Here is a 72089-nt window from a genome sequence, read left to right on the forward strand (position 1 = left end):
GGTAAGAAAGACCTATCTATTTTTCCAGCTGTGCTGCTATCCTTGGCTGTGAGGCTGGTGGGGGAGGAGGGAGGGCCCCATCCCAGCATTAGAAGGGTGGAGAGGATTAGGCTGCAGAACCTGGCCGGAGAGAAAGTACATACTGGTCTCTTGTTTGCCTCTTCCAGCTGGTTGGGCTGAGCCAGTGTGGCTATCCTTGCATCTATCAACCCTGAGAAAAGGAGCATGGTGGACCGCCATTTAGAGAGAGCATTGCTGGGGAGCTAGTCTCAATGTCTGCTCCTTCTTCACCCTCAGCCTAGTTCCCTTAGTGAAATTCGAATCAGCCCATGGATGGGGGGGTGTGGAAGCAGTGCTGGAAAGTGGACAGAGCATGAACTTAAAGAGTCCAAGAAATCTTATTTGTTGTATAACCTTGGGCAGATTATCTACTTTCTCTGAGCCTCATTTTAGTCATCTGCACAAAAGGGATAATGGACTGTTGGATGGATTTAATTACAGACATGGTTGAATGTGTCTTAATAAATGCTCCTCTTCCTTGATCAGGCCATTCTGTCTCACACTTCATGACTTACATCACTGCACTCTATGATGCTTTGTTGTAGCGGTCAGAAATGCCTGTATAAATTTATGCACTCCTCTCACTACCCCATCCCCATGAACACATGTGCACTCTTTCAGTTTCTCTGTCTTTGTCTGTGTGTCTCACACATACACACACACACATATACATACACACTAGTATTTTTGTTCTGATCAACTGTGGCATATCTACCCTGTTCTTTATACAACTTAGTGGGTTTTGCAACCAGAAAAGTCATTCTAAATCTCAGGATAGTAGTCCCAAATAAGGGTAGTGTGACATTTCTGATTGTTTGTGTCTCTTGGCACCCCATATTCCCATGACCATCTGGTTATAATATCAAGGTTGCAATGAAAGCAGTTAACAGCATGCTTTACCCCCTGCCTTCAGTCCAGCTAAAAGCCAAGTATACTGGCAGCAATTGGAGAAAAAAATTACCGTGTGTTCTGATGGGCTAATGAGGAAAGGATAGCAAGCATCTTGAAGCAAACTCTTAGTTCTACAAAAACTTGAAAGCTAAACCACAAAAGAAACTGTGGACTCACCAGGTTGGGACCATCTTTGAGTGCTATTTATAGTCTCCCCTGCCTCTTTTTCTCTTCTAAGGAGAACGGATTCCAGAAGGGAGCCTTTAATTTGCTGATTAAAGATGCTGAGTGAGGAAGCAAAAAGGAGAAGCCAGGCTGAGGGAGAGCTAAATGTATTTTCAGAAGGAAAGAAATGGTGACACCTGGAGAAAAACACACACAGGAGGGGAAGGCATCCAGGAAGGGTAGGGGAGAGAGGCTGAACAGAAAGGTGGTGGTGCTGATGGTGGTGCGGGTGATGTGATAACTGTGGCTGGGAAAATAGCGGGAAAGGGAGAGGATCCCAGGGACTGTTCAGGAAGTCTTGCTGTGCAGTATGCAGTGTAACCATCTCAACTCTGTCTCCTGTAATCAGGAGTTGTAGTCTATATTTCTCATCAATCCTTTGGGAGCTGGAAGTGTGAGTGTGAGTGACTTTGTGTGCGTGTGTGTGTGTGTGTGTGTGCGAACTGCCGAGACTGGACCCAAGGAGGTTGGGTTGTAGTCGGGTTACAAGTACCTATTACCAGATCAGCAGAGCCCCAGCCTTTGATGACTTATCTGAATGGACTCTGGAAGTGTGATGTCACACCCTACATTCACAGCAAAAGGAGAGAGAGAAATAACCATTTCAAGGGCAGCAAAAAGTCCTCTGCCTACAGCTCACAAAAACTGTCTCTCTGCTACATTATAGTATTTTTGTTTAACAGAATATATTTAGGTTGGTAAGCAGAGGAGACATAAGAAGTGCTATTTTGGCTTCTGGAGCTCCAGATCAGACCCGACTCTGTCTCTCAGCAGCCAGGCAGGAGGTGAAGCAGGAGACCTGTGCTTTGAGAGTCCCTCTGATTGTCGTGAATCCACCTCCATCCACTCCCATGATATGCATATGCAGCTATAATGCCCTGTCTATCCAAATATATTTGTTTTTCTCAGACTCTGTTCAAATCTTCCCTCCCCAATGAAGAATGTCTGGGATACCAAACCCTCACCAAGCTTTTGCTTCTCTGAACAGCTATAGAAATGACGGACATTAGTACAGCATTTGCGTCTCATGTGATCTGACCCTCTCCTGTGTCCATCTATGTCCTAGATTCAGTCTGACTTCCCAGCCTCATGTCCAGTGACTATGCTGCGCACAGGTGATAATTTTCCCTCCAAGTGCTACTTCCCCCAAAGAGGAATTCTGCTTATATCTTTGTCTTTACACAGAGTCTCTTACTAGTTTATTTTGAATAATGAATTAGTGTTTGAATAAGACACATTTTTTTCTAAAATAACCTCAAATAACATTAATTGTGCATATTAATAGCAGTTTATAGAGGTCATGTGACAGAATTAGTAACAAATGAGGCAAAGACCTTTAGCACAGATTTGGTGATTATTCATGGGGATGTGGCAATTGCACATTGGCTGTCATTGTAAGTGAGTCTTTTAAAGATCACTCCAAAAGGCAATACAGCAAATTCTGGAAAGATGACGTTGATGATACAGTTTTTGCATCTCCCTAAACCCCCCATAAAAACTGAGCTAAGATATGAAAACCAAACAAACTGACAGCATCTATTTTTCAAAAACCTGAGTTACAAGGTATCCTCCAAACCTCAAATTATGAGCAGATGTGGACAACACACTGACACTTTGAGATCTGCATAGTATCAGAATCTGTGAGGGAGGATACAGAGGGGTGCAACAGATTCTCTGATAGCCCTAAAAAGAGGACAAGAGCCAACTCTCCACCAGACACTTAATAAAAAGCAGGCAGAAGGATTTGGGACAGCAGCCTCAACTGCTGGGTTTTCGTACACTTCTGTACATAGTAAAGTGCAGTTATCCCTGGTACAGTCTGAAAGGGCTGGAATAGCCTACGTTCAGTGAACTCTTAAAAGGATGTAGCTAACCTCTATTCTAGGGCAAAATCCCACATGGATGGGAAACTGCTGGAAACGGAATCCAGATTAAGCTGGACAGAGATGATACAGCAAAAGAAGGATAAGATCAGACAAAAGTGGGAGAGAAGCAAGGAGATCTCAGAAAGCACAGGTCATATTATGAAGCAACAAAAGAGTGCTCTCGAGCCATGAAGCTAGAACATCTGTCGTGAACCACTTATTCCTCCCCAAAGTTCAGGAAAACTAATTTCACATAACAATAGGCAGAAAGGGATCAAGTCTGAGATCAGTACAAATTTATTAATAAAGAATGAGACAGAGGAGGCGAATATCATCTCCACTGGCGACGAAAACACACCGTAAAGCATACCTATAAAACAGATGAAAACTGTAGCCTAAAATTTCAAAATGTACTAAAAGAAATTAAAATAATGATGGGGAAATGAAAAAATCAATCTGTAAAAGAAAAACTTAGTAATGAAGTTGTAGAACTCAAGAAAGAATTAGAAATGGAAGAAAAAAACTCAAAGATAAAGATTAAACTGGAAAGAACACAAGAGTGAATGAAAACATCAGAAAATATCGTGAAGTAAAAGTGAAAAGGAGTAAAATTTTAAACATCAAACAAATGAGGAAAGAGATGAAAAAAGATTTGAAAGTGACAGAAATGAAAGGTAAAGAATAACATATATATTATATAATAAAAATTCAGAAAGAACACCAAAGCAATGGGATAGAAATAATAAAAAGTTTAAAACAACTTTCCTAGATTAAAAAAAAAGGATTTGACAGCACATACTGAAAAGAAACACCATGTACCCAAGAAAAATGACCCAGGCTGACCAATACTGAAACATTCTAAAAAGTACTTTGTGCTCCCAGGCAAAAGGACTAAGCCACTGAAGAAGGCAAGAAAATCTGATGGTCATCAGACTTCTTGACAGCAACACTTTATATCAGGAGACAATGGAGTGAGATATTTAAGATACTCAAGGAAAGATAATATAAGCCATATATTATAAATCCAGCCAAACTTACGTTCAAGTATAAAGACTGCAGACAAACTGCTATCAACAAGCAAGAACTCAGGAAATATTGTTCCTAGGAGGCTTTACTGAGTAAACTACCAGTGAATGAAAATGACTGGAGAGACATTGACATAAGGCCTGGTGGTGAGCATTAAAGATATATCTACCTGTAAAACTAAATATAAGTGATGTTTATAAGGGAGAAAGTGCCGACTGTAACAACGATAGCACTGAAATTTTAGGAACAGTGCTACTACTTTTTAAAAGGGAGAAAGCATAAAAATAGATTAAGCTTATGACTGCTTTAGAGTTATTAACTAGAAATAAAAGATATTGTTCCAAATCAATTCCTGGGATAGAAGGTGGTGAAGAAAGTGTTACCAGCAAATTTCAGTATTATTTACAGTAGCAAACCAATAGTCAATTGCCAAAGGAGGATACTGGGGGTCGTATATAAAAGTATTGACTTAGAGGAGGCAATTTGAACAAACATAAGTAACTTTCCTAAGTACACCATCCTCAAAAAAAACCCAAAAAAGTAAAAAGATAGAAATAAATAAAAGAGACCACACTATAAAGGGCCATTTGCATAAGACAGTATGTCAGAGGGCAAATATAAAAATCATATCAATAAATGCAATGGGCTTAATTCACCTATTTTAAAAAGAAGTTCTATATTCTGCTATAAAAATGATATATAGACTCTGAAACTATATGATGTAGACAGGTTAAAAATAAAGTAAAAGGATGGGCAAATATATACCAGCAAAATGAAAATAAAAATAAATCAGAGGACATTTCCATTATCCCCCCAAAGAAACCTGTATCCATTAGCAGCCAACTCCCATTTTCTTCAGTACCTCCAGTTTTAGGCAACCACTAATCTACTTTCTATCTATAGATTTGCCTAACTTGTATGTTTCATATCAATGGAATCATACAATGTGTGCTCTTTTGTGACTGCCTTTATTCACTTATAATGTTTTCAAGATTCACCCATGTTATAGCATGTATCATCTTCAGTCCTTTTGCTTGTCAAATAATATTCCATTGTGTGGATAATTCATTGCCTTGATGGTTGCACAACTCTAAAACCATTGAATTCTAGACTTTAAATGGGTAAGTTGTTTGGTATGTGAATCATATCTCAATAAGTAAATAACTAAAATAAATCAAGGTTCATAATCTTTATATCAGAAAAAGCAGAATCTAGATAGGGTGACCAATGTGTCCAGTTTGCCTGGGACTTTGCTGGTTTTAGCACTGAAAGTCTCACATCTTGGGGAATCCCTGGGCAAACTGGGACATTGGTCACTGTAAATTTAGACCAGTGATATTTAAAGGAGACAAAGAAAAATATTTATAATGTTAAGTTCTGTAAAGCTCAATGAAGATAGAGTCATTATTTATATTCATGCATCCAAAGCCACAGCCAATACACAAAGTAGAAATGATAGGAGATGCAAGAAAGAATAGAAACTCATAGCAGTATCTAACATACTTGGCTCAACCCAGGACACATGAGGTGGACAAAATTTGATAGAATTTAGAAGGCCTAAACAGCACAATGAATAAAATAGTTATCTGAATCTCAGTAATTCAGAATACAGATTATTTTCAAGTGCACATAGAATATTCATGCAATTGTCCATATTTTAGGATACACACACACGTACACAGACATACACACACATATGCCCCTCAATAAATTCCAAGGAATAGGAATAATAAACATTTATGAGGATATTTATTTATTAATTATTTTTAAGGCCGCCACTGTGCAGCATGCAGTATCTTAGTTCCCTGACCAGGGATCAAACCTGTGCCCCCTGCATTGGGAGTGTGGAGTCTTAACCACTAGACCACCAGGGAAGTCCCTGTGAGGATATTTAATAAAAGGAGAAACTATTTAAAAAGTTGTAAAAAGTTTTCTCTACCAAGAATTTTTTTAAAAACTGTTACTAAAAATACCTAGGGAAAAGTAAAACAAAATTATAAAATTATTTGAAAATAATGAAAATATAGCATGTAAAATCTATAGAATGAAATATTTGTCAGAGAAAAAAATCATAGCATGAAATACCAATATCAATAAAATTAAAAAGATAAAAATAAATGAATAAAATAATAAAGCTAGAAAAATCAATAAAGTTAGAAAAACTAGAACAAAGTAAACAAGAAATTAGGAGGAAGGAATTGATAACAATGTAAGTAGGGGTTAGTGGAATAGAAATCTTAAAACTAATAGGTAAATCCAAAAGTTGGTACTTTGAAAAAACATTAATAAAATAAGCCACTAGCAAATCTAATCAAGAAATTGGTGGGAGAAAACATAGACACATAAAAATAGTAACCCCAGAAATCCCCTTGAAGACTTCCCTGCCTCGTGAGATCTAGGGGAATTCCATGGTTTGAATAAAGCTGAAGTCCTCCCTCAGATTTCTGGTAATTCAAGATAGGAGTGAGATATGGCGTAGAGAATGGTGTTTAACTTTGTCGTGCCTCTAGACCTCTTAGAGACTGCATGGATTTTGCTTCTGTTTCATACTACTTCACACTTAATGTAAATTTAACCCCTTCTTCATAATTAGCAACCACTGCTACCATCATGATGAAAATGATCTATTCCTAGTATTTGAGCGTATACTATATTTTACAGAAAAATTCAGAGGAATCGTATCAGCCAGTACCCAGTACTCTGCTTTCTCCATTTTCCAAGACTCCCTTTTTCCACCCTTCTTCTTTCTACCTTTCCTCTTCCTTTCCTTTTTGTTATCTTGAGCGCTTCAAATTCATCTCCCTGTACGACAGAGTAGCATCAACTTTCCTCTTATGTCTTCATGCCCATCATATAATGCTGACTTGTCAGATTTACACTTATTTTCTCCAAAAAGATAATTTTCTCTTTAGTAGCTTCTGTTATGTTTATAAACATTGTTATGCTTATAAGATGCAAGTCACTAGTGGGCCACAGAAGTAAACAGGACAAGGTCTAGGCAAGGTACAGTAGGATATGCTGTGGAAAATAGTTTGGTGGTTTTTCTAAAAGTTAAACTAAGAATTATCACGTAGATTAGCAATTCCTTTCCTCAGTATATATCCAAGAGAAATGAAAACATATATCCACACAGAAACTTACTTGCAAGTGCATGTTTATAGCAACATTATCATAATAGTCAAAAGGCAGAAACAAACTCCCATCAACAGAGAAGTAGATTAATAAAATGTGGTATATCTGTACAGTGGAATATTATTCAATCATAAAATGAGCAAAGTACTGATCCATACATAGATGAACCTCCAAAACCGAAGCTAGACACAAAAGCTCACCTACAATATGATTCATTTTATGTGATATATCAATAATAGGTAAATCTGTAGAGACAGAAAGCAGATTAGAAGATACCTGGTGATAGAAGAGGGAGGAACGGAGTGATTTGGCACAGCGTGTTTTTGTGGGTTAATGGAAATGTTTTGAACCTAGAGAGACCTGCTTGTGACACAATATTGTGGATACCCTAAGTAACACTGAATTGTACACTTTAAAATAGTTAATTGTATGATATGTGAATGTCACTTCAATTTTTAAAATACACAAAACAAAAATAGCCAGTGGTCAATGGTATACATGGTATTACTTGGGGATCAGTAGGAGAGAAAAATCAAACCCTGGGTTTCTTATCTTGGATGCTCTTGAAAGGCAAGCCTGAGATGACAGCTTGCTTGTAGGTAATGATCCAGGGAACAGGAGTGAGGGGCTGGGGAGTGATTAGGAAAGTAGGGAAAAACATACCAGATGTGTCATCAAGTTGGCTACTGCTCCAGAAGCTTGATGCTCCAATTCACCAGAACTCTTGAAAAATCTTGAAATGAACCCCAGAACCTCAGATTGAGGACAAGAAGGGAGGTGTTTATCCATCCAGTGGTTAAGAGGGCCCTTCAGTCACTAGTTCACCTGTACTTCTGGGTTGCACATATTTGAGCATCCATCAGGTTCCCAAGGTTGTCCCATTGCTTGGTGACAAAGAAGCCCATGACCGGGAAGTGAGTGGTATGTGACACGGGCTAACAGGTCTCATTGCACCTGCATTCAGCTGTAATGAGATGAGACCAGGATGAGGCTGGTCTCTGTGGCTGACACTGAGGAGGAAGAGGTGTGGCTAAAAGGATTTGATGCCCAAGTGATACCAAATCAGGTATTTAACCAGGTATGTTGGGTCAGGAAGCAACAAATCATGCTGCCACCACCCCATTCCACCTTTCAGAATATGTTGACTAAAATCAGTTGTATATGAATATCTAAGTGTAGTCTCCTTTAAGCCTCCTTCATCCTTAAAATTAAAGGGACTCCTTAAATGCTAACACTTGAGATCTCTGGCTTTAATAGCCTGGCTTGACTTGAGAGTTAGAGGACCAGAGGCTGTCATTTTCTTTTGTGAAGATCTAGTGATAATCTTTCTTAATGTGAAAATTTTCACTAAAAGCATCCATTACACTCATGTGCATTTACAGATGAATATCACGTTCCCCTCTATTTGTATCTTTGTACTTTTATCAGTGTTAAAGGATATTCACTCTTTCAATAAATATCTGTGAGTCATTCACTGGGTGCCAGACATGGAGAAAAGCAGTGGCCAAGGCAGGAGACAGGCTGGATATACTTGATAGTACTGAAGGAAATTTAGAATTGGGCACACAGTTCCAGGTGCCAGCAGTGCTGTGAAAAGGCAAACATGACAAGCCATGGGGGTACCTCAGTGGGACCTACTCAAGTTTGGGGTGTCAGGAAATCTGGGGAGACTCTTCCAAGAAAGTGATGTCTTAGATACATTTTGGAGGATAAAGTGGAGGTTGACCAGAAAGCCTGAAAGGGCATCCAGGCAGCGGGGACTCTACAGGTAAGCAGGACAAATGTTACCATTGCCATTTACAAATGAGGAAACTGAGGCTCAGAGAGGGGAAGTGACTTACTCAAGATCACATTGGTAAAGTGACCCAGTTTAACAGAAAACTCAGAGAATGTTTGCTTTATGAGAGCCTTCCAAGCAAACAGTTCTCAAGATGAAATAGGATTTAATTACACTTGCATTAGATTCAGAAACTGCCTCCTGGCTAACTCAGCTGGGGGCCTGATTATGATAGCAACAGCAGGACACCTGGGTACAGCACACCATCTGGGGCTAAATCTGGTGGGTGAGTCTGTCAAGTTTTTGATTGAAATCCTCTTTCCTTGCATTAGTTTCCATTATCTCTATCCATCGGAAATTCAAGCCATTAGTAAAACCCAATTTAATCTTCAGAAACTGAAATATTCCTGCACTGACCTCCAGGAGGCCACAGCTTCCCAGAAAATAGTCCGCCCGTAATCTTGTACATCAGCACATTTACTTCCCTTTGATGGCCATCAATCCAAGAAAGACGTCCTTGTTGGCACGCTAGTTCCTGGGTGAGAGAAACTAATGCTAAGATTGTCCACAAAGAATGAGACGGGCTCATGGTTCAAATGTAATTGTACAGGAGCAGTGTTCAAATGTCTTTTTTAAAAAAAAATTACGGCAGTGGGGAAGAAAGAATGGGCTCATTCAGTGGGTCTCGGAGGCAGAATGAGACCAGTGGTAGAGTTTCTGGGAAGTCAGTTTTGATTCAGTGTATCTAGGCACCCATTGGAGCTGCTTGGCGCTATCCCTCGCTACTGCCGTGTGGGATGCAGGCACAGTGAGCTCTCCGTTTTGGAGAAGGTGTAGGAGAGAATGGGTTATCAGCATCCAAATACCTGTGAAGGCAAGTTTTATGCTGGATAGAAAGTGAAACTAGAAATCCTTTAAGAAAATTTCTAACCTAGTAGTTATCTTGTCTGTGGAGTGATTGGCCAAAAGACAAAGATACTAATATAACCTCCATCTATTTTGTTCTCCCTCCAGATTAGCTCACTGTGACCTTCACACAGAGTTCCCTGAGCCCTTCCTAGGGCATATCACAAATGCCTCTATTTCTGGAAATTGCCGCAGACTTCAGACACTTCTCTTCTATGTACTAAAATTTGTATATCCTGTATCACATCATCCTGAAATCTTTAAAGATGCCAATATATGACAAAGTATGATCTTGTGGGTTAAACAAATGATAATATTTGTGCTCCCAGGGACTGTATGGTAACAGAGATCTTTTTTTTTTTTTTAAGATTTCAAAGCACAAGCTTTTATTTTTGTAATCAGTTTCTGTTTATTTTTTTATTTTTTAAAATTTATTTTAAAATTAATTTTTATTGGAGTATAGTTGATTTACAATGTTGTGTTAGTTTCTGCCATACAGCAAAGTGAATCACTTATACATATACATATATCCACTCTTTTTTATACTCTATTCCCATATAGGTCATTATAGAGTATTAAGTAGAGTTCCCTGTGCTATACAGTAGGTCCTAGGTCCTTATTAGTTATCTATTTTATATATAGTAGTGTGTATATGTCAATTCCAATCTCCCAGTTTATCCCTCCCCGCCTTCCCCCTTTGTAACCATAAGTTTGTTTTCTATATCTGTGACTCTATTTCTGTTTTGTAAATAGGTTCATTTGTACCAATTTTTTAGATTCCACATATAAGCGATATATGATATTTGTCTTTCTCTGTCTGACTTACTTCACTCAGTATGACAATCTCCAGGTCCATCCATGTTGCTGCAAATGGCATTATTTCATTCTTTTTCATGGCTGAGTAATATTCCATTGTACATATATACCACATCTTCTTTATCTATTCCTCCATCGATGGACATTTAGGTTGCTTCCATGTCCTGGTTATTGTAAATAGTACTGCAATGAGCATTGGGGTGCATGTATCTTCTAAATTAGGTTTTCTCCAGATATATGCCCAGGAGTGGGATTGCTGGATGATTTGGTAGCTCTATTTTTACTTTTTTGAGGAACCTCCATACTGTTCTCCATAGTGGCTATACCAATTTACATTCCCACCAACAGTGCAGGGGGGTTCCCTTTTCTCCATACCAGCATTTATTGTTTGTAGATTTTTTTGATGGTGGCCATTCTGACCGGTGTGAGGTGATACCTCATTGTAGATTTGATTTGCATTTCTCTAATAATTAGTGATGTTGAGCATCTTTTCATGTGTCTCTTGGCCATCTAACAGAGATCTTTAATGCCTTCATCCCCAAAGGGAGAAGCACAAACTTAGGAATCAAACAGCGCAATGCTCTCAGCGAATATGTGGGAAAAATATTAAGTGAATAATCATAGGGAGTAGATGTTAGGAGTCAGGATACCTGGGTTTCAGCTCTAGATCTCTGCCCCCGAAGCTGTGTGATCCTGTGAAAAAATCAGCTCTGCCAGAGAAAGAGAAAAGGACAGGCAGAGCTGCAAGCACAATGCACGTTAGGAATGAGAACTTCTTCCAGTGGATGGAGAAGAGGGAGTGTCATGGAGACTTGCTGGAAATTAGTCTTGAGAGGTGGATTGGGGTCAGAATGTGAAAAGTATTGACTGTCTCATGAAGGAATTTGACCTTGGTCTGTTATAAAATGTATTTTCACTGAAGATTTTCTAGCAAGGAAACAGCATGATCAGAGGAGCACTTAACAAAAAGAAAAAGGACACGTACAAAGTGGAGGACAGATTTTCTTTGATGAAGACTGAGAGATCATTTAGATGCCCCCAACCCGGATGAGGGGTGATAAGGACCCAACCTAGGACAGGGACAGTACAGGAGACAGTGTCAGTGTATTTGGGAGTGAGAGTTCACGGAACTTGGAGCAATTGCTCAAGGGAGGCAAGACCCAGATGACAGTTAAATGCTACTCTGGGATGGTCAATCTAGATTTTCAGGAGCATTTCAGGAGGAAGTAGAGTAGACTGGCTAAGAACACAGTGTTGGCATCAAACTCATTCTTAGTTGACTCCTGGCTCTGCCATTTAATAAATACATGAAATTAGCTGTGTTCCCTCTCAGAGTCTCCGCTGCTTCATCTGTAAAATGGAAGTGGCAATAATAGCAACTTCATGAGATTACTCTGAGGACTCAATGAAAAAAACCTAAAGGAATTTAACAAAGTATTCAGTACATGGGAAAATGATCAATAAACATAACATATAATTATTAATTATTGTATAATACATGGAGGATGCAAAGTAAAATGGATTTGAAGCTGACATTTTCCAGAAGTCAAATTTTGCTTAGGTAAAATCAGGGAACCTGCCTTCCTTCCTTCCTTCCTTCCTTCCTTCCTTCCTTCCTTCCTTCCTTCCTTCCTTTTCCTGTTTTTGCAACTAAAGCAGTGTTTCTGTTGCTTCCATGGGATGATAAAACCAAGGTTCGACGGTTTGAACCTCTTAAGGTGTTTCCATCTTTGCTTCTGCTTTTCTCTTTGCCAGGGTTTTGTTCTCTTTGTTCAGGTTTTGTTCTCTTGGAAGGCTTTATCCTTATCAGAGAAGCAGGATTGGAAGTGGTCTGTGACCAAGCATCTCAGCTTTATCAACAAAGACAGACTGGCTCCCTGGAGCACCATTTAAGCTTTTTCAAGAAAAATTTCTGATTAGCTTCATTTGGCCAGGTCACTCCTGGGACAATCAGCTGTACCCAGGAGCTGGGTAGTGGGATTAAACCTTCATTCCTACTACTTGGTTGGAGTGGGGGAAGGAACATTACAAAAATAGTAAGTCTATTTGCAAACCTGTTGATTTTGCTGAACTGGCTTTATAATTTTGCATAAGGGCTTTTCTCATGCCATGAGGACACACTTGTCTATGCTTTCTTTGCTGGGCACAGAAACTGGAAAAGGTGAGGTGCCACCTCCCCTCCTCCTCCACCTTGCCCCCTCACAGTGCTCCCATTATAGGCTCAGTTGGCCAGATAACATCCCAGATACTTGGGCATTGAGGGTCCGTGCTGGTTGGGGCATGCTGTCTTTGCCTGGGCCAGCTGCCCTGCCACCACTTGAGATTCTGGGCAGATCTATGAATGAACACATTTCAAATGCTATCAATATTTTATGAATTTCCATCCACTTACTTTAATGGGGAACTGTAAAAGCATTTAACCATATTACACCCCATCTCTCAGGCACTGCATTATTCCAACAGAGCTGTTTTATTAGAGTCAACCACCAGGGTTATTGGGATGGCTTTAGCCCTCCCTCCCAAAATTTGTCCATCTGCATAGTTGTAAGTCTGTTTGTCCGTCTACCAAATTTTCTCTAATCTATCTATTAAATAAAATCAATCATTAGCAAAGAGAACACAGTTTTGGTAATAGTGCATGTGTACACATACTCACACATGTGCACACATTCATATGCATACACGCTAGTGCACTAAGATTTCATCTCCTGGCCTTGCATGACTAGACTTAAGCTTTAAAAAGACCTTTGGTTTTATGAACTCCCCTGGGTTCTCTGCTGGAGCATTTACTCCCTTGTCTTCTGGGAAAAAAATTCTTGGGGAAACCTCTTACCTGAAGTTTAAATATTTGAATTTGATGGTGAAGTGTCCAGGCATCAAAGTCAGAGGGCCACTGGTTTCACAGCTCAGCTCTGCCACTTACCTTTGTGATCTTGGGCAAATCGCTTGACTTGACAGAGCCCTCTCTGTAAAAGGGAGATTTCAGTAGCCACCTTTCAGGAAGTGGTGAGGATCAAGTGAGGGAGCCTGTGAACGAGCTCCGTGAAGTACCTGCATGGCGAGGGGGTGATGGCAAACACATGATTCCTGAAACTGAAGGGCTTGGGGATTTCTCTTTTTCCACTTGCTGGATATTGAGAGTTTCTGGGCTAGTACATGCATTTGTTTCTGGAGATAGCATCAGCCTGCAGGGTATACCTGAGCACAGCTTCCCTCCCACCACAGTTTATCTCCCCACCAAAAATCCCACTCCTTCCGGACCTCACCCCATCCCAACCCACTCTGAGAAGCCTTCCTTTGTCCCCCAAGACTGGGTTAGGGACCTTTCTCTGAGCTTTCCCATCACCACCCACCTTGTCTCCATATTACAGCATTTACCTCACTCTGTTATAATTATCTTTCCCCTTCTGGATGATAAGCTCTTTGTGGTCAGAGTTCAAGTATTATTTCTTAGCACAGCTAACAAAGCCCCTGGGGATCTGAGCTCTGCCAACCTCATCTCTCAGAAGGCTTCTAACCACCCCATCTTCTCTGTCCATTGAGTCTAGCCACCATTTTTTTCAGCACTTACTCTGTGCCAGATAGGGTTCTAACCACAATATATGCAGTAGCTCATTCAATCCTTACATCAGCCTTAAGAGATAGGGACTATTCTGATCTGCATTGTACAAATGAGGACGCTGAGGCTCAGAGAAGATGGGAAACTTAAACAGGGTCACAGCTAGTAAGGAGCAGAGCCAAGGTTTACCCTCTGGTCTCATTCTGGAGACTGCACTCACCACTGTGCTCCACTCTTTATTCATACCCTGTTCTATCCCATTGCTTTAACAAAATTGACTGCCACATAGTCCTCTTCTCTGTGCCATGTTCAATGTCAACTCCTTGCCTTTGCATATGCTACCCTTCTCCCTGGAATTCCTGTCTGCCTCCCTGACTTTTCTTCCACTTGCCCTTGAGTCAAAACACCTTCCTCAATGCCCTAGCTGTATGTGTACCTAACATGGCACGTGTAGTAGATCAGGTTAGACTGGCGGCTTGTTAGGGCAGGGGCTGTCTGTGCCTTGTTGAATCCTGGTACCTAATGTAGTTGCTGGCCCCTAATGGAAAATTAATCCCTATTTGTTAAATAATTTTTTGACATTCCTGGAATCTGAAAAGGCTTTCCCAATATTGTCATCTCTTTTAACCCTGACTTCCACATAAATTGTATATGTAAATCTCTATCTTTGATAACATGGTTATCTGCATGCATAACTAACTAAGATGCCAGATCAAATGAAATAACTGTGAGAGAAAGGTACGAGTAATGTGTGTCTGTCTGAATTGCTTAAGGACCAGCCAAATGAGTCCTAGGGCTCCAAAGCTAGGTTGGTGCATCTACAGAGTGTTTAGGGTAAAGATTGGGGGTCTCATGCTGATCTCTCTGGGACTCTTTGAAGAGGAAACTGTGCTCACAAAGAAAATGGAGAAATGGAGGAACAAAATACAGACTTTATGCCTAAACATCTGGGCCCATGTGGCTCTCTCCAAATGCCAAGCATCTTTGGTAAGTGGTGCTGGTATACAAGGTTTATGGTCATAAACTTAAGTATTTCCTACATTTATGAACATAAATGATAGGGTCTCCAGAATGGACTTTGAGTCTACTTACCCAAACAGGCTCTTGGACAAGGAGGGCTGCCTGCTAATTCACCCAAAGGGGTGGTAATCCATAGTACAGAATGAGTATAAATTCAGATATACTTCATCTTTTAAAGCAGTGACCCTACCCTCCATTGAAATGAGGCCCAAAGAATCTTAGATTCTGCCATCCAGATTAGCATCTTTTCTGAAGGGTGTCTGTGGGGTCTATCCCTTCTAGGCTAAAGTACTGGACATGGGGCAGAAAAGTTCTTCTGCATAAAGCATCCAACTTAAAATGTATAGGAGTGGAGAGTGCCAAACAATGAGTCTGAGACAAAGTTCATAGATGGGCAGTGTCTAGTGTCACTGCAAGGAAAACCAAGCTAAGACATCAAGTGGCAGAATCAGAAGACAGGTAGACTTGGAATTTAATGGTGGCAGATGATAGTGAAAAGAGGAAGGTTCTAGGTGTTTGTTACAATCAGAGATAGAACTTGCTTTGTCAACTTTCTGTCCAGCAGGTCAGGGTCATCAACAAGCATAGGGCTCACTGGAGTACACCAGGAAAGTCATGATCTTCTGAGTAAGTGGTCAAAGGGGATCTTGGCTGGAGCTAATCTTCTTCTCATCTATCTCAGTGGGTCTGCTGGTGCCACCTGGGTGAGATCGCCAAGCTTCCTTCCCTTCCCCAGCCCCCTAAGTTCTTCCATCTTTAGCACAAGAATGAAGATCATTTCTAACAAGAAAATGAAATCAGCTGCCAAGCCCCATCAGCCACCTGTGTTTCCCCTGGCCTACTGCCAGCAAAACCTTTCTCCTGAGCAGACAGAAAACATTTCAGCCTCATGACAGCCCCCTGTCACTCTGATGACCCGTGTCTCTCTGCTGACATGATAGCTGAGTGTGTGAGACAGACAGTGTTTGTGTGATGCTGGCAGCCTTGTAGTGGAATCACCAGACTGGGATGAGGGGGGCAGGTTGGGGCTGGGAGACCTGGGAAGCTGGGTCTTTTCCTCTTCTGTCCGTCTCCTACCCAGCAGGTTGATGAGATAGCAACAAGCCTTCTCAGTCTAGAAGCCCAGTCCGTTGTTCAGAGAGCTATAAAACTCCACCTCCAGATCTGATGGTTTTTAGTACAAACCAGCTCAACTCAACACACATTTACTGAGATCCTGCCGTGTGCCATGCAAAGTATTAGATGCTGAGGGACTACAAAGAAGAAGAAGAAAAAAAATTATAAGGGCAGCTCCCATTGAGGTTATGCTGAGTGCCAGGTTTTGTGGTTACTGTTACATAAATTTACATTTAAACATCTCAGTAACACTATGAGTAAGATATTATTAATAGCCCCATATTCCAGATGAAGAAACTATAAGAACTCAGAGAGGGTAAATAACTTGCTAAGGTTATACCAGTAATGAGTAATGGATCTAGAATTCTGATTTAGGCCTCTTTGGTTCTAAAGCTTATATTGTTAACTTTTATGCTCTATTTTCTTCAATGAGTGCTTTTAGCAGGCTAGAAAGTTATATGTATATATATCTGGTATAATGCCTATCAATAAAACAAAATCTTATTGTAACTGAAAGGAGGAAGTGTACCATATAACATTCATAGGTTTTTAAAAACATATATTTATTTATTTTCCTTTTTTTTTTGGCTGCTTTGGGTCTTAGTTGCAGTACACGGGATCTTTGTTGAGGCACATGGGGTATTTTTCATTACGGCACGCAGTCTGCTCGGGCTTCTCTCTAGTTGTGGTGTGCAGGTTTTCTCTCTCTAGTTGTGGTGCGTGGGCCCCAGAGCCCATGGGCTCTGTAGTTTGCAGCACATGGGCTCTCTCGTTGAGGCGCACGAGCTCAGTAGTTGTGGCGCGCGGTCTTAGTTGCCCCGTGGCATGTGGGATCTTAATTCCCCGACCAGGGATCTAACCTGTGTCCCCTGCATTGGAAGGCAGATTCTTTACCACTGGACCACCGGAGAAGTCCCAGCACTCACAGGTTTTTAAGTAAAACAGAACTGGGCTTGAACTCCTCCATCTCCTAATAGCTGTGTGACACTACTGACCTCTCTGAACCTCAGCATTCTCATCTGTTAAATGGAATAATAATACTTATTATTTTGTGGAATGATGATGAAGGTTAAATAAGAAAATATATGTGAAGTCTACATAGTTAACAAGTGTTGAGTCTTACTCTGTACAAAGTCTTCTGATGCAATCTCATTTGATCCTAATAACAACCTTAAGCAAGACACCATTATTATTATTATTAATTATAATTCTCTTTTTACAAATGAGAAAACCAAGCCTTAAAGAAGTTAAATAACTTGTCCAATGAAGTTAAATGGCAGTGTGGAACTTGAACTCAGTCTATCTGACCTCAAAAACTACCTCTAGGCAGACACATTGAGCTCCATTGGTAGACAGAGTGGCCTAAGATCTGTCTGAAGATCATTCAGGACTACAGAACATGCTCTTTCACCACATCAGGCTGCCTTTTTTTGATAGGACAGACTATGGGGAACCTATATCATTCTGTTGAGTCTGTAAGAGCATTTTATTATACATAGGATGTTGTTTGGAATTTGCCCCAATATTCTCTTTTGGATGACTGATGTATGTCAATTGCATATATATTGAAAGAAAACAGAGCTTTCTTTTTGGTATTCGTGGATGTTTCTGTAACTCATACCTCAGAGTATAGCAAGTTCAATGACCAAAGATGTTTTTCTAAAAGAAGTAGATTAATACCAATTAACAGGTTGAGGTAGGAGTTGAGACCTTAGCTTGTTCACAGAATGAGTTGTGACTTCATGTCATCTGACACGTGCATAATTACACACACCAGGAAGCATACACCAATGCACACATCACAATAAATGTGTGCTTAATTATAAGTCACCATGCATATATGCTTAATTACACATCCTGCTACCTGCAGGATTAATAACATGTAGTGTTACATGCACACAGTCAGAAGAGGTGACATTTGATGACTTTAAAAGAGCTTGGAGAACATAAAGGAGCAATTTTTAAACAGTTGCATAATGTGTGTGCTTTCTTTTCTCTCCACAGAAGGCATCAGACACTAATTTCTACTCAATCAATCAAGAAGCATTTATTGAACAAGTCCTGTCAATTTTGCTCTTATAGTATCTCTTGCATCTTTCCTTTCCTTTACATTTTCATGATTGCTAATGTCATCCTTTCTCACCTGACAGTCTAAGGTAATTGGAAGGACGCTGCATTCAAATCTCTCTCCCTAACCCTTGGCCAGCATCTTGGCCCAGGACACCATCATTTCTTCTTAGGTGCATTTCTGTAGAGGTCCCTAACAGGTCTCCTGCTTCTTCCTGGGTCTTAAACTCTCCACCACGAACCAGGGAATCTTTGGAAAACTCAATTCTTTTTTTTTTTTTTAATTAAAAAAATTTTTTTTATTGAAGTATAGTTGATTTACAATGTTGTGTTAGTTTCAGATGTACAGCAAAGTAATTCAGTTATACATATATTCTTTTTCAGATTCTTTTCCATTATAGGTTATTACAAGATACTGAATATAGTTCCCTGTGCTATATAGTAGGTCCTTGTTGGTTATCTGTTTTATATATAGTAGTGTGTATATATTAATCCCAAACTCCTAATTTATCCCTCCCTTCCTTTTCCCTTTGGTTATCATAAATTTGTTTTCTATGTCTGTGAGTCTATTTCTGTTTTTTAAATAAGTGCATTTGTATCATTTTTTTTAGATTCCACATATAAGCGATATCATATAGTATTTGTCTTTCTCTTTGTGACTTACTTCACTTAGTATGATAATCTCTAGGTCCATCCATGTTCTGCAGATGGCATTATTTCATTCTTTTTTTGTGGCTGAGTAGTATTCCATTGTATATATGTACCACATCTTCTTTATCCATTCATCTGTCAGTGGACACTTAGTTTGCTTTCATGTCTTGGCTATTGTAAATAATGCTGCTATGAACATTGGGGTGCATGTATCTTTTCAAATTAGATTTTTCTCTGGATATATGCCCAGGAAAACTCGATTCTGATCATCTCAATCTTTAGCTTAAAACTCCCCAGTGACTGCATTTATCCACAGAAGCTTGCCATTCTGAGCTTAAGCTACAGGGCCCTGTTCGTCCTGGCCCCTGCCCACCAATCCAGCCTCTAATCACTCTTGCCTTTCCCCTCTGAGGTCCAGCAACACTACTTTCTCTCCACCCTTTTAGCAAACCATAATTTCTCCTTCCTCAAGGTCCTTTCATACATATTGATCCTTTGCCTCCCAAAGTTCTTCTCCAGTTCTGTTTATCTAATTAAATCCTACCTAACCCTCAGATCTCCGCTCAAATATAACTTTCCTAGGAAAGCTTTCACTAGTGCCCCAGACTAGGTTAGGTCTCACTATCAAACGCTGTACTTTTCCTTCATAAAAAGTTGTCACTATACACTACTTAGGGTCATCTTTGCAATATTTTGATTAATTCTTGCCTCAGTCATAGTAAGTTCCGCAAGGATGACGTTTGAGTATATTTTATTTTCCATTATGTCCTCAGCTCCTGGTATAGTTCCTGGCACACAGTAGTCTTTTAGTAAGATTATCAGATTTAATGAATGAAAATATAAGATGCTCAGTTAAATTTGAATTTCAGACAAACACATTTCACGTTTTTTTTAGTTTAAGTATGTCCCATGCAATATTTGGGACATACTTAGACTAAAAATTAAGTGTGTACCTGAAATTTAAATTTAACTGGACAGTCAATATTTTATCTGGCAACCCTACTTCTAAGCACTTAATATTTGATTATTGAAGCATAAATGAATGAATAAATAAATTAATGATTAAATGAAGATTCAGAAGACCCTGGTTCTACTTCAGCCATCATTCCTGGTTTCCCTTCACCAGTCACTTGATTTGTCCTCACATATACAGTGAAGGTCAATGATATGTAACTAAGACTCCTATCATATTGGCATGAAATAGTGGAAAAGTATGGCAAAGGCCAAATAATGATCTCTCCTCACCACAGTCCTCTCAGGCCAGTTCTTTATTTCTAGAATTATCTGACAGGCTAAATTATTCCATCCTCCTCCTCCAAATTCTAACTCTCCCTCATGGCCAAAAAGAATCTTAAATACTCCTTTTTTGCATGCTCTTCTAGGCCTTTTGTAATTTGACACTATCACATTTTAGATCTAACAGGCTAGAAATAATATTTAATATTAATAGTTAAAACAATAAAAATCAATGGAAAAAATCCATAATGAAGAAACCTTCAAACGTTTAAATAAAAACAGAATCAGTATTAGCGATTTTTCCTTTTGCCTCAGTCTCCAATATGGCTTAGCACAGCGCTTTTTATTTAAACTTTTGATATTTGCTCATTGTGGGTTTATTTGCATTAACCGTGATTTTTAAAATTTTTGAATTAGAGTATTTGTTATTGTGATTACTGAATGTTTTGGCATCCCGTTCAATTCTGTGCCTCTTCCTAGTCCCAGCCCTGGTAAGTGGAGACAGCCTTCGGAAGGCAACATACAGGGAAGAGGTCATCAGGAGCAGGTAGAGCAGGATCTAAAGTGCCATGCTAATTTATCCTCTGGGCCATGGGAATAGAAAGGCTTTGAGCAAGAGAGGGACAGATTCTGATTGAGTTTTGGAGAGGTGTTCTTTTTTTAACTGAAGTATAGTTGATGTATACAGGTGTACAATATAGTGATTCACAATTTTTAAAGCTTATTTTCCATTTATAGTTAGTATAAAATATTGGCTATATTCCCCATGTCGTACAATATATCCTTGTAGCTTATTTATACCTGATAGTTTGTACCTCTTAAGCCCCATCCCTATATTGCCCCTCCCCTCTTCCCTCTCCCCACTGGTAAACACTAGTTTGTTCTCCGTATCTGTGAGTCTGCTGCTTTTTTGTTACATTTAATAGTTGATTGTATTTTTTTAAATTCCACATGTAAGTGATATCATACGGAATTTGTATTCTCTTTCTAATTTATTTTGCTTAACATAATGCCCTCCAGGTCCATCCGTGTTGCTGCAAATGGCAAAAATTTCATTCTTTTTCATGGCTGAGTAATATTCCATTGTATATATGCACCACATCTTCTTTATGCATTCATCTGTAGATGGATACTTAGGTTGCTTCCACATTTTGGCAATTGTAAATAATGCTCCTATGATCATTGGGGTGCATGTATCTTTTTGAATTAGTGTTTTTGTTTTTTGTTCAGATGTATACCCAGAAGTGGAATCACTGGGTCATATGGTAGTTCTATTTTTATTTTTTAAGAAACCTCCACACTGTTTTCCACAGTGGCTGCACCAGTTTACCAATTTACACTCTAACCAACAGCATATGAGGGATCCCTTTTCTCCACATCCTCGCCAACATTGGCTATTTGTGTTCTTTTTGAAAATAGCCATTCTGGCAGGTGTGAGGTGATATCTCTTTGTGGTTTTGATTTGCATTTGCCTGCTGATTATCGATATCCTGGCTGATGGTCTGGTCCAGAGAGCTGATTGGAGGGAGGGTGACTAAAGCAGGGAGACCACGGAGGAAGGTAGTGCAGTGAGCGACGTGTGAGATAAGGAGATGGGCCGATGTGATGAGGACAGAGGGAAACAACATCCAGTGCAGTGAAAAGGGACTAACTAGATGTGCTTGGAAGGAACACCCTCTCCTTCACCTCTGTTTCTTGGCTTTTCTTCTCTGCTGTCTGTCCTCTGTTCAGCTTAGCATGTCTTGTTAGAATAGATCAGGGAGGGAGGGTGCACAGAGGGCGGGCTTGTTAGCGTCAGTGACCACGACTCTGACTACATGGATGCTCCCTGATTTATTTGCAGACCTTCTGGGCATTTTCCCAGCCCCTACGTAAATGAGTTCCCCAGAGAGTCACACGCTGAATATCATACTCATTGTTCCCCGCATATAGGTTCCCAGAGGTGGCCAACAAATTCACTTTCTGAAATGGTCTGGAAAGGGACCATGTTACTGACACTCTCTCCCCTGGTATTTGTATTTCAAAGAGCAGTGTGTTCAGGAATTCATCATTTCAACTAAAACTCATCTAGGCCTCCTAGGAAAGAGAAATATCAATATTGCAGAGACCCTGACACCACCATGGACTTGCTGTGTGGTCTTGAGTACCCTGCATGGTTTTGCTGTGCTTCAGCCTCGCCTTTGGCAGGCAGCTTGCAGTAGCTAAATGACCTGAGCTGTGGGATTTCAGTCCTGATGCTGCTGCTCACCAGTTGTGTGCCTTTGGTCAAATTCTTTAGCCTTTCTGAACAACACTTGCCCTCTCTTCCTGTCAGAGAGAGAGACTGGTGCCCTCCCTTGTAGGGCTGTGATGAGGACGGAAGGTGTCCATGCGTGGCCAGTGCTTAACACTTAGCAGGTATCCAGTAAATGTTAGCCATCCCCTCCCTGCAATGGTTAATGGAGACGGGTAATAAAAAAGAATGTGCCCAAAAAGGGTGGAATGCCATTATTTTTCAGCTGGCAAAAAACTGAGCACAATTACATGCCAAGATTTGCTGATACAATGAATAATTTCAGAGTAATTTTACAGTTGTGTATACAGGATGCCAAAATTCAATATGAGGGTGGGTTTTGGTAAAGTGGAGTCATTCAAGCTAATTGTAGTGCCATATTGGGAAATGCTCCTGTATTTGTGTCTTAGTAATATTTTTTAACAGAGTACTTAAAAATAATCATTTTCCATCAATGATCTCTTTTGATAATTTCAGAGAAAAATGAGGCATACTTATACTAGAGCCAAACCATCATAAATTTAGATCATAAAAATAGGCATACATTGTAAGTCTTTGTTTTTCTTGGCTATTCAGCTTAGTTATTCCTTTAATATATTTTTAAGTTGGGTCCCAAGTCAAAATAAGTGTAGTCTCACCCTATAGTGCCATATAACATTTAAAGTTTATATATTATTTTTCTGCATCTGTAAGATGGAACCCAAACCTGATTCCTAGGTGTGGTGTAAAGACTAAATAAGAGAATCTACGAAAAGAGCTTAGCTTAGTGTCAGATATAGAGCAGGGATTCAATGATTAGTTATTGGGACTACCATCACTGTTACAGTAGTGATGAATACATAAAATGTTCTATTGATTTTTTTCAAATCTTTTCTGATTTTATATTGAACGTTTCATCCAACAATGTAAGTGGGCCTCCTTTTTTAACACTGTGGCCTTGTCATGTGACTTCAGTTTTACTTTTCTTTAAAAAATGCCATAGAATAATTAATTTTTATTTATAAAAAATGAATAAAATCATCTTTTATCTTATTAGAAATGCACTTTTCCACAGAAGAGTGAGGTTTTGTAAGACTCCCACAACCTGGATTCTTGTGAAAAGTTTATTGATTTACCCAAAGTCACCAAGCAAGATCTTTGATCCAGAACACTTTCCACTATCCTGGAAATTTGAATTTAATGTTTTCTTAGTGGATTTTCTTCCAGAATATTTAAATTTGAATTTGACTTTATATCCTTTGGAATATGGTTGAGATACTACCTTTCTTTTCCCTCCCTTTCATTCTGCCATTAGTTGGCATGTTCTCAGTGAATGCAAATTCATTTTTATATCAGCAAAAGCAAAATTGAATAAGGAAGGCCATCTGATATGCAGTAAATCAAACAAAACCACAATGAATTTCAAAGCCAAGTATAAATTTAAGACATAGCATGATGTATAGGAAAGAGAAATGAGCTCAAATCAGGTGATTTGGAGTCGAGCTTAGACTCTGCACTGACTCACTGCATGACCTTGGGAAAGTCACTTAGCTTCTCTAGGTTTCTGATTTTTCCGTAGTAAAATTAGTGTAGTGCTAGATAATCGTGAATTAATCACTGATTTCAATTAAATGCATTATAATTCTCATTGGTCAATCTTAAAAAATTAAGCCTGAACTCTATCAAGTATTATAAAGTGATTTGAATTTTTACCAAGATTAAGTTATATATTAAAGTAACCTAATTTTTCTTATTATGGAGCCTTAGATTGCAGAATCCCAAGTATGACATGTCTTGATTTCTGCAAAGAACTTGGTCAAGCTTCTCCTTATACCCTTCTGGACAAGTTAGAAAAATGTGGATGAGATCAGTAGTAAATAAACCTGAGAGATGACGGGAATCTCCAGGGGAGTTACGTCAACATACACATTTCTGAGTCCCATCCTCAGATATTCTAATCGAGGTTTTGGGTGAAATCTGGTGATCAGTGATCTCCAATTGATTCTGAAGGTCGTCTTGGTTTGGAAACTACTAGACTAGATTATAACTAGGTGCATTAGTTAGTGGCTGAAATACCAGTATAAACTACCAGGGTAAGTTACAGAATTCCAACCTTGACCTGTTGCTTGTTAATTCATGTATGCATGATTTGGTTGACAATACAGAAGGGGTGCCAACCAGATGCACAGATGTTGCAGACACACTTGATGACAAAATAAAGACTTAAAATGATCTCAGTGAGTGGAATAATCAGTAGAAATAGCCAAAGTGAAGTTTAAAGGATGCATGAACTTCTATCTTTTATTTACAAATTTTTAAATTAAAAATGTAATATAAAATGGGGTGTACCTGACTTGTGAGCATCTCACGTAGAATAGACATTGACGTTTTAGAGGCCTAAAGATATAGGATCTTTTTGAGAATAAAATGATTCTCCTATGAAAACTACCATTTTGTATATGGTAGCTCTGTTTAGTTATTTGAGGAACCTCTATACTGTTTTCCATAACAGCTGCCACATTTTGTATTCCCACCAACAGTGTATGAGTTCCCTTTTCTCCACATCCTCACAAACACTTGTCTTTTACTTTTCTGGTAATAGCATCATGACAGGTGAGAGGTGATATCTCATTTTGGGTTTGATTTGCATTTCCTTGATGATTACTTACCATATGATCTGACAGACCCACTTCTGGGTATTTATCCAAAATGATTGAAATCAGGATCTTGAAGAAATATTAGCACTCCTGTGTGTATTGCAGAACTATTCACCATAGCCAGGGTATGGAAACAGTCTAAATGTCCATTGACAAATAGATGAATCAAAAAAATATGGTATATACATACAAAGGAATACTATTCAACCTTTAAAAAGAAGGAAATTCTACAATATGTAGCAGTATGGTTGAACCTTGAGGGCATTACGCTAAGTGAAATAAGCCAGTCATAGACAAATACTACATGAGTCCACTTATATGAGGTATCTAGAATAGTCAAATTCATAGAACCAAAGAGTGGAATGGTGGTCACCAGGGATTGGAAGGAAGGGGAAATGGGGGTTGTTAATCAATGGGCATAAAATTTCAGTTAAGAATGGTAAGCAAGTTCAAGAGATCTACTGTACAATATTGTGTCTGTGAGCAACAATATTGTACACTTAAAAAATTGTTAAAAGGGTACATTTCATATTAAATGTTCCTACCAAAAAAATTAAATTAAAACAAAACACTTATATTAAAGTGTAAAACATTATAAACATTGTGAAATGACAGCAATTGATGTCAGGCAGAGGCAGAATGGATTGGTAGTTAAAAGGAAGTCCTAGATTCAAATCCTGACTTTAAAGACAGTGGTGTGGTCTCAGGAAAATTATTTAATTATTCCATATCTTGGCTTCCTCATCTATAATATGGGGATAATACCTTCCTAACCAGGGTGGTATTAAGGATTAAAACATGTAACATACTGAGCAGCACACAGCAACACTCAAGAAATGGTTTATGTTATTTGAAGAAACATTGCATAATGTCCAGAATGGAGGAGGAACTGAGCTAGCTGTATTCTGTAATTGCCAGGTGATACCTGAAGTATTGTGTCCAGTTGAGGGAACCATACTTTAGGAGACTTATACAAGGAGTGTGTTCAAAGCGGGTGGTAGCACATAGAACCAGGAGGATGGGTGGCTGTTAAGTACAATCAAATAAATTTGAAAGTGTTAAGAGTGTTTTCTCTTGAGAAGAGAAGCCAGAAGACAACATCAAATTAGCTAAAGGGAAAATACAAGAAAGCTGTTTTGGTTTTTGACTCCATAACACAAAGTTTCACTTGGGGGTGAACATACAGGTCTGGATAGCATATCTCAGGAGATACTTTCTATGATCAGAAGAGCATGAGTTTCCTGGGGCAGGAGGGGCGGGGGCGGGGGGGTCCCTTACCCGCTGCTGTGTGCTCAAGCCACATGGTCAAGGTCTTTGTGAAGGGCACTCCTTCCTAAGGTCAGAGTTTGCTTAATTAAAGACCTCTAAGACCCTCTCGAATGTTAGGATTACATGGTGGGCAGGGTGGCAGCATCCCCAGTGCCTTCCTGAAGGCCTTCATGTGCTGGGTGACTGTACCTAGAGATGGGTAAGGTTGTCAATGACCTGCTGCTCCAAAGATAGAAGGTAATTTGTGTTCCCATCTAGTTTAATGCATCTGTCTTTTCTCCCAGGGCATCAGCCAAGTGCCTACATATTGGACCCATCCGTCTTTCCTAAACTACAGAATTGGGGGGTTGCGTTTGGCTAACGAACCTTTTCAGAAAAACATACTTCCCCAAATTAGGTTCTAATTGCACTGGGAAGCAGCAGTTGCCTGGAACCTGTTAATATTTCAGGAAGTTGCATCCACCTGAGCGACTTGAGAGCTCTGTGGAGCCCCATGGAGGGCTGGACTGATAGACTTTTGGACTAACCCCCACCCCACCGACCTACCCTGTCTTTCCACCGTCAGCCTCCCTCTGGCTCACCAAAACTGGATACTGATGAAATCTTAATAGCAAAGGATCTTACAGTTAAGTGAGATTAGAGTTATGGAACCACAACACTTGGATTCTCAAGACCAGAATAGACCTATGTAGCCCCACCCCCCATTTAATCAGTTAATCCACTTGGCAATATCCCCGGGCAGTAGCCTTGAACTCCTCCTTAAACATCTCCCACATTGGACAACTTGCCACCATCAGATATCCCATTCTATTTTTGTACAGCCTTGAGAGCTAGAAACATCTTATGGAGGTCACCCCAGTATGAATTACTTAGTTCCTCTGGGGAATAATACTAACGAGGATGATCATAGCAGTCTACATTACTGAACACTTACTACCAATTAAACACTCTAGTAAGTACATTTTCTGGTTTAATCCTGATAATTTAGGATGCTTTAGGATTCATGGTATGCATCCTATTCTGTGGATTAAGAAACTGAGGCCAAGAAGGTTCTTGTGATTTGCCCAAGGATCAGAACTGAGTTTCAAACCCAGATTTAAAAAAAAAAAAACAAAAAAAACAAAACCCAGATTCATAAGACTGAAAAGGCTCTTCTCTTAACCTCTTCCCTATACTCCAAATACAGGTCTGTGGGTTCTCTCCATAGTGGGGCACCTCTTGAGAGTCCCTCCCTCCCTCCCCATCCAAAAAGAGAACTCATCTTAGATCTGCGCTTTATCTCAAACCTGTTCCCAGTTTTGGCTCCAGTCAGCCTGAGTATTACTGCCCCAGAGCAGAGGTTTTCAAACCATGCTCAGGAAAGCTTTGCACTTTGGATAAAGGGACCCTGGGGGCTACTGTGGGGTGTGAGAGGGGCTGGCATGGTAGGGCCCTGGGACCTTATCTTCAGCCAGAGTCCTTTTGCATCTTATGTACTGGACTTCTGTATAAGATCTCAGCTGGAGAAAAGATTCCATGGCTCATAAACATTTGAAAACTATCGCACTGGACTAGGGTATAGACATCAAATCTAAATGTTAAGGGGGTATCTTAGGCCAGTCTCATATGTTGTAATACCATCCCCTCGTCAAATCCAACTCTGAAAGCATACATGACCAATGTTTGTTGAATAAAGGAAGGATATACATGTCAGGCAGTAAAGCTTCCTAAGTATTTCTTTACCTGATCTGTTCTTTCTCAGATGTTCCACTCCTGTGCTACTACCATCTCTGTCGCCGTGTCTCTCTGTCTCTCTCTCGTTCCTTGAAACACAAATACGCTCACTCACAAGCATATCCATATTCTCAAGTCTGTGTCTTCTCTCCTTCCCTGCATCTGCACCTTTGTTTCTTCCCCACTCCCACCCCACCTAGACTCTCACCCTTTGGAGCTTGATGTCTGTATTGATCACACCTTTTTAGTATTTTTGATGCTTTGACATTTTGAGGCCTTGCTGACTCTGAAAGGGCTGCCTGTAATTCCCAGAGATAGTAAAGTACTTGCCTGTAAGTGCATTTTTCATATACAACAATCCAGCCCAGACCCCACCTCCTTTATTTGGCTCTTACATTCTGGGCCACTATTTTCCTGCCCTAATCACCCAAAGGACAGGTACCCAGGTACCAGGTAGCTAGGGACAGCTCCTATGCCGTAGAGCCCACTGAAATTATGCAAACTAGACAATCCTGAACCTGCTTACCCTGCCTCCCCCGTTCCCACCCACGGAAACCACAGTCAAGGCTCTTGTCCATGTTTGCTCCACCCGCTTCTGCCCCCTGACTGAACCTGATGCTTCCCCTGTAGCCCCTTCCTCTTGGAATTTGTGTGTATGACAGCCTTTCTTTTCAGTGGCACTCAGCTCTTGCTCTGTTAGTTTGCCATAGCTGAATAATAATCAAACCTATATTTTAAAGCATCTTTTTCTCAGATTTTAGCCCTCTTGCTCTCTGCTTCTCTGATCTGCATCTTCGACAATTATTACCCTCAACGCAACCAGATCTGCTTCCCAGGAGTCTTCCTTCTAGGAGAGCCTGAGAAGGGCAGCTACATGTGGTTTCTGAATAGCTAACGCTTTCTTCCAACAAACACATACACATACACATACACACCCGGATATATCCTAGCCCTGCCCTTAGTGACTGTCCCAGCGCTTAGCTCTTGCTCCAGCCCTGGGCCCTTCATGTCCCTCCCATGTCTGTGGCCAGCAGGCCTTCTCGAATTTCACCCTCCTCTTTTCTCCTTACACAGAGCTTTACACACGCTCTTTTTGGCCTGAGCTGCTTCAGCCATTCTAAGAAATAATCCCAAGGCCACTGCTTCTGCTGCACGTCCTTCATCTTCACTCCTCGTGTGACCGCACTCACAACTTCCTGGTAGCTGCCCAGTCCTGTACCAGGCTGGGTACTCCTTGAGGGTGGTGCCAGCACAGCACCTGGCTTGCAGTGAGCTCACATCAAATATTTCATGAAGGAATGAATGAAAGAATGAATGAATCTGACTTGTGCTCTCTCAGCCTTTTTTTCCTCCCTTTCCTCCCAGGAGCCATCTCATGCACGCACACACACACACACACACACACACACACACACACACACACACACACACACACACACATACTCTTTTACCTTAAAATGGTGCTTCTGTTTACGTATGGGCAAATACACACTGAATAGCTCAAAGGAAGCCATTCAATTTCTTTTATAATAAGTTGTAGGCAGTATGTCTTGAACTGAGTGGTAAAGGCAGAATGTAATTTTTTTTAACCTAGAAAAAAGATCGGAACATGTGGATTTGGATTCAGGCAAAGGGAAGAGAAAGAGGCAGAGAGAAAGAAGAGGAAGCAATGAGTGAAAAAATAGGAGGGAAGAAAGAATGGAAAGAAAGAAGGGAGGAAGGAGGAAGAGAAAAATCAGTTGACCAATGGCTCCTGTCCGGACTGATTCCTTGGTTGGTGTACTCCAGGAGGGTGGGCTATGGGGCCTCATTCCCTCAAACCTTAACTTATTTCCCTATCAATACTATCTCTGCATAATCAAGTTATTCTTGGGACCCTGTCAGCATGTAGCGATAAGGCTTGCCTAATGGCCACCAATTGTACTTGGATGCAAATTACTGGAAAGACCCAAAAAGGCGGAAGGTGCTGATCTAACACCTTTGGGAGCCATTGGGATGGGAACTCTCCTCTGTGCTATGGCCCCACCCCCTGCCTTGTTCCCCAGATTCAGGACAGATGCAGGTCTGGAGGACCTATTGCCTTCCACTTCTTTCTCCTCATCTAAAGAAATAAAAGACAGATAGGTACAAACTCGGGATTAAAATAATAAGTGTGACCTGTCTAAGCTCCGGGAAGCAGATGGCATTGGAACAACTAGCAAGCTTTGGACGTGCTCGACTGGCAGTAAGGGAGCTGGTCCATTCAGGAGAATCATAAGACATTCCGGGCGCTTCTCCCCACCTCTGCTGCTCATGCCTCCGAGACACCTCCCCTGGGCCTGTGCCCTGTTCCCTGATGAGCCACTGGTAATTGCTACCTCTGTAGAGACGTGGAGAAATTGCTACCTCTGTAGAGACGCAGAGGAATTGCTCCCTCTGTAGAGATGCCCTGTTCCCTGATGAGCCACGGGTAATTGCTACCTCTGTAGGGATGTGGAGGGCTCCAGTTCAGGGCGTAAGGAGATCTGGGGCTCTCGGTCTGTCTGCCTCCTTGAATGGTGCCGCCACTCCCTGTCTCCTTCTGACCCTTGTCTGTCTCCTCCTTCCCTTGTTCCCTGCTCTGTTTTGTTGTAATTTTAGCCACGGGGGAGGGAACAATAAAGTCCGATATGGAGATATCACTGGAGTAAATGGCGTTTACTGTTAATGTGGCAGCAAATGGCCTCCTCCCTGACTTGTGATGTTTTAACTCTCTTAGGGAAGGGAGTGGCACTGGCCTCTTCTCCAGGCCCAAAGGCCAGGGAAGATTTTTCATCTGGATCATTAACTCTAAGGCATGATTTTAGCAACCACACCGTTCTGTGGAGTGTGTGCAGTGTGGGAAAATCGTGACGCCCCAGCACTTGCCGGCAGAGCCCAGGGCTGAGCATCAGGAACCTTGGTTCCTGTCCGCATCCACGGCTCACAAGCTACACAGGGTCCCTGAGTTAACTTTCCTGAGCCTCAGTTTTCTCATCTGTCACACGAAGATAGCAGCCTGTTCCTTGGCTGCTTTGAATGGTGATGGTGAGAATACCATAAGATGGTGTGAATGTCTTTGGAAACTAAAGTACTATTTCAGTATTAGTTATCACGATGGCCATTTTTTATTCATTTGTTTTGATGACTGCAGATTGCAGATTTTTTCCTTCCCAATACCAACTGCACAACACACTTCCACCTCTAGCTCTCCCTGGATCAAATCTTCCTTTCAGAAAAGTTTCTGATATCAGTCATTTTTATGTAATATCATTCTGTCTCCTTACCCCAGTTTCTCTAGGCCAAACCATTCTCCGCCATGCCAGGAGAGCGATCTTTCTGAAATACATGCCTGATCCTGCTCACACACACACCCCCCCCCCCCCAGTAGCTCCAACTGCCCATGAGCTGACTTCATGCAGTCAGGCAAAATTTAACCATCACCGACTGTACGTTCCAGGCACTGTTCCAGGGAGGGAACGATAGCAGTAAACGAGACAAGAAAGGTCTCTGCCTTCCTGAGTTTTATGTTCAAGAAGGGGAGACAAAATAAACAGGAAGATAACAAAGAAGATCATTTCAGATAGTGATAAGTTACATGAAGATAGTAAAACCAGGGGATAAGACGAGAGTGATAGGAGCATGGGCAACATTGGATATTTGCACTCCAACCCAAGTAATGGAAGGAAGCAGCTGTGTGTAATGCTGGGGAGAGGTTAACAGGACAAGAAACAGTAATTACAGAGGCCCGACGATGAGATGGGCTTGGCGGGGCTGCAGAATGGAATGAGGGTTGGTATGGTGAGCAAGAGAAGAATGGTGGGAGGTATAATGATTGGGAAAGGCAGGACCCTGTAGACTATTACAAGATTCTCAGCTGTCTCCTAAGGGCAAGGGGAAGCCTTTGCAGGTTATAAAGCAGAGCAGTGACACGATCAGATTTACCTGTTGTAAAGATCACCCTGGCTGCACTGTGGAGAATGGAATTTTTGTGGATGAAATTCCAAAATTGGCTTTCACAGCCCTTTACCAGTTGGGTCCAACTTACACTTCCAGCCACATGTTCTATTACGGTCACACATGCCTGTGCTCTTGGTAAGCTCGACTACTTACTGTTTCCTACATACCGTGTTCTTTCGCCCTTTTAATTTTGCTATTGCCATCCTTTCTTCTGGTGATGCCCTCTCTGCTGTCCCCAGTGGTCTCACACCTGTGATCATCCATTCTGCATGCTTGGATGTGGGCCAGAACCGGAGCATTCTCAAGGGTCTGGAACAGATCAGGGAGATAATCGAGAAATAGATATTTAGTGCTCACCCACTGTGAGCCTGGCAGTGTTTGGGGCTCCTAGGATTCAGGGGGAATGAGACAGACATAGCCCTTCCCTCCTGGAGCTTATAATCTGAAGGACGAGGGAGGGTAAAGATGAAATATGAGACACGTTAGGGAGCCTGTGCCTTGAAAGATAACCCAGCGCTATACGTGGTCATCATGGAGGCACAGAATCATAGATTTGTGGGCGTGTGGAATCTCAAGCTTATAGAATCAAATCATACAAGGAGAAAAATATTCCGGAATTAGAAATGAATATTTATCAAGTCTCTGGAGGATGGGGTGGCTGTATAAGCTCAGAAGTGATAGAAGAAACCACAAAGGAAAAGGTGTAAAACAAACTGGAAAAATACCCGCAGCAAATATGACAAAGGATTACTATCTTTATTATGTGAAGAGCGCATGCAAATCAATTAAATTCACTGAGACCCCAGCAGATACGTGAGCAGAGGGCACAAAGAGACAATTCTCAAAAGAGGAAATACACGCAACTGGTGAACAAACACAAGAAAAACATGTTCGTTCTCTCGAATAATCAAAGGTAACGCTTATTAAAACCATGAGATAACATTTTTCGCCTACTGAATTAACAAAGTTTAAACAAAGAAGAGGATGGCCAGTGCTTTGGAGAATGTGGTGATAGAGTCTCTCATGCATTGCTGGTAGCTGTGTAAACTAGGGCAACCGTTTTGGAAAACAATTTGGCAACGTGCATGAAGAGTCTCAAATTACGATTTAATTTTAGTAATTTAATTTCCGAGGTTTTTTTTTCTAAAGAAAGATTCCAAAAATAGAGAAAAGTTCTATGCATGAAGATATTTTTCCCCTTGAAGCATTATTTATAGTAGCCGAAGGAGGGGCGGGGGGAAAGGACCAAATAGCAAACTAGAAGGGTACAGATATCCGTATAAGGAAACATTCTGTGGCCCTTTAAAAAGATGTTTATAAGATGCTTATTCTCTGTGCTAAAGTTAAGTGAGAAAGGAGGATGGAAAAAGGAATTACATATTCAGTATGATTGTACTCATAGGGAGACAATCATAGACAGATTGACTTAAAAGTTTCCCACATTGTTAGATAGATAAGAGCATCCCTAGGGATGTTGGTTTGGGGACAGGGATGTGGACTGGGTCACCTAGCTTGCATCCGCTAAGGTTGGAGACTTGGTAAAAGAAATGGGAGCAGTCCCAGGCTTCCTTGGGAGAACTTGATTTCGTGCCCCAACTTCTGAGTGAGCTTCCAAACTGTATGATTTTAATTAACCCAGCTAGGTTCCATTTCACAAATGAGGAAGCAGATTCAGAATGGTTTATCACTTGCTCAAAGTTGCACAGATTTGTGGTAGGGCTGGTACTGGAATTCAGGCCATCTGAATTCAAACCAGTGTAGCTGACTACCTCGATATACATCTGCATTAGTGCATAAGCATTTTCTGGGATGTTGTAATACCAGATGTTGTACAACCCAGATGTTGTACACCCAGTTGTGGGTGTACACACCTTGTATGTATATTCAGTGGACAGGTAACCAACCACCGTGGTTGCCTGGATTGTTCCAGTTTTATATCTAAAAGTCAGGAGCAATTGTTGGTCTCCCTAAATGTTTGTGTGTTTCACCCTGTTTTGTGCGCACATGCTTCTTGATGTATCCTATGCATCTCTTGGTAAGTCTGGGTTGGTTTTTCTGCTGCAAACAGGCTGCCCCTTTGGCTCCAGCCACTCAGTTGGCTTCACAGCATCTCTAGCCCTGGGCCAGACTCTCTTGTCCTGTTCGAGGGAGGAGGGGCTCGTGGGAAGCCCCCCGGGTTTGGATCCCACGGGCCAGTGTTCTGTTGCAGGCAGCCACCATGGCACCATCCAGCCGGCTTCTTGGAAGCCGATAAACGTCCCTCCTCGCTGATCTCCCTGCTGCATCGCTCAGCCCAGGAGTAGATCTGTTTGCTTTCATCAGACAGAAATGTGCTTGCCTCTTGCCTCTCGTGGCTTAATTAGCTCTAATGCGGGTGGAGGCTGTCCTTGGACGGCTTCCCGCAGCTGCCCTCTGCTGGCCGGCAGCCGCATTGGCGGCTGCACCTGGGGAACCAGAAGCTGTGGTTTCCGCCTGAGGCTGAGGGGTCAAGAGGTTTGTGTTTCCCAGAGAGACCCTGAGCTGGAGAGGCAGTTATGACAAAAGATCTTATGACTAGTTCTGGCACACGGAGCAGCCCTAATCTCTCCCTCCTAGAATAAATATGTACGAAAATGCTTCCCTGTGTCCACGAGGAAGGTGAGGTTACTAAAATCGACCTGTTTTTGAAAGCACAGTTCTAACCTTTATGAACTTGAGCAAGCAGCTGCCCTTCTCTGAGCCTTGACTTTCTCATGTCATCTGTAAAATGGGCACCACCATGGCATTTTCGTTAGGTTCTTGAGAGCCTTAATTAAGAACGTCTGCAAACCCTTGACCAGTGCCTGCCACACAAGGAATACTGATAAATACTATTATTATTAATAATGATGCTATTATTGCAATTGCAGCTAGCAATGGGACTGTTCCGTCTTCTCTGCAGTGATAGTAGAAGGCTGAGTTGATCAAATGCTTTTCGAATTGGCTCTTGACACACTGCTAAGATTTGACAAACATTTTTTTTTTTAATTATTACCATGTGCTAGGTTTTGTCCAAGAGATGAGAGGGCTATAGAAATAAATAACTCACTGGACTGAAGGCAGAGTAACTGCACTAAATCTGAAATAAAGTACAGAATTCTTCAAGTGTGTTTTTAAAATAATAATGATAATAACACAATCTTATATTTGTCTAGCATTTTTCAGTTTTCACAGTTCTTTTCCAGGCTCCTCAGAGAGATAATGGATGTGAGCGCTGTAGAAAATAGACAGCTTTCTGCAAAATTAAGGTGATTTGTATTGAGGAGTAAAGTTTGTCTGTATCCTTCATTGACTAAACAAATCGTGCTCCTGTTAGATTGATAAAGACCATCACAGAATCATAGGGTCATGGACCCTCAGAGCTAGGAGAGACTTTTAGCTGTTGCTCTCTCTATCCATTGCTATCTACAGCTGTCAGGCAGGAATCTATACTTTGTTTGAATGATTCTGAGGATGGGGCACTCACTTCCTCCCCAAGTAGAGGTTGATCTGTCAATAAATAAGCAGAAACATGGAGTATTCTGCCTCTCTTTTCCTCTTACCACCTGAATCTAGACCACCAATTATGTTCATGTTCCCTCTAAATGTCCCTCAGGATCTTCATCACAACTGCCCCTGCACAAATATCACTTCCATTGCAATCACAGTAGTTTTCTAATTGGACTGTCAATTTAAACTTCCCTCTTTGCCCTAACCCATTCTCCTTATTGCTTTGCCACATGCAAATCTAATCTTGAAGTCCCTGTTTAAACCCTTGGCCTCTCCCCTGCCTGGAGAAGCCCAGCCTCCTTAGCAAGGCCTATGAAAGCCTTACAAGCCCAGCCTCTGGCCTTCTCCTGGAGCCGGAGTTGGCAAACTATGGCCTGCAGGCCAAATGCAGCCCACATCCAGTGTGTACCATGAACAAGGAATGGCTTTTACATTTTTAGAGGTAAACTGAGGCACAGTTAGCCTTCTCTTGAGAAGGTTGCTTGAAGAGTTGAGGACATTGTCTCTTGGGCTACAAAGCTTAAATACTTACCATCTGACCCTTTACTGAAAACGTTAGGTCAGCTCCTGACACGCCCACACACTTGACTTTCCAGCCACCAAGGATAACTTGCCAGACTCCACGCATAACATGCTTTGACACACCTCTGTGCCCTTCCCTCTGTCTATAACACCCTCCCCTGCTTGTCTCTCTGATACACTCATATTAACCTTTCACTGTTGATGCTGCTGGTAAGAGCTGATGGGCTTGGCTACTTACTCTGTGTCAAGCACCACTATAAGCACTTTACGTGTATTAACTCACTTAAGCCACACAACAAGCCTGCGAGGGAGCCACTATTATTATTCCCATTTTACAGAGGAGGAAACTGACATCCCAGAGATCGATTCACTTGCCCAAGTTCCAGAGCTGTGAAGGAGCTGAGCTGATTGAAGACTCAGCTCCGATGTTCTCTGGCAAGCCTTCTCAGAACTCCTAGAGACAATTTGCTGTTCCCTTTCCTCAGATAACTTCATGCCTACCTGGATTATAGCATATTCCCTGGAAGGTTGCCACTACTTGTGTCCGTGGCTTCCTTCTTCCCGCATGGGAGGGAACCCACTAGAGACCATGGGTCATGTATTTTGCATTTCTGATCTTGTCCCCTGTGATGTCACCAGATTGGCTCACGATTGGTGCTGGAAACACTGTTCAAGTGAATCAAATGGCAGGGTTTCCCACAGGCAAGCCCAACGGGCTATTTTAGGAGTGCATTGATAGTGTGGACCCACTAACCTCCTGCTTCAGAAGAGGGGTTGTTGACTTAAGAGACGACGGACGAGTCAGGACCCCAGAACTTGAAACTCTTAACTTGAAGGCTTGATTGACCTAGGGGTGGAGATGCTACAGATTCTTCCAGGATTAGGCTCCCTGAAGAAGATGGAGGTTTAAGCCAGGAAGGACAGGTGCATCTTATAACTTCTATAAAAGTGACAAAAGAATAATGCCTCCAGGTAGGGGTCTTGTAAGTCTCCTCTATGGTAAAGAGCACTATAAAGTTCGAAACACCATTGAATTGTAGGGAAGAGTGTATTACTTATGCTCAGGTTTAGGATTGAAGGCCAAGTCAAAGGGAGGTGGATATGGAAGCTCTATTAGAAATTCCTCATCTCTGGATTATTATCCGGGGATCTTGAAAGGCTCCCTTGTCCTTACTTCTTGGGGTCCCAAGATGAGAGAACGGAAGGTATTTAGTCCACGTTCAAGAACCACCACTGGTTAAGGGATGAGCAGGACTTAATGATCACCCAGTTCAATCCAATGGGCAGAAATGCTTAGGCAAGAAGAGACTAATTCACTAGAGGACACTGGGGCATCTTGCAAGCCTTGGGTGAGGGGTGTATTTGGATCACAAGGACACCAGGAATCAGGGGCTACACACAGCCACATTGCCTCTCTCCTCGTGTCTCTCATTTCTCTGGGTCACTTCCATTCTCTTCTGGCTTCCTCTCTGAGGCACAGAACATGACAGCTTCCTGTGGTTCTCATTACTCATGTTCCATGACTCCCACCAGAGATGAGAGACTGGTGTGAAAGTCCCAGGGAAACCTCTGACTGACCTGGCTTATTTGCTGGGCTTACCTCCGGGTCAGTTAGCTATGGCTTGGGACTAGGGCTGAACAACAAGGCGTGGCCACCAGGGTCCTATCTCTGTGTATTAAGGACATTCCCAGAGTTGGGGAAGAGCAGGCTGTGAGCTGGGCGGCTGCTTCAGTTGTTATCCGCTGCGGAAGATGGGAATAGGGTTCCAGCAAGACTGTTACAGACTCTCCACCCAGAAATCTCATTATTTTCACAGAACCTGGGACTAAGGAGTACTGTTTAGAGTCTTGGATCCTTCCTTTAGGGAGAAAAGTTACGGAAGACCTCCTGCATGCTAGCTGTTTTATGTTTAATCCTCACAGCAACTGTATGAAGAAGTTATTTTTACTCCCATCATACACATGAGGAAATAGAGGCTCAGCAGTTTTAATGATCTACCTGGGGATGCTTGGCTGGTAAAGGTCCAGCCTGGGAGGGGCATCTGGATCTTGTGGTATCCTAAGCCCTTGCCCCTTTCTTTACACAACTTTATACCTTACACCAGCTGGAACGTGATTTTACCCTTTTGTTCTCTGGTTTCTTCTTCTCAAAAGGTGATCCTTTCCGATTTAAAAATTCATCTTTTCTATTTAATTTTCACACTTTTTTTCCTGTTTTTCCCATTCTCAACAGACATCTGTGTCTCTAATTCTCTGATAACTGACACATCCCCTGTAATCACAGAGGAAAGACACTCTTGCCCTGTGAATTTCTGGGCGGTAAAGTAGTGGCCTCATTAATCTCCACTCCAGGTTTATGGGGGAGGGAAAGTGTATGGGGCTAAAGTAGACAAAATCCAGGATCTAGAGACTAGGCCGTAAGTTTAGCTTCCAGGCTAACTTGTGTGCACTTCAGTATGATGCTTCCTCTCCAGAACCTTAGTTTTCTCATCTGTAAAAAGAGATACCACGTGTATTACATAGACCCAGGGAATATGTGGTCAGGCTACTAAGGAAGCTTTTTAAAACCAATTCACATAGGTGGACTTTCAGTTTTACAAGCTTCCTCTATCCCCATTCCTCCAAGTCTTTGGTTTTCTCATCTGTAAAATGTTGGGAGTTGGACAAAACGCTTTGCCACCTTCCAGCTCTCAAATTTAAAACCTCTAGTTTCTATGCCCATGAAAATGCACACCCAACCCTTGTGTCTCCTCACCTCACCCCGCGTCTCACCCCTACAGGGATTCCTGAGCTGGTCCTCTGCCCCTCCCCTGCCTCCCTCTCCCCTTCATCCCAGTGACTCACTCACCCGCCAGAGATCCAGAGATAACTTCCAGCATCAGGCTCTCTCCTCTCAGCTCTTAAGGTGGCCACACACTGGGCTGAATAAGCTGCTTACCAGCATGTGAAGGGATGGCATTTAGAGTGCCACATCTTTCTTTTAACTTTGTTTTAAAGGGAAGCTGATTTGGGAATATGTTTGGAAGATGTCCCTCCAGTTTGGTGCTTGGGGCTTTGTGAAGGTGGGAACACAGAGAGAAGTTCTTCCGTGTCTCCTTTGGTGCCTCCTAATGGTTCAAAGATCAGTGGTGTTTTTCTCATCTCCCAAGCCCCTCAGGAAACATTTGGCTCCACCTGGAGCTGGCTGTGTCTGTGGTGACAAGGCTGTAAAGCTCTGGACATGGAATTAGAAAGTCTGATTGGTTTTGTGACCTTGGGGAAGTCATTTCACTTCTCAGTTTTTGGTTTCCTCATCCATAAAGTATTAACATCATAACTGCAGTTAATAAGACACACAGTAAAAACAATCAGAGCCAATATTTACGGAGTGCTTGCTATATACTAGGCACTAAGATTTTTCATGCACCATCTCCTTTAATCTTCATAATAGTCCTTGGATTGAAATACTATCATTATTACTATTTTTCATATAAGAGAAGTAAATAAAGCTCAAAGAAGTCCAATAACTTACGTAGTCTAGAAAATGGCATAACATAGAATTCAAACCCAGTTCTATGTGACTCCAGAGCCTGTGCACTTAACTATTATACTACACTACTGGACTAGACCACGTAGATGGTGTTCCAGTTATCCACTTCTGTGTGACGTGCCAACCCAAAACTTAGTAACATAAAACAACAGCCATTATATTATGCTTGTAGATTCTGTGGATAAGGAAGTTGGTGGCACAGTGAAGATGCCTTGTCTCTGCTTCACAATGTCTGGTGCCTCATCTGGGAAGATTCAAAAAGTCTGGAGCCTTTTTGTTTAGCACCTGGGCTGGGATGACTCGAAGGTGGGCTCATTCTGAAACTGTTGACCAGAGTGCCTACATTTAACTCTTCATGTAGATTGGGCTTCCTCACAGCATGGTGGCCTCCAGGTATTTGAACTTCTTACATGTTGGCTCAGGGGCTCCAAGAATGAATGAAGCTGTGTGGCTTTTTATGATCTAGTCTCAGAAGTCACATGGCAACACTTCTTTCTACTCTCTTGGTTAAAGTAGTCATAAGCCTACTCACATTCAAGGGGTCAGGACGTAGATCCACCTCTCAATAGATGGAGTTTTAAAGATTTTTTCAGCTATGTTATAAAACCACCATCAATCGGGCCAGCTGTGAGCTGCGCTGGGGCATCAGACTAGGTTGATGAGGAGACTGAAGAAGCTGACAGGATCAGGGCCAAAGGGCACTCATTAGTTATATGATTGGCCTAAAAATGAGCTTTCCAAGAGTCTAAAGTATAAAGGTCAATATGGTGGAGAAAGCCCAGTCTTGATCTGAGTCAGGGCTGTTATTCAAGACAACCTAATCTACTGTATCCTGTAATGCTGCAGAGTTCTCCAGGCAGTGGTGATGGGTGAAGCTGATCAGGGAGCAGATTATGACCATATAATCTAGTTTCCTGATGATAGATCATGGTTGAGAACATGGGCTTTGGAATCAGACAGACATGGGTTCAAATGCAAGCTTGACTGTTTCCTAGCTTTGTGAACCTGAGCAAATAACTTGACCTTTCCAAGTTTCAGTTCACTCTTATGTGAAACAGGGCAATAAAAAATAGTACCTCTCTCATAGGGCTCTTGTGAGAATTAAATTTAAGAAGTGCTTAACATGGCACCTGGAACGTAGTAAGCACTTAACAAATGTTAGTTATAATTATTCATTCATTCAACCCCTTATGAAACAAATATTTATTGAGTGCTTACTATGTGGCAACCACTGTCCTAAGTGTTTATTATTATTGTTATTATTATTGTTGCTGTTGTTATCTGCAGACGTCATCTATTTGCTGTTTATTCAGGGGAAAGGTTGAGCCAATAGGAAAGTAGGTGAAGCAGGCTGGGGTCCAGGGAACCAATACCAACAGCCAGTTGTACAGATTGGGTAACCCAGGGGAGTAAAGAAAGCCCAAAGTTCCATTTGGGCACTTAGATACTCAGGGGTCTCCCCGAGTATGTCAGTAAGACCATTTCCCAATTCTAGGGCAGATGTACTTTACCTGATGGACTTGGGTAAGGTGTTGTCGGTTTCTGAGACTGCATGCCTACATGGCTGGGGTGCAAGGGGAGAAACAGGGACCACATTCTCCTTCTCAGAGTCATGAACCTCAAAAGAGACAAAGGGTGAGACTGTGCGTTGCAAACAGGGAAGGTTTGACAACACTAAGGATGATGAGGACAATGCCCCTCTGTAGCTGGCCGTGCTGTTTGCAGTTTTCACCATTTTTGAACGCGTTGCATAGGAAAAGGACAGGCTCTGAAGTCGGGCTCTGCTTCTTATCAGCTGTGATGACTTTCACAAATTTTTCTTTTCTTTGAACCTCAGTCTTCCCATCTGTTAAATGTGAATAATAACAGCAATAACCATCTTAATTGGTGTGAGTATTAAATTAAATCCCCATGTAAAGATTTTGACATAGAGTAAGCCTGTGTTTTTCAGTGTCCATTAGATTCCTGCATTAGAATCCCCCAAAGTACCTGTTTAAAGTACAGACCCTAGATCTCCTTCAATTAGAGTCTCTTCACCCCTTGTTTTGCTCCATATTTCCCCCAAACTTTTACCACCTGATATACAGTATACTTACTAATTTCTGTACTGTCTGTTTTCTCCATTTCCTTTCCAGTAAACTCCATAAGGGCAGGGACTTTTTGCTGCTACGCCTCCAGCCCCTGGAACAGTGCTTGGTGAGTAGAAATAAAAGAACACAATGAATGAATGAATGAATGAATGAATGGGAATCTCTGGAAGTGAGTCCTCGGATTAGCCTTTTCTAAAGTCACCCCAGGGGATTGTTACACACACCCAAGTTTGAGAACCACCATAGAAGGTACCTAATCAACATTGGTTGTTTTATCCCCTTCCTTCCTCTCTAAGTGTCTTAAATTTGTTTAACTTGCTTAAAGAATCAAATTACTAAGAAGAGATAACAAAGTGAGTAGCTCTAGGATGGACAGGGTTATCTGATTTAACCTATGAGCCTCCATCCTCTGTTGCAGAGATATGAAAGCTTTGAGGGGAGAGGCTCTGACTTGGTGGGTTGTGGTGAGAGAAAGATAGGAGTCCCTTAGGCGCTGACCCTTTGCAACTGGGTGCCTGAGAATGTAAAGATTCTGGGAGTTCTGGAGAAAGCAGTCTGCCAATCTTCTGCTCAGTTTGCCCCAGGGCCTTGCTCGCTTGACTCCCATTGCAGTAGACTTGGGAAGCAGCCTAACTCTTGACCACATGGGGCATGGCCTCAACACCAGCAAGATGGACCAAGGTTCAGAACTGTACCCTCCTTCCCGGGCTGAGCTGGCTCTGGCTTGCGATGATAGATCTAGCTGCCAATCCTGGGAGAGAACCCAGGAAGGCAGGCTGACTGGAATCCAAAGGCCATGGGAATAGATGGAGGCTTGAGGTCTCACAGGGCACACAAGGGACTGAGGAAGATGGGGAAGTGAGCTGGCATCATGGCATACCTGCTACCCTGTTGTTCGTAATTACATCTCCTCTGGTTTTGAAGGTTTTGGCAATTACTGGCTGTGTGATGTTGGGTCAGTGGCTTCCCTCTCTGAGCCTTGGTTGCATCATCCATAAACTGGGGGTGGTAATAACAGCATCTCCTGGGGGTGGTCATGAGGATTTAATGAAGATCAGAGAACTCCATCAGGAGTAGAGTAGGCCCTAGACATTTTTCTTCTTTCTTTTTTAACTTCTTAAATTACAAGTCATTTAAGGGAAAACAAAGGAGAACCTCATATTAAGGAGGGTGGCTGCTACTGGAAGCAGAACATGCAATTCGGGGGACAGGAGCCAAGGGGAGGGATGTGCACACTGGGGAAATGTTGGAGCCACTTGATTTAAGACGCCGGAGCTAATCAACCCCTCTCGGCTCATCACGGGCCTTGCAATCAGGGCTCCACCTGCCCACCTGCTGCTCTGCCCTTGGGGAAGCTGCCAGAGTCAATCATGGTGCATTGTTCTCCCAGCTCTCCTCCTTGGAGGAGCACTCTGAGCTTAGCCAGGAGAGCGTGGGAGGACACAGAACCCCAGGGCTTTAGATCTGGACTGCCTAGTGCAGCACCTTTAGCTCTCTCATGAGGTTTAGGAGGTGATGTGACTTGGTCAAGGTTACAGAGAAAGCCAGATCTGGAGAAGAGAGGGGTTTTATATTCATTCCCATGGACATCTATTCACTCATTCATTGCCTATTATGGGTGCTGGACCTCATATGCTACATGAGGCCACATTGCATTCCTAATCCTACATTCTTTCCAGTGCTTTCTTCTCTAAAGACTGAAGGTATTCACTCCAGTGGTAACTTTACTCAGACTTGGACAGAGGCCATGGACAAATTTCTGCCCACCCCTCCTCTCCCCTCGTCTCAGTCCTAGATTCTCAAGGCCTAGAAATCGCTAAGGAGACCGAGAAATCGTGGATCCAGTTGGAGTCAGTGGAATTCAGTTTATTTGAATTGACTTGAACTGAATGAAATGGAATTACTAAACTAAATGGAGATAATTGAATTGAAATATAACAAATTGGATTGAATTGAGGTTAATTGAAATGAAATCAATCGAGAATGTATTGAATCATGGTGCTGGAAGAGGTTTGGACATCACCTCCCTGACCCTCTTCATTGTCTAGTGAGGGAATTGAAGCTCAGGAAAGGGGAGGGTGGAGTGTGATGGAGGGTCAGTGACTTTGACCAGGTCACGAAGGTGGCAGAACCAGGCTTCAAAACCAGGTTATCTGACTCCCAGGCCAGCACCTATCCCACTAGGACACATTCCCAGGATTGGTGGGGCCTGAGGCTGTGTTTCTGGAAAGCAGACAAGGAGTCAATAGAAATCAGGGAGTGAAGAGGACTTTGGGAAATAATTAGGCATCCAGTTTTAATAACCTTCTAGACCTTCTAATGAATAACCAAGCTTGTCCTCTCTCCTCTGAGGTTGGCTTTCTGTGGCACTTCCTATCTGGACTATGGTGGTTAATAAAGAACCTGAGACTCTGAGCCTAGTGACAGAAGGTATGGCAGGAAAATTTTTGGGGGATGATTCTCTATGAAATTGCATTTACTTTGAGGAATAAAGGTATTATACTTGTAGCTGGTTACCTTCCTTGAATTCCCAATCATAGATCATTGTGCTTGAAAGCCTGCTCTTAGTACCATTCCTTGTTTAATGTTAAAAAAAAAAATTCTATTAAAATATACACGTGCTAAGTGGAGGAGACAGCATATTTAATATCCACGTATTAGTGTAATAACCTTATCCTATCAACTATCTAACCCAAGAATGAAGACTTGTGTGGAGGGTGAAAAGAAATATGGTTTGAAAGAGGAAAGTTGGATCAGTGGCCAATGTTTTTGTTAAAAACTAGTATAAATTGCTCTACCTGGGAATTTAAATCTGAAAGTCTCTATAATAAGGAGACATTATTCTTATGAGGAAAGTGTTATGTAATAATATTAGTTTGGATTCCCAAGGAAAAGGCAAATGGCAGCCCATTGACCTCTCATGCCCTTATCCCCCTGCAAATAATCACAAATGATAATCAACAGAACATATAAAGTTTCATGAATAATCTTCACAACAACTTGGGGAGGTAGGGCAGGCACCCTTGGCCTCACTTAACAGAGGAGGAACCAAGCCCAGAGATCTTCAATAACTCACCTTAGGTCACACAGTACATCAAAGGCAGAGGAAGGGCCAGGTCCCAAATCCTGGTCCCCCAAATCCAGAGCTCTTGCAGACATAGTGCACACTGGTGATTGTATGACTGAAATCCATTTTCATATAGTTGTTCCTTGGTTGTGCGGGATAAGGGTGGCGGGAGTCCTGTGGTGGGGACCTCAGAAAGCCGAGGGTGGCTCCAGTCCATTTCACAGACTCAAGCCACCATAGGGCAGCCTCTAGAGTGTGTAATCGTCCTAATGAGCCGTGGCACTTGTCAAGGTATGTGGTCTGGATGCTTGTTGCTGTGATATGGAGATAATTGGGCCTGCCACCGGAACAGCAAACTGGCCGACAGGTTCTTAGCAAACTGCAGGGTGGGCAGAATGACACACTAAGGGATGCTGCCAGCTACCTGGCTCTGGTTTCTCTGATGTTTATTATCACAGTCATCTCATCACCAAGGTCTAAAACCAGCAGGAAGGGCTCTATAGGAGGAGATGGGTGGGGCATTGGAGGTAGATTTTTGGCACCAGGGTGGATCCTCCCTCCACCCCCTCAAAGGTTTCAGATGAAAGTGAACTGAATTTGGGAAGATCCACAAAGGAGAATCACAGTCATCTACCTTAGACCCACACATCTCCAATCCAGGGAACTCTAGGGCCCATTCTCAGGGCTTGGCCAGACCCTGGGCTCCATGTAAAATCCATGGAAGGAGCCTCAGACCAGCCACTAAGTGGCATTCCTTTATGTTGGCTTAATTTCAGTTTCTATTTTTACACCTGTTTCAGTAACTGGATTGTTTTTATGTTCCATTATGATCAAGCCCCTGCTTTTACCTGTTTCTGCCACTGAGTAACCATCATTCATTCTACAAATATGTAATGAACACTGTTTATGTGATAGATACTGTTCTAAGTCTTGGGGATATGACAGCTAAAAAGGTAGGCAATGTCTTCATCAAGATTATATTCCATTGGGAGAGAAACAGGAAAACAAATGTACAGGGTAATATCAGGCAGTGGTAAGTGTTATGAAGACCATAAGCTAAGGAAAAACATCAGAGGTGCTAATTTGGATGGAGGAGGAGGTCAGGGGCAAAGGCACTGAGATCGGGACACATGGGGAATGTCAAGGAGTCATTAGAAGGCCAGCAAGGCTGCGGTGCAGTAAGGGTGAGGGAGAGTGGTAGGAAACAAAGTCAGATTGGAAGCTGGATGCAGTTTCCTACAAAGCCTTGGAGGCCAGGGTAAGCTTGTTGGGGTTCCCTATATTCTGCCAGATTCCTCTGAGGTCTGTGGCATCTGCCTGTGGTCCAGGATAGCTCCCTCTTTGCTTGTCCAGTGATCCCCAAGTTGGCTGATTCCAACCGTGAGTTTCTTTCACAGCCTCACCACACAAGCCAGGAGCAGCAGTTAATAAGGCTGAAGGACACATAGTGGGCTCACAAGTTCTCGTGTTTTACTCCTGGGTTATTTTCTTTCCACTGGAGACTGAGTCAAATTCCATTTCAGCCCCTGCTTCCTTCTCGTTGCACCAGTGGGTCTGTGTTACTGTTGTTCATGCTGACAGTCTCCAGAAATACTCTGGAAGCTGGCTTTGCTATAGTAAAAATTTTTGCTATAGTAAAAGGAGCACTTTGTGATAGAGATTGTAATTGGAAAGAAGTTTGAATAATTGATGAATTTCTTCATTACTGTTGGTGAGCAAAACAGATACCAAAAACCTTTCAGGCTCATTCCCTGCCACTCCCTCTCTGTATCGCTTTCTCTCCAGCTACATTTCCAGGCTGTGATCATTTGCACATGCTGTTCCCTCTGCTAAGGATGTGTGTCCTCTACTCCCTCTCCACTTAACAAACATCTACTCACAAGAAAGCCTTTTTCTGAGAACTCTCTTGACAACCCCACATTGCTATGCAGTCCTCTGATGGGCTCCTTTGGCACCTTCCCGTGCCCCACCCCCAATTTAGGTCATAGTCTAGTTAGCTAATCCCAGACCTACTGTCTTCCACTAGAGAGGGTCAACCTCAAGGGCTGGGACAGGCAGTATAACTTGGTGGTTACAAGCTTCACTGCTGATTCACACTGCGTAAGGTCAAATTCTGGTGCTTACTAGCTGTGTGATTCGGGGTAAATTTTTTAACTCCTCTGTGCCCCTATTCATCTCTAAAACTGGGATGGTAATAATGCTTACCTATTAAGTTTGCCTTGAGGTGATAAACACTGTCAATTGATCTTCTTACTTCTTTTTTCACCCCTCTACATAGCAACCACTGTGAGTTAAAAAAATTGTGCTCTTTCCACAGACTTTTCAAATGCTTATGACCTGTTTCTTATCATTCAAGTCTCAGCTCCAGTAACTTCTCAGAAAAGCTTTCTGTGGCCATTTAAAGTAAACCCCCTATTCAAGTCACTCTGCCCCATTATCCTTCCAGGTAGTGAGCAGTGCTATTTACCACATGTTTGCAGTTCTGTCTCCTTCCGTAGACTGGATAAGATGACACTCTTGGTTACTTACTGTTAGGTAAGACCATGCACCTAGTTCTAGCCAATGAAATGTGGACAAAAATAATGTTAATTATTCTGAGCATTTAATTGCCAATGAAAGACCTTCCAGAGATCTCTTTCCATCTGGCATGGTAACTGGCATACTCAAGATGAGTTCCTACATGATGATGATGATAAGAGATCCCCTTATCCTCTAGAACCACGATGCAGCATAAGCAACAATAAATCTTAAGCCACTAAGATTTGAGGGTTGTTTGTTACTGTAGCATCACTTAGCCTAATCTGGCTGATAAACCCTTTGTATTACTTATCATTTTCTATGAGAATGATTGCTAGGTATTCCTCAATATCTACTTTTTCTTTCTTCTATAGTAATAAAACTTTTAATTTTTTGCTAAGGAGTAGCTGCCTACATTTCCCAGGCATCCTGGCAGGTGGTATCACCATCTGACAAGCTCTGGCCAATGAGATGTGAACAGAAGCAATGTTTGCCACTCTGAACCTTACTTTTAAAGAGAAAAGTATGCCCTTTCTTTCCTACTAGCTAGAAGGTGGAAGTGATGATTCCATCTTTAACTAAGCAAACAAGCGAAATGCCCTAAAGATGACAGAGCAACAAGAAGGAAGGAACCAGTTTTCCTGACGCTCTGGAACCATCATACCAGCTCTCTGGATTCCGCGTGTCTGAGCTCTTATATGATTAAAGATAAACTTTTTATCTTGTATAAACTAATGTGATTTGGGGTTGCTATCATAGCAGTCAAATCTATTTGCTCACCACTATCCTATTTCAAGTCATCTTGCTCATTTATTCAGTTGATTACTATCTATTCCCACTGCCCTGACACACACGCACACACACAGGTTCTACAAGGACAGGAATTATTTGTCTTATTCATTGCTATATCCACAGAACTTAGCACAGTGCCTGCCATAGAGTAAGTAATATGGTGAATAATAGAGTGTAAATGGCATAAGTAATCGCTGAATAAATTATTATTAACTGTTGTTAGATATTACTGTTTTTGTATATCTCAGAACAGGCTTTTCTACTGTCCGTCATAAAGGTTTAATCATGTGACAATTCCTGAGGCTTCTTGTGTTTCTTCTGCTTGTAAGAGCATTTCTTTTCTTCCTTATTTACTAAATTCCTTCAAGAATGAGTTCTGGACTCAGAGGCAGATAGAATGTTACAGCTAGAAGGGACCTTAGCTGTCACAGTGACATGACTCTCAGTTTACAAGTACGTGAGGAAGCTCAGGGGGTTAACTTGTATCTTAGTCAGTTTGAGCTGTTAACAACAGATAGGGTGGCTTGTCAACAACACGAATTTGTTTCTCACTGTTCTGGAGAGGGAAATGTAAAGATGGAGTTGCTGGTAGATTTGGTGTCTGGTGAGGGCCCACCTCCTGGTTGCAGAATGATGACTTCTTGTATCCTTCACAACAGAAAGAGGGCAAGAGAGCTCTCTGGGGTCTCTTTCCTAAGGGCACTAATCTCACTTTTGAGGGTTCCACTCTCATGACCTAATTATCTCCCAATGGTCCCACCTCCCAATACCGTCACATTGGGGATTAGGATTTCAATACATGAATTTTGAGGGGACACATACATCCAGTCCATAACTATTTGCTACAAGTCACACAGTTAGTTGGTGAGAGGAGGGCCTAGAACTCAGGATTATTGCCCTTTTTGTGTGCTTATTGTCACAAGAAGTTTCCACTCCTCTTGGGTAAGATATTCTTGGATCAGCCTTAAGGGATATATATAGGTAGAGTGTATTTCTTAATATTTCCTGCATTGGGACTTCATAGTCACTGTGCAGCAGTGTCCCCCATTTTACACCTTAGGACCTGTCCACATTTAGAACCCAAGAGTGCAAAGACCATAAGGTGACTTAGAGGTGAGTTCCGTAGCTCCTTAGGTTTCCATATGAGGACACTGAGGCCCAGCAAGAGGAAGGAACTTCAGTGATCACACTTGGTCCCTTTAGAAACATTGGGAGGAACTTCTGGCATTTTCTAAGAAAATGTTGCCCAGAAGGGAGTGGGTAGTTTTGGAAGATAAAAAGTTCCATGCCCCTGGAAATATTCCAGCTGACACTGGACATCAGATAACAGGGATGTGGCTAAGATGCTTAGGGATCACGTGAGTTTCAGTAAGCTCTGCTGAGAACACTGAGAACATACAATTCAATACAATAGATACAATAAACAATAGAATCTAATACAATAAAATCAATTAGGTGGCTTGAATATCCTTTCTCTTCCAATTTTACTTTCTTTGAATTCAGGAGAAGTGAAGGAGAAAGTAGAAAAAATAATGCCTGGCATAGGGTGCCCAATAAATTGTCTTTGAAATCAGTTAATATGACCCCATTCAGCTTTTTGCAGTTTTCTTTCTCTAATTCCCACTGATTCTTTTTTTTTTTTTTTTTTTTTTCATAATTCACAGCCCACTGATTCTTTATAGTTACAGGCAGGTAAGTGTTTGGAAGAATCTTCAGCATTATCTGGTCTAGCAGTTCCAGAAGGTTTGATCAACGAGGTCCTCCATTTTTAAGAATGCCTGTTTGATCAAATACTCACAGTGCAAGTTAACATTGATTGCATAAGCTCAGCTGATTCTGAGCTGTCCCACGGTAAAACAAAGAAAAAGAAGCAAAAAAAACTTATTGAACTTCTCAACCCCAGATTTCTCCACAATATTCTTTCATGGAATCTTTAAAACATTTGTTTTGCAAATCATGAATATGTCAGCACACCCTTTGGAAATACCAGTCTAGCCCAAACCCCTCATTTCATGCACGAAAAAAACAGAGGCTCAGAAAAGGGAAAATGGTCAGAGTGAGGACATGAACCCAAGTCATCCAATCCCGAGTCCACTGCGCACATAGTGTCTCGCTGTGAATGAGACAGCACATTCCAAAAGCAGTTCTGAATGGTCAGTATTTCATTTAACCGCTCATCTGCCAACGGATTGTGTTACAGAAATATGTGACTAGGACACTGTTTTGTGAAATGAGTGGATTTACAAACTAGGGGACCAGCCCTGTGCCCTGCTCATTAGGAACGATTTGCATGAGGAACATCAGTGTGACAGGCCCAGCAAGGGATTGTTTAGCTCATTTAGAGTAATGGAGAAAGAGATTAATCACTTGAGCACCAACGCGCCTTGCTTTTGCAATCCCACCATGCATGCCCACCCAGCTGAACCTGATCTGATGCTGTCTTGTCTCTGATCTTGATGCTCTGTCCGTACTCTCACCTGTATGTCTCAAGCATCCAGGGTCTGGCCCGGGGCTTCCATCCACAGAACATGGACCCACCACATTGCCTGGAGGAACAACTCCTAAGGCAGTCACATTTGTCTCAGGTCTCCCACAGTCCCCTTCTTGATTTTTCATACAAACTAGATTTAGAATCACAAGTGGCCTCCCAGGCCAGATTTCTACGAACTCACATAGGAAACCTCCCTGTATCTGTTCCCATCCTTGACATCTTTCCTCCAATGTAAGAACAGTCCCTCTCTGGCCAAGGACCACTCCCCCTGCCTGTGCTCTGTACTCCCTGACTTCCCACCATCTCCATTTGTCATCCGACCTCTGTTCTGCATCATCTCCATCATCTGTGGTTCATCGCAGCACAAATAATAGAATATACAAATATGTTCTATTATTTCCCTTTTGCATGTATGTATAAACTGAGTTAGTTAACTTGCTCAAGGTCACACAGCAAATGTAGCAATACCAATAAACTAATGTTATATTTCCCTCCAGCTACTGACCAATTTTTCTACCCTCCTTCACATCCAAACTTCTCAAAGACATTGTCTAGCATGCAGTTCCTTTTCCTCCCCACATCATTCCGTCTTCAACTCACTCCAAACAGATTTCTGCCTTATCACTCCATCCTAAATTCACCAGCCGCCTCCATGAGGCTAAATCTAAAGCATATTCTGAGGTCTTCATTTCAGTTGACCTCTCTACCGTTCAAAAAACATTAACCATTCTTCATGGAATCCTCTCTTGATTCTTCTCCCACTTGGCTGTTTACTGATCCTCAGTTTCTAATATCAGCGCCTACTTTTCCGTCTAAAATGCTGAGGTCCCCAGAGCTTGATGTGAGTCTCCTCGTCTCCTGGATTCTCAGCTTTGCTTTACTGTGCTCTGCTCTTCCCGCTGTTCACTTCCTCTATAGGAAATCCAAACCATTCCCATGACTTTAAGAACCATCTATATCTGATGGTTCCCAAATTTATCTCCCCAGCCCAGACTTCCCTCTGAGGTCTAAATTCATGACTTGTTGACCTAACCATGCCACACATCCCAAACTGAATTCTTCACTTCCTACCCAGCCTCAGACACATGCCCTTTTGCTTCTTTGCCTCTGGTGTTTCTTATCTCTGTTCATCACTTAATTTCCTATGCCAGAAGCTTGGGAGTCATTGTTGACAGCTTTTATTTTCTCTTCCCTCTGCCACCCCAAGTCATCAATCACCAAATCTTATTGCATCTACATCCAAAACGTAGTGCAAATCTGTCCACTTTTCACCTCTCTCACTGCCTCTTCACTAGTCAAAGACAGCCACCCATTCGCTTGGTGCCCTTCTGCTCTGTTCTTGACATTAGAGGAAGAATGTGTTGTTTAATTTTTAAATCACAGGACTGATAATTTTGCTCAACTCTTAAAATCTTCAGTTGCTTCCTTTGACTCCTAGAATGAGAGTCACAATCCTTCTCTGACCCAAGAAAGACCTGCATTTGACCCTACCTAACCCCCATCTCATCTCACTACCCACCCCCACCCCCCTTATCCTCAGTGTTCCACTCACTCTGGCATTTTGTCTGCTGCTCTAATGCAACTTGCTCCTTCCTATGTCAGGACATCTACACCTGCTGGTCTCTTCTTCCCTTTAGGGAACACTCACACTTCTTTCCAGAACCCCCAAGAGAAATGTTTCCTGACCCATTAGAAAAAGTCAGTCCTCCTCACCAACAGCATTGAAAGCTCTTATGACCTCCTATGTTTTTTTTTCATTCCATATATCGGTATTTTCATTGTATAATTACTTCTATAATTATAGACTTCATGTCTGCTTCCTTGGTTAGAATGTAACATCCATGAGGGCAGGCACCAAGTCATGTGTGTTTTATTATGCTAACACGAACATGGTAAATGGCACGTAATCCCATGTAGTAAATGCATGTAGAATATAAATATCAGTGAATCTCACTAAGCTTTCTTTAAAAACGAAGGGGTTGGTTTCTCCATGATCTCTAGCAACTGGCTCACATCTGGAGTATTTCAGTCCAAGGTACATTATCTCTCTGGTTGTCCATCACCTTGTCTGGGAAATGGAGAAACAAAAGCCCACCTTGTCTGTTTCACAAGGGGAGACATAATGAGAGAGGGGACCAAAGAGGGCTTGGTGAAGCTCTATAGTACAAACTTTTTGTAGTACTTTTTGCTTCAGACTGACGCTGTAGGGAGGGTAGTGTGGGCTGCTGTCATGATATGAAAATCCGAGTTTGGGTTTCTAGTACAGACTTACCTGCATGTCCTTGGGATCTCAGTTCTTCCAGGTATAAAATTAAGCAATTGGGCCAGACACGCCTCTTAAGGTCCATTCCTCCCTTGTTATTGCATGATCAAGTCATGTATAGCCAGGTATAGAGATGGCTTAATCAAGTGCTCTGGCAAACAATTTGCATTTTCTCCGAGGCCCACTAGGAAAGGGCAAAGCTTATCTCCAAAGGAAGGTCACGTGACGATGGCATCTCAGGGGCTGTCATGCCATGTGGCCACTCATCATGCACAAGTCCCTGGCTTGGTTTCAGGAGCCAGGATTTTAAACCCAGATCTGCTGATTGTCAGTTGTAGAGCCAGAAGCCACTCTCTAATGCTCTCAGAGCCTCAGTTTCCTCCTTGGAAACATGAGGGTAATAAAACTGACCTCCCTGAGCTGAAGGGAAGAGAAAATGAGTTGATGGTTGGAAGAGTCGGTGGTCATGAATTCCCAGATGCTCCATAGGGAGGGGATGCTTCTTCCCAACCATTTTGAGGTGGCAGGCATATGCACGTCTCCTGAAAAGTGGGAGTGGGCCTGTTATCCTTCTAGGCAGAAGCCTGCTATAGAACTTTGGGAACAAAGGATGACACAAGAAGCCTGAGCACTTTAAAGCAGCAAATTGTTCCCAGCTCTCAGCCTGCAGTGCAGAGCACAATTTTTTATCCAGAGATGGCAAAATTGGGCCTGGAGTAACTTGATACCGCAGGCTATTGTCTCACAAATGATTTATGAGCTGAGGCTGCTCTGAGCTCAGAAGTTTGCACACTGCCCAAGGCCCCTCTCCCCAGAGGGGAATCTTGCTTTCCCTGGGGAATGACTCTCTGGAGATGAATATGAAAACTCTGTCCCGTGACACTCTTGTGGCAGCTCCATTTTTGGCTATGTCCTAAGATTGTTCTAATGTCCACCCAAATGGGTTGGTTAGAGAGGGACAGGACCTCCCAGTAATAGGTATGTATTAGACCGTGTCTACTAAAGAAATAGTGTTTTTGGTGTGTGTGAAAGAGGACATCCAATATAAGTTGTTTAAAATCCAAAGTCTGCCATTTACCATCTTTATATACTTGGGAAGATTGCTTACTTGTTTGGACCTCTATTTCCTGTCTTATAAAAGGGATACATTAGTGCCTCTGTGATAGGATCGTGTGAGAATCAAAAGATAAAATGCAGGTCACATTACAGGGGTTTATTGGGTGTCAGTGATTTTTCTTCCTTTGAGAGAGGGCAGGAGGTCAGCCAGTCCATGCAGTTGGAGAGGTAGTGCCTGCATCAGATATTTCTCAGTTTTGTTGCTGTATCAGTCACCTAGTGCTGCACCTAGTGCTGTGTGGTTAGGAGTTTAGCAGTGGGATGAGTAAAAGAGGAGTATAGGGGGAAAACAGGACATCTGCATAACAAGCAGTCACACTTCACAGAGACCATGTGATGAGCATTTATTTATCAGATAGCTCTGCTCAGCTTAGCTGGGCCCGACTGCAGTTGGCAAGGGCTGCTCAATATGCTTCTTGTCCTCCTTGGACCAACAGGTGAGCCAGGGATTTTTCCCATGGAGATGATAGAGGTTCAAGAAAGCAAATAGGAACATGAGATAACTTTTGAAGCCTAGATTCAGAAGTGACACCCTGTCATTTCCACCCCTGTTCCATGATCCAAAGCAATTCATGTGGTTCAGCCCAATTTTAAGGGATGGTAAAATGGACTCTGCCTTTCATGGAAGGAAGTAAAATTCACTTGGCAAAAGTTATGAATACAGAAGGGGTAAAAAAATTGGGGCCATTAATAAAACCTATTGGGGCCATTAATAAAACCTACCACAGATGCTATGCATCCAGATATTCATATATGTAGAGAACCTACCATAAACGGTTAAGGGAGAATCCCCCCTTTCCCCTCCCATCCCTTCTAAGCAGTAGGAAGAAAAATATTTTCTCCCCCTGTTTCTAGAAGCTGAAGCATGAAAAATAAGCTGAACTGTCATATATTCTTGCCCAGATAGTGATTCTTTTTTAAATTATATTTATTTTTATTTTTAAAAACTCACCTTAATTTCATCTTTTTGTTAGGTAATATACACACAAAATTCAGAGGATCTAAACAGTCACATACAGTAAAGGGGATGTCTCCTTCCTCCCTGTTTCCCAATCATGGTTCTCTTACTTAATGGAAACCGTATAACCATGGTAGTTTGCAGGCTTCCAGGGAAATCCATGTAGATACATGTACCAGCATAGGCATACGTTTTTTTGCTTTGCTCCGCGGCATGTGGGATCTTCCTGGACTAGGGCTCGAACCTGTGTCCCCTGCATTGGCAGGAGGATTCTTAACCACTGTGCCACCAGGGAAGCCCTTTTGTGTGTGTGTGTGTGTGTGTGTGTGTGTGTGCTTTTAAAACTTTCTACTGCAATATAACAATGAAGTAAACAGTAATTAGACACCTACCAATTTTTCCCTCAAAACAAACCAAAAAAATGTAAACTATCATACTGTACCATACTGATTTTTTTCACTTAACAATATATCTTGTAGATTTTGCCAAGATATGAGCTACCACTTTCTTTTAAGCGGCTGCCAATTTTCCTTTACAAAGGAGAGGATTTTTGAATCTTGAAGGAGTAGCCCAAGTTCAGGTTTGGTAGAAATTATTTGTGAGGCTTCAGTGTGGTTAGGAGTTTAGCAGTGGGATGAGTAAAAGAGGAGTATAGGGGGAAAACAGGACATCTGAAATGGATCATTCCAGTGCCAAGAGCTTAGCTGTGCTCTCTCTCTCACTTTTGCTCCCTACCCATGCCCACAGCCTTCCCGTCAGTGCTGTAAGCCCCCAGACCCCACCACCACATTTCTTCTCTACTGAAGTTTAAATGAAGTTGGTTTCTTTCATCTGCCATCAAGAACCCCAAGTAATACCGAAGGAAACTGGGAGATCTGGGATGAGGAAGACAAATGTAGGGCTGAAGACAGCAAAAATCTGCTGCTGTTGAACTGTGGGAATCTCAGAAGTGTGTCAGGATTAGAAGAGACAATGGATGGAAAAACCGTGGCACGATATCTATGCAGTTGGGCACCAAACATTTCCTGAGCCATTCCACGTGCCTGGCATTATTCTGGATGCTGAGGATACAGTGAAGGGAAAGCAGACAAGGTCTCTGGCCTCATGAAACTCATATTCTAGTTAGGCAGAGAGATAGTAAAGAAACAAACAAATTTATGGCATAATGTCAGGTAGTGATAAGTCCTATGAAAAGAGGATAGAGAACGAAAGGGGTGCTGTTTTATCTAGAGAGAAGACAAGATCTTTGGAAGAGAGGCCATCAGGCTTGGCTAGGACAAGATTCTGCTCAGTGCCTTTTCTACCTTCAGTCTGATGACACAGGCAAGGCAGAGAAGGCAGTCGTCTGGCCCATGGAATTTAAGAGGTAGCTCCCTTGTTATTCATTCTCTAAAACTTTGCTATGATGTTTGAACTCTCCACCATTGTTGAATATTTCCAGTAAGAGTGCTTGCTGCAGGTTGTAAGGCTCTCTACCCAGGTGGCAGCATTAGTTAACAATGACCACTTACTAACACTGTTGTGACCTGGTTAACAAAGGAGCTCTAAGGAGATGGGACAGAATGGGTGAGATTCAGTCTTCACATTGGAAACCTCGGTGACTCCATGTAGCTTGTAGGATCAGGTTCACACCCTTTGGCACTTAGGGTGCTCCATTATGACTCTAATTTATCTTCTCAGGGCTCATTCTCATCACTCCGCTTGGTAGATTCCACACCATAATGGTGATAGATTAGAATATTTTCCAGCAAATGTTCCCTCCCCTCCCTTTCCCCCTGCGGTGGGGTATAATTTCCTGCTTCCACTTTGGGATTGGCTGTGTGCCTTGCTGTGGACAGTGGAAGATGGGGAGAGACGTGACACAATCAAAGGTTTTAAATGTGCGTGTGGAGCTTGATTTGTCCTCTTGAGATCCTGTGAACCGCCATGAGAAGAACAGTCCCAAGTAGCTTCTAATCCAAGGAGGATGAAAACACGTGCGGATGAGACATGCACCAAATAATGTCTGGTGGAAAGAAATATATGCAAGCTTGTTTTAAGCCACTGAGTTTTGAGGTGGTTTGTTACATAGCATATCTGTAGCAATAGCTAACTAATACAATAATTAACTGAATAATTCACTGCTACCTCTGTAGGTCTTATATATGACATTTTTGCTCAGAGCATCCCGTCCATCTGAGATAGCCTCTCTCCCCCTAACCATTGTATCTCCATGTCTAAAGCATAATTGCTAAGAAGATGTAATCTGAAGACAAGAAAACCTGGGATTTAATTTCTGTTCTGCCACTTATTAGCTTTGGGGAATCATTAACTTTCCTATGCTTCAATTTTCTCAAGTATAAAATGAGATTAATAATATTTACCTTTATAAGCTGTTACAAGGATTCAGGATATCATATATGTAAAGCTTGGCACTTACCATGTGCTCAGTAAATGTTTCTGATTTTTTTACATGTTTTCTTAGATGACTTTACAACAACGCTTTGAGACAAGTTCTGTTATTATTGTTATTTTACAGATAAGGAGACTGAGGCTCAGAGCAGTTAATTTACTTTTTTTTACAGTTATTAAATGGCAAGATTAGGATGCCTGCCAGGCTCCTGGATCCAGAATCTGTACCTTCGCCCCTGTATTACATTGCTTGGATGCTTAGTGAGATTTCTTTCAGCTTCTCTGCTCTGTGTTTCCTTGGTCAGAAATGTGTCAGAGGCCTAAATAACAGAGATGTCTCATTCTAGCCCAGCATCCGAAGTGTGAGACATGCACTGTTGATGGTCCAGGAGGTGATTTAGATGGAACAGGACACTGAAGACACTGAATCATATTTTGAGAAAGTCATTTCCTTTTCAATTACCTTTAAATGTCAAGGGAAAATAATCTTAGTTGGATGCTAACATCTTTAACACTTCTAACACTTGCTGATCTCCCAAATTCCATCCTTTTTTTTTTTTTTTTAAATAAGAAAGTAAGAGCATGTTCCAGGCACAGAACCTCTGATAAGTAACAGTATCCTGTTAGAATTCCATTAACAGCGTATGTTTCCATTATTGTTGTTGTTGGAAGGACCATGGAAAACCATTGTCTTCTATTTAAAACTTGTACTGTGGCTTTCCATTTACTATGGTAATTTAAAGTCCCTCTGTAACATGCATTTATTTCACTTAAAAAGTTGATTTAAGAAAAAAGTTAAATAAATGAATAGTATAAATGGTCTATAAATAACAAAAATCATGAACATGGTGGTTGAATACAGTAGTTTAGGAGATACTGTTTCATGAAAGAATTTTGCATTTTGCCTTTGTCTATATGTCTGGCAGCCTTCCTCTTGCCCCCCCAACCCCACCCTGTATGTTAGTCCCCATATAAGTCCAAATAACTTACAAGAATTAACTGATTACAAAACTGGATACAGTTCTAAACATTTGAAATACAAATACTAAGCCTGTTTGAGAAAAGGTAGCTCAGTAAAAAAATCCACTAACTGGACAGCAGGAACCCTGGGTTATCTTCTTGTATTCACCACTGCTTCGCTGTGTGACTGTGAACAAATTGCTCCAGCTCTCTGAGCCCCAGTAGCCCCATTTATAAAATCAGGAGTTTTAACTAGATGATCTCTAAGGCTCTTTTCAATTCCAAAGTGTGCTAATATTTTCAATATTATTTTTATTAAAAGAACCACTTTACCATTGAGAATTTCAAATGTTTTTATAATAAACCCTCAGAATCAAGGGCAACAATATATTTGCAATAAAAAGTGCATTAGCATATTTTGATTGTTTTTGATCATTTTTGCATGTATTAAAATGAAACATTTGGTAAAAATTAAACATTATATGCAAATGAGTCAACAAGCCTACTTTTTGAATAATAATTCATTATGTCCCTTATAATATATGTGAGTGGCTTCTTTTTTTTTTCAGTTCACCGTAGCTATTAAGTCGGCATGTTGGAAGTTTACCAAGAAGTGTAACGGAAGACCCAATCTTTCATTTGCATAAGTCCCAGAATTCCACCTGTCGAAAATTGTACGCTATTAATAGGTGACAAGACTGTCACTCGATGTTCATTTATAATGTTTTCACTAGAACCTAATGAACATTTAGGACATATTTCAGGAATTGTTGTAATTTTTTTTTTTTTTTTTTTTTTTGCCGCAGAGTGGAAAGTGTGTTTATACTACAGCAAAAATGTTTTACACTGGAAAGGTACAGCTGGCAGAGGTGTTGAATCTTCTCTTGTGCATTTTCCCTTCTTCACTTTTTCAAATACAGAATCATATAATTACAAGAATAAGCTGGGAGGAAATTTGAGGATCTTCTGCTTTGTGGCATTCTCATTATAGGTGAAGAAATTTTAGCCCAGAGAGGTCCAGCAACTTGCTCATGGTTACACAGTTAGTGGCCGTGCTGGGAGGCTAGAATCCAAGTCTCCTGACTTCTTTTTCCATGTGTTTATGTGTTTCTACATATGTTGGTATGTAAGCTATAAATACAGAGACTAGAAATATACATGAAAATATAACAACCATTATGCATGCAGATTTATCTCCAAGGTCAATTTTAGAGAATCATGAAGTTGGTCAAGTTTCTCATCAATATCATAATTCTACTTTTTCGGGAAATTAACTTTTGCTGCCCTGTGGCATTGTTTTCTTGAAATTTTAATTCAGATAGTTTTTATATCTATTGCAGTAGATTCCTTGAGGGGTAAGACTATTTATTCCTCCCCAGGTTTTCATGCTCCGTGACACTAGCCAAGGGCTAGCAGGTAGAATGACTAAAATGTATTAATGGTCTAACCTACTGCTTTTTATTGAAATTAGTGGTCTCTCTAGGATTGCACCGCTAGTTGAGGATGGGGGTTCTAAAAAAATATATACAGCCTCCCAACATTAATAGTATAGAGCAATGAATTGGCACTAGAGATGGATGCGTTGCACATTTGTGACTTTAAGGTAACTAAAAAGTATGCCAACTCCATTTAATTAAAATAAACCTTAATATCAGGTCAATAGATTATGCACATACTTTACTGTGACCATGTAAATAGTGATATATTTACAATTTGTCTGGGAAATTTATGGCCGCCATTCTCCAAGCAACGTGAATGTAGAGTTACTGGGAGACACTCACAAAGGTAGAGTCTCAAGGTGGTCTGGAGTGTAGACTCTGAGAGTAGTCAAGACCACATGAAGACAGGTGAACAATACACCATCTTTCTTAACTTGCCCAGCCCACGTAGAGAAACACCATACTTTTCAAAGATGTACAGTAGGATTGCCACAGGTTCCAATGAGATTTTAAGCTTTGGAATCAAAACCACCTGGGCTTGACTCCTGGCTCCTCTCTACTAGCTATGCAACTTTGGGCAAGTTAATTAGTCTTTATGAGCTTTACCTAATTTGTAAAATGGATCTAATGATACCTACTTCATAGGATTGTTGTTAACATTAACTTAAAGGTGAAAATATAGTAAAGTATTTTAGACAAGTAACTTTCGTATGGTAAGTGATCAGTAAAGAGTGGCTATTGATAATATCAGTGACATTCACAATTGTAGTATTTAACCAATATACTAGGAAAGCAAGACCCTTATGGCATCTAAGAACACTAACTATGAACTGCCTTACTCTATAACCATATGAATAGTCTTATCCTCTCCGGACTGTAAGTTACTTAAGGGCAAATGCATCTTAATTACATTATGGATATGAAAACTGAGGCTCAGAGAGAGTAATGATCCAGCTTCCAACAGTCATCCCTAAGAAATCCTAAAATTTGAGTAATATCAACTGATACGGATAATTTTCACCAATTTTTTTAGACAAAAAAGCTCATTGCTCCTTTGCTTATCAAATCATTGTGACCAGTTTCTTTCTATTTAGTGTGATATTCAAGGCCCTTCACAGACGAGCCCAATCTACTCTTTCAGTTTCATCTCAATCCACTCCCCTGCATGAAGTATATATTTCAGACCCTCTTATCTTCTCACCATTCCCAGAAAATGCTCTGTTATTTCGTTCTCCCATGCCGTCCTATTAACCTTCTTTTCTGCCTGGAGAAATACAGCTTAATATTCAAGAATCAGCTGTGAAGCTCTCTCCATTCCCATCAGTAAGATGGGAATGATAATGATGGTCGCCATTTACTGATCCCTTATCCATGCCAGACATCTTGTTCCTGCGAGTCATGCCGTGCTCTTTGATTCCATGACAACAGTTGTCTTGTTGACTGTGTACCTTGTAACTGTCCGACCTGTCATCCTCCAAACTCGACATAACCACTTGAGGACAGAGACCATGATCCACTCATCTGTGCAGTCCTAGCACAGATCCCAGGGTAGGTTCTCAATCACTATTCATCAAATCAATGAATGGTAAGGTTAGGGTTCTAATTAATAAGTATTTGTTGAATGAAAATACTGCAGAGAAGATTCAAATATCAGATTGGAGATCAGTCTACTGGCTTTAAATTTCCTTCCAACTGTAAGATTGGTGATCTAGCTACCCCCATGTTCAAATAAATCCCCTCATGCTGGGAGTTAGGAATAAAAATAAAAAGCAGAGACACCGAGATCTCATGCATATTTGAGCTCCCAGGCCTCCTTATCCAACAAAGGCTCAGACGTGGCTTCACATGCACTCACACATCTGGAGTTATTCTTTCCCCCCTGCCTTGGCAGAATCCCTGTGTCTTTTCAACAGATTGTGCATGAGGGTATCTATAAATAATCACCCAAATGTAATGCCACCCAGCCCGCCGGGTTAAATATAGACATTGGATTAGCTCCAGGGAGGAGGGGACAAGTGATTCCCAACTCAAAGAAATTGTTATGAATTCCATTTGCTGTGTGAATATGTACAGTGGATGTTTCCTTCCATAAGGACACCAAAATAGCAACTAACTCAAGGCTAATGTTATAGCTGCTGCTGTCTCTCCTGCTTAATCTTTCCCCATCTGGATCCCAACACAGATGCTGATGTGTCTAAACGTGTGTGTCAAATGACAGCTCTCTCCACACCTGTTCTACGTATACCTGCCCCTCCCCCTGCTTAGCGCCTCTGCTTCCCTTTGATGGGAGAAGGTGTTGCAGGAGTTACAGCACACCATCTTTCACTTTTATATCTTGGATCTCAGTAGGATAGTGGAAAGAACTGACCTCTGACTTCAGTCAGAACTAGGTTAAGTCCTTGCTTCACAACTTACTAGCTGTGTGGCCTGGGGAAACTTACTTAACCTATCTGGGTCTCATCAGGTTTTGTATTTACACAATGGAGAGAATCTTGTGTACTTGATAGCGCATTGGGCAGATTTCACAAGATATTCTACGTAAATTTTCTGGCCCACCAATAGACTCTGGGTAAAATAACTCATCTTCTCACCTCATAATCTCATTTTATAGACCTCTGGAGATGAAATGGTCATTAGTGATTATCTACTGCTTGCATCTAATAGGTGAGGAAATTGAGGGTTAGGAAGGTAAATAATGTGTTTCAGAGGTGTCAGATGGAGTTAGAGATTGAGCTAGGACCAGGATTCATGTGTGCTGCCTTCAGAGCCAGGGTCCTTCCCAACATCATTCATTTATTCATTCATGCTATACACACGTTTTAATATTTGTTGAGATCTATCAAGCAGCAAGTATTGAGGATATGAAAATGGACAAGCAAAAGGTGCTCCCAGTTGGCACGGAAAAGAGCTAATGATATTAGGTAACATTTTTGAGCTCTCTTCAGACTCCACTAAGTGCTGGGAATTATTTAAAGCACTTTACATTCTTAACTCCTTTAATCCTTCCCAAAATATGTGAGATACAGATACTATTATCTTCCCAGTTTTGCCTATGAGAAAAAAACAAGGCTTAGGAAGGTTAAGTGATTTGCACAAGTTTACACAGCTAGTAAGTGGTTGTTATAGAATTCTACCCCAGGCAGTGTTATGCCCAAGGTCACATTGTTAACCACCATATTATATCAGCTCTTGATGAAGAAATAAGACCAGTGATTTTAACCCACTAATCCAGGGAAGCACAGGGACTGTAGGAGTTCAACACTCTGCCATTCCAGCCATCCAGGGGGAGACCAAGAAGGTTTCCTAGAGGGCCTGATTTGGGAAGTGATGTTGTCCATCTGATATTGTTATTGATATATGATATCTTAACTCCAGGAGTAAAAATTTGATAGAATTACATGGGACCAGGCAAAAGATTCCAAGTGAATCGCAGAAACACAAGATAGAGGAGACCAACCTTAGGTTTGGTAACACTTTACACATATTCGCTTGAGCGTCACAGTAATACCTTTGGGATGAGGGCAGGGAATGGATTATAATTCAAATTTTATGAGTAAGAAAACCTAGACTCAGAGATGGTGGCTTTGATCAAAGATACTAAGCAAGATGGTAGAAGAACTGTGAATACGGTATGATTCTCCTAGCTATTCAAGACAATTTCTGCCCTTTACCCTACTCCTACCTCTTTTTTTCTTTTTCTGGTTATCTAACCTAAAAATGAAGGAAGACTCACTAATTTAGAAAAATGAATAATTAGTCTGCCCATCAGACTGTCTCCTCAAACATCAGATGTTGTAATCAGGGTTTAGTATGATTCTTCATCTCAGACAGATCTCAGTGAAATCCTCAAACAAGAACCTGCAGGGTAGATATTCTGCATTGCTGGCTAGCGTGAAAAGCCTTTGTTGCCAGAAGAGCGAGGCTATAGGAAATGATAGACTTGTATTCTTGCCCTGGGAGAAAGACTTACCAACCCTGTAGTGGGTAGTGGGTGCGAGCAAAAGTAGGACACAGATAAGCCCATCATTTTTTAAAGAAAATGTGCTTTGGATCATACAGAGGTTCTGCTCTATATGACAAGGAAGTGATAATGTTATCTGTTGGAGGCTTTTTTAAAGACAGCCATAACACTCTGATTGTCCAACACATAAACCTCAGTGGCCTCTGGCAGCATATCGTTTTGAGGACAAGTTTCTGATTGGATGAGTCATCAGTGAAAATAGACTGGACTGCTTGCCATGTAAGTGTTGGGCAATGTGAACAGGCTTAGATTTGATGATCATCCAACAGTTCTCAACATCTTCTGGGTCACTTATCCCTTTGAGAACATGATGTAAAACCAAGGGCCTTCAGCTAAAAAAATGCACATAGACAGACACATGCAAAACTTTAATACATTTTCAAGGAGTCCACAAACTACCCTGAGGCCTCAACATAGACACCCCAGTTATCTAGAGACAAGATATCAAAATCTCAGGGTTTTTAATTGCTTAGTAACCCTTCAGAGGCATTGGATTGTAAATTTCTATGAACAGGGACTGTTCTTATTGTTCTTACTGTCTTATTCATTATTATGCCTCCATTGAATAGGAACATTGTAGGTATTCAAAAACCTTTGGTTGCATTGAACTGATCTATAGTACAGTTAACTGCTGTATTAGTTAGCTATTACCGCATAACAAACAACCCGAAAAGATAATGGCTTAAAACAATAGCCACTTATTTAGCTCATGATTCTGTGAGTTAGCAGTTTGGACTGAGCTCAGCTAGGTCCTTTGGTCCCAGCTAGGTTCTTTCATGTGTCTTCAGTCAGTTGCGTGTCCACTACAAGTTGTTTTTGCTGATATTGGCTGGGCTTTATGACATATTTGGGATCTTGACTGGGACAGTTGGGTTGACTCATCTGTGGTCCACATGGTCTGTCATCTTTAATCAGTGTGACATGAGCCAATTCATATGATAGATAAAGGGAGACACATACCTTCATGCTCAGGGTGACTTGACTAGTTTCAGATGCTAAGGACACACTCTCTGTCAAGGGTGTCAAGGGTACCTTGCTGTCAAGGGTAACATCACCTGTGGGTGGCATGGAGGTGAGCAGTCCAGAGAGATTGGCAGTGGCATGGTCACTGGGACGAAAAGGAAGCTATGAATAGCAGAGGAACAAGGGTAAAGCGTGGAAGATCAGTGACCATCAAGCTGACCAACTGAAGATTTTTAGGCTGTAGCTTCAATTATATGTGAGGGCAACGTTCTCAGTTTTCCACTATCACCATCAGGATTATGCAGCCTGGAATTCCTGAAAGCCAGGAGGATGAAGCATTGAGATATAGGGTAATACTATTGATGTGATGCGTATATACCAAAGAGGGTGAACGCAGGAAGCCTTCTCACCACCCTTCCTCCTGACCAGAATAGAAGATCCTTCCTTGAGCTTCCATGGCCTTTGTACGTGCCCTCATCTGTAACACAATTGTCTACTTAGCTGACCATATTTCCCATAGAACGTAAGTTCTATGAGGGCAGAGACCTCATCTATACCACTATAATTCTCATATGCCCAGCATAGGGTAGGGGTCCAGTATGTAGTTGTTGATCCAATTTACTTACTACTCTCTTTTACGGATAATGTAAGAATTTGAGGACAGAAAGAAAGTGACAGGTCTAATGGGGCAAGATGAAATAGATCTGTTTCCCCATCATCCCACAATCATCCCTAAGATTTATCCCATCTCTAAAAGTCTCGGAATCTTCTGATTCAACTTCAAGGCCAGGTGTTTTCAGGGGGTGTCAGCTTGCTTATGATGGATCTACCAAAATGTAAGCGATTTTGATGTAGGTGGAAGGACAATGATAATCATTGTAAAGAAGACGTGTTGTTCCTTTCAACTTGGATTAACCTGGATTTTGTTCAAGAGGTTTCCAATTAGCTTCTTGAATCTGCACAGTTAACCTTTTCTGAGCTTTTCGCTTCAGACTCTTTCTCTCTCCAAGCCCTCAGCCCTCATTTCTGCCCATGGAGCCTCACAGGAATAGCTGGAATCCAGCCTCCTGAACAGCTCCTGAGCATAGGATAATTGCAATATAATTAATGAATTAAAAAGAATGAAATGTTTTAAATGCTTTCAATATTCCCTTTCCTATAATTATCTACAGGAAACATGTTCATTAACAATCTTGTGCTGACAGCCCCCAGGCTCTGGATGAGCTAGCTCACCTTCCAAGAAGAAAATGAATTGATGACCTCTCTATCACAGGCCTCCAACTTCCATGGGGAGAGGAGAGGCCAAAGCAGGACCATCATTTGGAAAATGGTTGGCCAGATCAGACTCCCTCCCTCACCTTCAGTCTCAGGGCACCTTGACTAGTCTCACATGCCAAGGACATTCTCTCTACCTGTGTCTCCCCAGATCTGTTTTGCAGAAACACAATACTAGTTGGTCCCTAGTAAGTGTCTTATATCTCCTATTGTCTTCCCTTTGCCTTCAGCTGGAAGTGAGCTGAACCATTAATTCACAGAAATATATTAATGACTCAGATCCTTTAACCCTGTGCCTTGCAGTCAAGGGTAACATCATCTGTGATAGCCAAAAAGTATTCAGATCCACAGGGCATACCTGGCATAAATGCCTGGGGCATTTTGACCATTTATATTAAGAGGAAACATTTATAGTAAATAAAATATTGGTATCTTATGGAGTAGAATTTAAAACACACATGAATTTTAAAAGATAAAGCATTATACTTTGAAAAATCATGCTGATTGGTGGCTGCTTCAGACTGGGTCCCCAGTTGCTCCAAGGATACTTGGCCACTGACCACATCACTGGAGACATTTGTTGTTAAGTATGGTCTACTGGGATATCCCTACAATAGTACTTAGTGCCAGCCCAGGGCAACTAATCTTATACTGTGGAATTTCCATCAATATGACAAACTGTAAGAGGGACATTTTGGGGTAGGGTCGCATCCCAGAACCCCATCAGTTTATTTATTTATTAGATATGTGAGCTTCCAAAATGTGCAAGGTACTAAGCCAGGTCCGGTGTAGAATATGTTGGTGAATGACACAGGGACTGTGTATTCGAAGATTTTATAGACTAGTAGGGGGAGATAAGACTTGTATCTATAAATAACTATAATAGAGACAGGGCTAGGAACTGTGAGAGAGGAACAATAAAAGTGCTATGGAAGTCCAGAGGAGGCAGATACTATCTCCAGTCGAGGGGATGTGAGTCTGTGTTGTAGAGAAGGAAGATTTTCAGCTGGAACTTGAAGGATGGGTAATGTCTGGATGGGCACAGACGATGCAGGAGTATGGTCACTACCACACCAGGAAACAATCCTTAGCAAAGGTTCAGAGTCTGAATTCAGGGAACAGGGGTCTCTCCAGGGTAGACCAGGGCTGAATATACAGTTGGGGTGTGGCTGCAAGGAAGCAAGGCTGGAATTAAAGTTTAGGAAGAGTATGTGGAAGAGTTCACGTGGCACACGCAATAGGTTGAACTGATAGCAGGTTTTCAGCTTATGAGTCAAAGAATCTTGGTGTTTCAGATGGACAGCTGTGCAGCGTGGAGAAGCATGGTTCAGGTGTGTGGAGTGAGAATGGAGGTAAGAATTCAGGTTAGGAAGTTGGTGAAAGAATTCATGCAGGCAACAAAGAAGGACTGATCAGACAACACCGGATAAAATTCTGCCATCTCCATTGTATACACAGGAGGAATCAGGCTGCCATTGCACCTTGGAACAAAAACAGATTGAAGAGTAGAAAAGTTGTGATATTCAACATACTGAAAAGGACTGAAAGTTATTTAAAAAATCAATCTGTTTATATAATCAAACCATCTGAGTATATATTTTTGAGATGGGGGAAATTGGTCACTAATAAAATATTTATTGGGGATCTTCGGAATGCCTACAAAATTCTGTTTTTGGTACAGGCACTTAGAGGCAGGCTGGTGGGGGATGCTGATTAGATAAATTGGACAGACCACAGATTTGGGCAGCTGTCAGTGTAACCAAATGAGTTGAGACAAGTGGGCAGTTTGAGAGTTTGTTGATGTCAGGGCAGGAAAGGATCTGGGCATGCTACCATCAGGTGCCTTTGTCAGGGGTCCCTGAAGTGGGTACTACACAGAGTTCAAGGCAGGCAAAGATGGTCAGTCAGCCACAGAGACAGAAGCAGTTATTTCCAGACCCTCAAACAATTCCAGAAGGCTCTCACCACCCTGCCAATTTGAAGTCAGCTGGAGGCTTCTCAATCCTCTGAGCCCAGGCCAAATTGTGTTGTGAGTTTTCTTGCTTCTCCAAAGGGCCCATATTTGTTCCTTTGTTTGAATCAAGCACCATCTTCATATCCTCAAGATAATGTGGTCTCTGAATTAAAATAGAAGGTCAAGACTTCTGATCTCACGAGGATGACGGAATGGCTTCTGGAGTCAGGCCAATTGGATTGACTTTTTCCCCCCTTTTCTTCTTTTCTTGCTGTCTTTTACTGGGTTAGTAAACTTGGGTAAGTTTCTTAAAAATGTCTGAGGTTCAGTATCCTTATCTATGAGCTAATGTTATGATAGTATTTGCCTCCAAGGGTCATTGTGTGGATTAAGTTAGATAATGCATATAAGTCTTTAAGCAGAAAGCCTGATATTCATTGACTGCTCAACAATGGTTCCTTACTATTCTTCTAATTATCATGGTGGTTTTTGGTGTGCTGTTCTCAGATTGTCTGGCAAGTTAGTCCTTAAGGAACTATATCACCATCTCATTATTTTCCTATTTGGTCATTGTCTCACAGTTACAACTTCTTAGAAGTTTTTTGTTTGTTTGTTTTTTAAGGGACTAAACCCACACTCTGTTCTTGGGAAGTTAAGTGAAGTGTATGTATTACGCTGGATTATTTGGTTGCAAGTGACAGAAATCCAAGTGGCTCAGGCAAAAAAGAGAATGTGTGGTCTCATATAGCACCCTTCGAGGGTGACTGGAGAAGCTCAAGTTGAGTTTCAAGAACCTATGTTTTGCATGTTTATGCTCTGATTTCATCTGTTGGTATAGTCATCAAGAGATGTAAGATAGCCCCCAGTGGATTCAGGCTCCCATTCTACCAGGTGAGCAACCCTTGAAGAAAGATGTCCATTGGATGGACCTGGTTCTCCTGCCCATCCCAAGTCATCCTCTGTGGCTAGGTGGTTTGAATAAACTATTAGTCAGGCCTAGTTTGTGTTCCCACCTTTGGAGGCAAAGGCTGAAATGAACCTCTTAAACCCCACAGACTGAACGTAAAAGGGGGTTGGTTTCTAGAATTGTGGTTCGCAAAGTGTGGTCACTGGGACAGTAGCAGTAGCATCAACGTCCCCTGGAAAACACCTAGAAATATAAATTCTCAAACACTATCCCAGACCTTTAAAATCAGAAACTCTGGAAGGAGGGTTCAGGAATCTGTGATTTAACAAGTCCTCCATGTGATTCTGATGTATGATCAAATTTGAGAATCATCATTCTAGAAGAGAATGTATGAATAATTTCCAGAAGAAGAAGGGACAAGCAGAAACAACCGATGCCTAGCTTGCATGCTAATAAATCACCATGCCCATTTTATAGAGGAGGAGTCTGAGGATCGAGGAAATCATGGGAATAGACCAAGACCTCATGTCTAATAATAAGCCCAGAGCCAGACTCAGATATTCTGGTTCCTAACCTAGCACTCTTTTCACCAAAGCACTGTAAAAGAAAATGAGAGAAGAAATTCCTTGCTGTGAGGCATTGCACCTGATTGTGTAGACTGTTCATTCTTTAAGGAGCCTTTTTCACCTAAGTAACCACTACCTAATAGTGGATTGTCCAAATGCATCTTTAAGATGTAAGCTTCTCTCCTGCCCTAGAGGGAATAAGCCCCTGAGAAGTGATGGGTACGTCAGGTATCAGTTTCCATTCTGTGTCTGCTCACATCCCAGAATACTTCCCCATGCCCAGAGGTTCTGCATAGCCAGATGACATGATTATCTGAAGATGTTACTGACTCTAGGGCTGAGTTATTCATATTTTACATTTGAAAATCATCTCCCAGTTAAGATCAAATGAAATGACCTTTGCAGAATGAACTAGACTGAAGTCAACAAGAATTTATTGAGCAGGGGGTATGTGGCCAGTGTCATCAGTCATGGCTGAGCTTATGAGGGAGGGAGAAAGCACAGGCACTTCCCCAAAGGAGATCCCAATTCAGTCTTGGCAGATGAGATGAACACAACTAAAACAATTAGAGAATTTTACAGGCAGTCTTGTCCTTCAGTTGTGTTGTTGTGTGCCCAGCACCCAAACCTTCTTTCTATGTTTGGGGAGTTTTCCACCTTATGAATCTTGATGAGAAACAAGTCTGTGTCCTGCTATTGAAGTGGGAAAAACCCAATATAAACGTCCTTATTAATCCAGAAAATGAGAGCATGCTTGACCAACCAGAGGTGCCTACCTGGAGCTAGCGGCATAGGAAAAAAAAAAAGACTGGGATAAAAATTCATCATGGTGGCAGAAGTGACATCTGCCTGTTTCCAGGGCACTGGTGACAAAGGTGCCAGAGGTGGTGCCAGAAACCCTGTGCTGGGGGTGGGATGATGCTAGCTCTGAAGCCCAATGCTAAAACAATGGCGCTATCATCCCTGTCAGAATGCTGATGTTTGCTAAGGGTTTTGGAGGTGTGGACTCCTTTGGTTTTCTAGGCCTTCCTAGTAAGACTGTGAATTTCTCAATATCCTTCCAGTAATTTTCTGTTGGGCTTCAATTTCACCAGAGTTCAGTTTCTGTTGCTTGCCCCTATGTGTCCTGGCTGAACAGTGCCTCCTTTCTTTTCCTCAGTACATCATGCCCTCTCCCACCATGGGCTATGTGCAGGGTGTTCATTCAGCCCAGGCCACATTTCTCCCCTTATCTCCCATTTCCTGCACCTAGTTAACCACTCCCTACCCTCTAACCCTTCAGACTCTAGCTTGAGCACCGTTTCTTTTTTAATTTTATTTATTTATTTATTTATGGCTGTGTTGGGTCTTCGTTTCTGTGCGAGGGCTTTCTCTAGTTGTGGCAAGCGGGGGCCACTCTTCATCGCGGTGCGCGGGCCTCTCACTGTCGCGGCCTCTCTTGTTGCGGAGCACAAGCTCCAGACGCGCAGGCTCAGTAGTTGTGGCTCACGGGTCCAGTTGCTCCGAGGCATGTGGGATCTTCCCGGACCAGGGCTCGAACCCGTGTCCCCTGCATTGGCAGGCAGATTCTCAACCACTGCGCCACCAGGGAAGCCCTTGAGCACCGTTTCTTCATGGCAGCCTTCCCTGTGTTCCTGGAGTGTTTCTCCTCTTGTCCACCCTCAGCACCCTGCACTCTTCCTTTGAAACACTATTCAAGTTTGTAAATGCATGGTTCTTCCCTGCTATCTGTGTCCTCAAACTAGATCTCAGCTACATGAGGGTAAAGACTGTGTCTTTTCTCCCTGTTGTATCACCATTGCCTTGCATGGTTTCAGGCACACAGGAGCTGGGTACCATCTGGGGTTGTCGAATGGGATGAGTAGATGAAGATTGTTAGGATAGGTGGTATACACTGTAAATAACGCAGGGCTTCTGAAAGCGCTGTAGAAACCAGAGTAGCCAGGGAAAGTTTCCCAAAAGAGATGGAACTTGAGTTGAATCTTGACATCTTTGTGGAATTTGGACTGGGGAGGACAGGGGGAGCACATCCCAGATTGACAGAACAGCATGGTGGCAAGAGTAGGAGAGGGATTTGTCATTGCTCACTCAGAGGACAAGTGAATGATTTACCTGCTGAGACAAGGGGTCTGTGCAATAGAAGAATAATAGGTTAAGTTATATAGGTAGAAGAGGGTAGACTTTGATAGATTTTTATTAAAGGAGACTAATCCTGGCTCTGCTGTTTTTGAACTATTTGGTTCTAGGTAGGTGCCTTATCCTATCTGAATCTCAACTTCTCCATTTGTGAAACAAGAATAACATCTAGTCCATGATTTCCTTGGAGTGAAGTATATGGTAAAGTCATTTCTAGTGTTCCTTCTGAAAATCAAACATGATCATCTCCTGCTAGGAACCCTTCAGTGGCACAGTTTCCTACAGAACAAAGCCTGAGATCCATAGCCAGGTTTCGAGGTTCTTAATCATGGAACTCACACCTACTTCTCCAGCCTGGCTTCCTCCTGATCCATCTTCAGACATTATTTATATTTCCCGAAGCTTTTTCGCACCTCCTGTGTTTATACATG

The sequence above is a fragment of the Eubalaena glacialis genome, chromosome 9 (genome assembly GCF_028564815.1).
Source record: "Eubalaena glacialis isolate mEubGla1 chromosome 9, mEubGla1.1.hap2.+ XY, whole genome shotgun sequence".
Taxonomy (NCBI): Eukaryota; Metazoa; Chordata; class Mammalia; order Artiodactyla; family Balaenidae; genus Eubalaena; species Eubalaena glacialis.